General features: G+C 32.5%; 5 protein-coding genes across 6 annotated transcripts; 2 read left to right on the forward strand and 3 right to left on the reverse strand.

Moving 5' to 3' along the window:
- Positions 1-11,255: 11,255 nt before the first annotated feature.
- On the reverse strand, positions 11,256-13,869 carry CXIP2 (CAX-interacting protein 2). The gene is made up of 2 exons (XM_078325055.1): positions 13,429-13,869; positions 11,256-11,917 (listed from the first exon to the last, which is right to left on the reverse strand). The coding sequence occupies exons 1-2, from the start codon at positions 13,822-13,824 to the stop codon at positions 11,420-11,422; spliced, it is 894 nt and encodes a 297-aa protein (XP_078181181.1). The 5' UTR covers positions 13,825-13,869; the 3' UTR covers positions 11,256-11,419.
- A 603-nt stretch (positions 13,870-14,472) lies between these two features.
- On the reverse strand, positions 14,473-19,411 carry LOC144574798 (fructokinase-like 1, chloroplastic). Its single transcript, XM_078324864.1, has 5 exons — positions 19,212-19,411; positions 17,739-18,379; positions 16,904-17,577; positions 15,690-16,152; positions 14,473-14,851 (listed from the first exon to the last, which is right to left on the reverse strand). Exons 1-5 carry the CDS (start codon positions 19,310-19,312, stop codon positions 14,616-14,618), a joined length of 2,115 nt encoding a protein of 704 aa, XP_078180990.1. The 5' UTR covers positions 19,313-19,411; the 3' UTR covers positions 14,473-14,615.
- Positions 19,412-23,387: 3,976 nt separating this feature from the next.
- On the forward strand, positions 23,388-25,413 carry LOC144574909 (metal tolerance protein 1-like). Of its 2 annotated transcripts, none has more exons than XM_078325010.1 (2): positions 23,388-23,524; positions 24,014-25,413. In XM_078325010.1, exon 2 carries the CDS (start codon positions 24,014-24,016, stop codon positions 25,163-25,165), a length of 1,152 nt encoding a protein of 383 aa, XP_078181136.1. In that variant the 5' UTR covers positions 23,388-23,524; the 3' UTR covers positions 25,166-25,413. The 2 variants fall into 2 exon arrangements, with proteins under 2 accessions (XP_078181136.1, XP_078181137.1); XM_078325011.1 differs by having other exon boundaries at positions 23,402-23,524; positions 23,991-25,413.
- Positions 25,414-28,309: 2,896 nt separating this feature from the next.
- Positions 28,310-31,275, forward strand: LOC144575105 (stearoyl-[acyl-carrier-protein] 9-desaturase 1, chloroplastic-like). The gene is made up of 5 exons (XM_078325223.1): positions 28,310-28,377; positions 28,648-28,931; positions 29,345-29,638; positions 30,161-30,442; positions 30,839-31,275. Exons 2-5 carry the CDS (start codon positions 28,650-28,652, stop codon positions 31,136-31,138), a joined length of 1,158 nt encoding a protein of 385 aa, XP_078181349.1. The 5' UTR covers positions 28,310-28,377; positions 28,648-28,649; the 3' UTR covers positions 31,139-31,275.
- A 1,220-nt stretch (positions 31,276-32,495) lies between these two features.
- LOC144575061 (asparagine synthetase [glutamine-hydrolyzing]) lies at positions 32,496-38,871 on the reverse strand. Its single transcript, XM_078325184.1, has 13 exons — positions 38,724-38,871; positions 37,968-38,106; positions 36,653-36,748; positions 36,408-36,549; positions 35,939-36,129; positions 35,169-35,330; positions 35,007-35,087; positions 34,354-34,575; positions 33,717-33,851; positions 33,529-33,609; positions 33,333-33,419; positions 33,126-33,233; positions 32,496-32,998 (listed from the first exon to the last, which is right to left on the reverse strand). The coding sequence occupies exons 1-13, from the start codon at positions 38,801-38,803 to the stop codon at positions 32,747-32,749; spliced, it is 1,776 nt and encodes a 591-aa protein (XP_078181310.1). The 5' UTR covers positions 38,804-38,871; the 3' UTR covers positions 32,496-32,746.
- Between the last annotated feature and the right edge of the window lie 14,198 nt (positions 38,872-53,069).

Raw genomic sequence — 53,069 nt, forward strand, 5'->3', positions numbered from 1 at the left:
ATGGTTTGCCAAACGGGCCCAAGGGGAAACGGTCAATGCTAATTGCCATTGAGAAAATACTATTTAATTATATATTCACCCCGTAACTTAGATTTCTAGGTCCAAAACCGCTATAGCTAGCTATTTAGAACACTGTACAAAACTGATTGTTGATCGAACGGCTACAATCAGCATGGACTGAATTTGATCTGATACCTTACTTGATATCAGTGGAGGTATTCATATCAAATGTTATAAATCTAATTGCAAATGTTTTTCTACTCGTGTGCTAAGGATTGAACAGCTAATTACACTTTGTTCATGATACAATAATGTCATAAGTTTATATAAACTTAATTAATACATACTTTTTTATATGAACTTTGAGAATTAGCTAAAATAGGAAATGCGGTGCCTAACAAGCAAAAGGCTGTTAAAGGAAACCTGGTTTATCATTTATTTTTCTTTTTGGCGAGCACACTATCCCAAAATAGGTGTTAATAAAATCATCAAAACATGATTGAGATTTGAGAATATGGTATCTCCGCGGGAATTTATTATTTATAGAAATTATTATTAAAAATAAATAAAAACAGAAAAAGTACCTTTATTTTTCGATGTAATAGATGAAATTGACATATTTTTTCGGATTCAAAGTGTTTTCTATTTTTTCAGAAATGGTGGCTGAGTTTTTTTAAACATAAAAGATACTGAGATTTTTTAAAACAGAATGAGTGGTTAATTTTTTTTCTGAAATAGAAACAATGTTGAAGTATTTTCTAAAACATAATAAAACACTCTAGATCTGAGAAAAAAAAATGATTCTAAAGATTGGAGCCGGAATATTTTTCGAGCCCATCTATAACATAAATAAATTAGGTTCTCTTTCTGTTTTTATTTATTTTTTAATAATAATTTCTATGAATAAAAATCACTATCTATGCCAAAAGGTGTCAACATTTGCATTTAGGGCTCATTGTACTAGAATTCAAGTTGAATTGGCTTTAAGGAATAAAATATTAGGTAGAACTAGATGCATATCACAGATTCACATGTATAATTTTGGTAGCTAGTTGTTTGTCTCCGGTCTTTTTGGAACTTGAATTGTCACGTCCCGGGCATTTGGAAATTGAGCAGAGTCTCAATGAAAAGTAGTTCGCTTTTATTTGAGGAGATATAGCGGCAAATTTCGTCTGTATTTGAGAAGGGATAGCGGCAAAGAAATGGTAGATTTACAGCTTTGTTAGGTAATTTAGTAATTTCAGTTTTTTTAGGGGGCTGACGGGTAAAAGTTAAATTAGGCTAGAATCTCTCTCTGTTGAAAAATAGAATGTTTGTTGAATATGTAAGTTTGATTATTTAATGAAGTAATGCAACGCCTAAGGCTTCTCTAAAAAAAAAAAAAGAATTGTCACGTCCCTCATAGTGCAACAATTCTACCTTGTTTATTTACTATTTAATGTTAGGCACAGATCTTTTTATGCATTGTTAATAGTATCTATTATTTTTGTCACATCTTAATTTATTTACAATAATTATCTGACATTTTATAGTGGATGATGCTAAAGATATATTCTCAAATCTCATACCTTTAGGTGGCTCTGTTGTCAATTATAACCCGTAAGCATTTCTCTGACTTCACATAATGAACTTGTAACCCACAAGGGGAAATAAGTGATTGCCACTTAGATTATTTCTCAGTGCTGATTGCCACTTAGATTATTGGATTCAAAAGAAATTCATATTCAGAAGGAAATCACCGCACGAGAAACAAACAGTTCATTTCATAATGACGAATGCAAATGCTCAATAACAGCATCCAATTAAACAACAAAAATTATATAAATAAATAAGAACTCTAAGAATCTTATCAGAATAAATGATTTGGGTCAAAATCTTTTAAACCATAAAGTCAGGTAACGTTTGAGACTTACCTGTAATTCAATCATAAAGAATCAACCAATCGATAAACAATATTGAATATCAATATGACAGTCAACAGACTTACGTAATTCAATTTCAATTGTATTGGGCTATGCATACGATGCAACAGTTCAATCAATGCAGTCAATCAAATATTCAAAATGCATAGCGAGTTACAATTTAATTCTTAGTCATGAATCTCAAACGAATCTAATAACCTCGCATTTGATATTGTAGGACAAATGGAGTGACCAGTCATTGCATATTAATTGTTCTTGACAATCCCGTCAAGTCCGCTTCACAATAATCAATACTTATAACATAATAATATTTTCTTAATTATTAATTATAAAATTATTGTTCACAAAATCATTTACATATACTGAGTAATTTATTCATGTGTGACTATTTATTGCAGTGTTGTAAAATGCGGCCGCATGACCTGCATATGCTTATGCGGTGGTTTTTCACATAAAAAATCTCATGCAGTCAAGTTCATACAGTTTTGAATATACGGCCACATATACGGTCCATACGTACTTGAAAAAAGTCTAAAAATTATTTTGCATTGGAGGATATTAGAATCTATAACATTTATAATATGATAAATAACACAAATTGCTAGATTAAACAAGTCTTTAGATATAAATTAATTTTATTTTATTTATATTTTTTTAACAGAACATAGTAAAATTGTATATGTACTTTCGCATATAAATCTGCATATGCGGTATGCAGTGGCCTTCCGCATGCATAAACAAAACTGCATTTTACAACACTGATTCATTGTTACTAATGACATCAATTATCAATGCCACTATTCCTTAATCATCAAATCAAACTTTGTAATTTTAATTGGATTTTCTTTTTCGGAACTCATTCAAATTGTTAACCTTTCTGTCCAAGTCATCAATTTCAATGAAGTTCAAATAAATAAGGTCCGAATCCAGCAGTACAAGTTTAGTTCATTTTCTTTTTACTTTAATTATTTGCAGCCCAGTATAAGCAAACCCAATTCCATTTAATTCTCTTCATAATAAAATTTTCCAGCCTATTTTAAAGATTAATATTCAGTCAGTTTACAAATCAGACCTTCTGACAAGGGAATAAAACTATTTCATGAAAATTTACCAGATTATACCTTTCTTTTCTTGTTCTCCTTACCAGTAGGTCCCTACGACCATTTTTCAGAGTACCAGTACATAGAGGGACATATACCAACTGGTATGAGCAAAATGAAGGGGTATTTAATCTTTCTATATTCTCTACGGTTACACTTCTACTGCTCTAAACAATCAATCTAGCTATTAGTGAGAGCTTTAAGCAAGATTGAAAAAAAAAGGAAAAAGAAAAATTGCCACGTACAACAAGAAAGAAAATAAAATATGTAAAAGTACAAAGTGGACCATACATTAAAATATAACTATACTATTGATAAATTCTCAATTTCAACTTGCCACTTCTTATTTGGCATTATAATTTTCCAATGCTAATTAAGAAAAATCTAAACATTACCATATATTAATCTCATATAAAAGTTTGCCTTTCAAATATTTATTTGTAAATATTTCTAAATTTCCAAATTAACATTATGCACACTTTATTTCAATTATATATTCACAATATTTGATTGTTGTAATTTAAATTTGAACCGTTCATCTGTTTAAAAAATACTATTTACTGAAAAATTTGACATCTCATCCTATTTCATATAGATATGTTGTTTGAATCGGAATGCTGTTTTTGCCCTATTTTGTCCTGAAATCACTATTTTTTTCCAAACCTGTCAAATTCACTTAAAAACACGAGTAATTGAAAACTTATGAAAAAGACTAACTAACTTACTATTTTTGGCCATTTTTTAAGTCAAAACATGACATTTTTTACTATAAAATCGGACCCTATTACTTTTTTTTCACTCCAACTGTATATTGTATTCCTCGTGGAGATGTCATTTGCATCAGAATGTGTTGTTTTTGTTTCGTTATTTTGTCCTAAAATCACTAGTTTTCTCCCAATCTACAACAATAACTCACAAATACAAAAGTAAATCGATTTCTATGATAACACTAATTACCTACTATTTTTGATCATTTTCTGAGTCAAAATATATATAGCCTTTTGAAGATAATTTCACATTCTATCACTTTATATTTGTTGTTAGTTTTTCACTCTTACTTTACACATTTTACATGAGACACTTTTCGCGAGAATAAAAAAGTGACTTTTTATGACAGACTACTTTCATTGTCCTAAAATTGGTTCTAAAGATTGGAACCGGAATATTTTTCGAGCCCATCTATAACATAAATAAATTAGGTCCTCTTTCTGTTTTAATTTATTTTTTAATAATAATTTCTATGAATAAAAAATCACCATCTATGCCAAAAGGTGTCAACATTTGCATTTAGTGCTCAATATACTAGAATTCAAGTTGAATTGGCAAAAATCGCTATCTATGACCAAAGGTGTCAACCTTTGCATTTAGGGCTCATTGTACTAGAATTCAAGTTGAATTGGCAAAAATCGCTATCTATGACCAAAGGTGTCAACCTTTGCATTTAGGGCTCATTGTACTAGAATTCAAGTTGAATTCGCAAAAATCGCTATCTATGACCAAAGGTATCAACCTTTGCATTTAGGGCTCATTGTACTAGAATTCAAGTTGAATTGGCGTTAAGTTGAGTGGAAAAAACGTGCCTCGCGTACCGTGTTCAAATGTGACTGGTCACGTTTTTCACGTTTAACTTTTTTTTGATAATTTAAGTTAGTTTATTCAAGATTCACTATTTGATTAAGACCTAACGATCATAATTACATGTGACTCGCGTGATTACGTGCTGTGACCAAAATGTTAAGGGGTGGTCACGACACACAAATTATCACGGTACACGACACTTGAGTCACAGCACGAAACAATAACACGTGCCATGCCGTTCCGTGACGGAGCCGGCTCCGCAGTGCTATTTTTCCACTCTAGCGTTAAGGAATAAAATATTAGGTAGAACTAAATGCACATATTCACATGTATAATTTTGGTAGCTAGTTGTTTGTCTCCGGTCTTTTTGGAACTCAAATTTAGTTTTAATAGTATTACACTATTAGTTAATATGTGCCATATAAAAAATAGTTTTTTTTTTATCTAATGGTAAATAAACACTTTTTTTAATTCGAAATTCGGATATAACTTTTTTTATAAATATTCGAAAGTTACAAGGACTACATCGGATTTATCATTTATTTTTTTTATTGGCGGGCACACTATTCCAAAATAGGTGTTATTTAATTAAATCAAACAGTATTGAGATTTGAGAATATGGCATCTATGCCAAAAAGTGTCAAACTTTTGCATTTAGGGCTCAATATTGTAATTGAATTCAAGTTGAAGTAAGCATCACGGAATAAAATATTAGGTCACTAGATAAAAATCACACATATGCTTTGAATATGTAATTTAATATTAATTAATACTATGGTCGGCAAAAGATTTCGTAACTCATCACTTGTTGGAGATCCAATTCAAAAAAAAAAAAAAACTCAAAATTAGCTCTTTGGAAACTTGGAATAGGGGTGTCAATGACACCCTTTTATCCATTTATCCGTTTATCCGACCCGTACCGTATTCGATAAGACGGGTATGAATAAGATTATTTTTTCGTAAACTTATCGGGTATGGGTACGGGTAAAGATTTTTTTCCATTTTCAAAACGGGTAAAGGTACAAGTAAAGTCTATTTCGTACCCGTTACCTGATCGGATAATTATATAAAAAAATTATATATATTATATATCTTAATGAGCATTAAATTATTATCCATCTCCAACAGTCCAACTGGCAACTACTCTTGATCTTGAAAAATAAAATTTATTAAATTTTCTAACTTGAACAATTGATCATCTATGTAACTGTGTTAAACATAATTCACCATTAAAGCAATTTAGTAGGAATTTGTGTTTCGATAAAAAAAAAATTAGTTGGAATTAATTTTCATTTTAGTAATGTGATTATATATGTAACAAATAAATGTGTTTTAGTATTTTATTAAATAATTAATAAAAATTATTATTATACAAGTATTAACCGTTATTTACCCGCTACCGTTTCGTTATCTGACAACTACAACGGATAAGGGTAGGGTACGGATAAGACAATTTGTAACGGATAAGGGTAGGGTATGGAAGGATAATTTGTAACAGATACGGGTATGAAAATGCTCTCACTCGATCCTTACCGTACTTGTTGTTGGAATTTGATTTACATTGTCACAAACAAGTTCAAATTTGACTCAGTTCAGCTCGTACTAGTTCGATTTGTATCTCAATGTGTGCGAGAAGAAGATGAAACTTGTTACTATTTTTACGTGGCTATCATGAAGAAATGAAACTTACTTAAGATTGATGTACGACTCATAACACTATATCAGAGAAAATTATTGACATATGACGTGATTTACATCATAAATGAACTGTTAACGAGCTAGCTCATCTCAGCTCGTAATTGACTCGACTAAACTCGTTCCATCATGCCTCCATTTGTTTGTGTGAATACTGATAGAGACACGATGTTATTATTGCATAAGTCTGATACACAAGAATAGAAAAAAGTTACAATTAGTACTTAAAAGTCTCTGTTGCATATCTAGTAATAAATTTTGTCTTGAAATTAATTTTATATTTGAATCCTGTTTCAAATAGTTATTAATTGATTGAATTAATTGAGTTGTTCAGTAGAGTTCGTTCTGTGGCATGCCTCTTGACCTTTTCTTTTCCTATTTTTATTTTACTTGGACTAGAAATTTTAAATCCAACCAGTTAAGCTAATTAATTTAAGTGCATGCTTCTCTTCATTGAACCCTTGTAGACGCTGAGTTATGGACAGATAGATACAAATTAAGTGTGTGTATAAAGAGAGAGAGTTAGGCTACGGTACTTCGCGAAGTAAAACGAGTGTTTCACTTCACATCTATATTTTTAATTTCAAAGATCAAAACGTTGATCCGAAATATTCAAATTGATGTCCATATTAAATTGTACTTGGAGAAAATTTTACATTTTTTAGAAAAATTTTACAATTTTTAGAAAAATTTTACTATTTTTTTGGAATTTTTTAAATCATTGTTTTTCAGACAATTGTCGACCATAAAAAATCAGTGATTTTAAAAAGTTTCAAAAAAATAGTAAAAAAATTCTTAAAAATATAAAACGAGTATTTTACTTCACACTCAGATTTTGCGCTTTTAAAGTTCAAAACGTCGATCCAAACTGTTCAAGTTGATATTCATATTAAATTGTGCTTAGAGACCAAATTTTATGTTTTTTAAATTTGTTACTATTTTTTTAGAATTTTTTAGAATATTTGAAAATCGTTATTTTTTATGGTCCATAATTTTCTGAAAAATGTTTGTTTCGGATCTATGGTGTAACTAATTGGTTTTTCGATTTTCAAAGTCCAAACAGTCGATTCAAACTGTTAGATGTGATCTTTATATTAAAATGTGCTTAAAGACCAAATTTGACATCTTTTACAATTTTTTTTACTATTTATTAAGTTTTAAAATCGCTGATTTTAATAAACACTGAAATTGTTTTAAATCATTGAAAACAATGATTTTAAAAGTGTCTTAATAAATAGTAAAAAAAAAAATTTAAAAAATATAAAATTTAGTCTCCAAAATCTAAAAACATTTTAATAGATTGAATGTTAAACTGTTTGAATCGACTGTTTAGACTTTGAAATATAAAAACCGAAGCGTTTGTTCTACGGCTTAGGAACAAACGTTTTGATGTTAACCACGCAGTATGTATATGTGTGTGTGTGTATAATTTCAAATTTTGAGAGTGATTAAGCCACCTTGAGCTATAACCGGATCTAATACTTCAACTATTCAATTTATATAATAAACGTTACATTCATAATCATAAGTTGAGTAAGTCAAATTGAGTTTAGCTTATCCAATTTATTAAGTATCGAGGTCATTATCCATACAATAATTCGGAATAGAACAAATGCAAAATTGTTCTATCATCAGTTTCAATTTGTTCATACTTAGATACGCCCCCTACGAGCTTCGAAAAGGAATGGAATCTGCTCCTTTTCTTGAGAAAAAGAGGACCCTCCTATTCTCCAATCCGAACCGTTCAAAATTGATCAAACGGCTTCAATTACATCCAATTCATTTTAATAGATTATATTGATATAAAAGAAAAAAGTAATTGAAGCCGTTTGATCGATTTTGAACGGTTCGGATTAGAGAATAGAATAGGAAGGTCCTCCTTTTCTCAAGAAAAGGAGCAGAGTTGCTTCCCTTAGAAAAGGCTAAATAAATTATTTACTTAATTAATTAATTAAAGTTGTATGAAGAGGTAGTTCCACATAAATAACCTTTTTATCTTAAAAGCTACCGGCCGTACAAGTAATTAATTCCTTTAATGTACGAATCAAATGAAAGCAAAAGTGATCATAATTTCCTTTTTTTGCTTTATCGCCTTTTGCAAAAGCAAAGCCAAACAGTATCAACATGTCATCAGATCGAAGAGAACACATGCGAATGCAACACAAAAGCACATCATACAAACATAGTCACAACTCACAATATTCGCGAATTAAATCTGAATAATTCATTTTTTTTTGTGATGTTCAACCGAACTCCGAATTATTCGTTTAATCGAACTTTGACTGAATTAAGCCTGAATAATTCGCTAATTTTACGAATTTTTCCCATAACATTTTTTTTTGTTTTTTATTTTTTGCTATCTTGCAGGATTGAGATCTCTAGTCCAAATAATTCTGAATCATTCCCGAATTATACCCGAATCACGAATTTTTGACATCGTCGAACCGAACCCAAATAATTCATTTGTCACTATGCATACAAAAAGGGTCTGTTGGAATAACTTAAAAGGCAATTTAAAGACTGAATGTATTTTTTTTAATTTTACTTTTGAGAATTTTATAAATTTAGAATGAGTTTTAATATAAATGACATAGTAACTTTGTGAGTTTTTAAAATATAGAAGGATAAATATGATATAATTTTTTTTAAGTGAAAATACATAATTTTGAATTTTTTGAAAAGTATAATTAAAATATTTACTAAGTTGAAAGAGGCTATACATTTCAAAAGAACCATGGAACTGAAAAGCAGACCACAATTATACAATTTTTTTTTTTAAATGACTTCAAACATACAAGAAAAAAAAAAGATGATGTTTTTCTTTGAATCATATGCATGCATATAACACAAATTTTCTGAACTGCTTTTTCTTTGTTTGAAATATTTTATTATCACTCAGAGAAAGGGTTGGACCGTTGAATCACTGACGATGGATTAATTTAGTAATTTTGACAATATTTTTAAATCAAATCATATAATTTTCAAAATAAAAAATTCAATATAATTTGGACAATATTTCAGGCCTTCTAGATTGATTAATAAACTTCATATAATTTGAGCTTCGTCTAATATTCCGTAACAGCCAATAAATATTGATTGTTGTAAAATTTAAGTAGTTAAACGATCAACTTACACCCAATTTCATTATTTTGTTATGTGCATGATATAAATATAATATAATGAGGAGGGATCCAATTACACCCCTTTTTGGTGACACCAAATTACACTCTTTATTTTCAAAATTTTTAAATTCCAAATAATCGATCCAAACCGTTCAACATAATGGATATGTTAAAATGTGCTTGCAGATCAAATTTTACATTTTTTGAATTTTTTTTACTATTTATTAAGTATTTAACAAAATCACAATATTCAGACCGTTGAATTTTTGTACCCGTTTTAATAAATAGTAAAAAAAATTCAGAAAAATGTAAAATTTGATCTGCAAGCACATTTTAACATATCCATCAAGTTGAACGGTTTGGATCGACTGTTTGGACTTTATAAACATAGAGTGTAATTCGATGTTACCAAAAAAGGGTGTAATTGGATCCCTCCTCATAATGTAAATACAGTAGAAATCTAGAATCATATTCATATACCAGATTCTAAAATTAAGAATTATTTAACAATTGTTAAAATTCTCAAAGTAATTTAACAGTAGAAATCATATTAATATTCATATACCATATCTCAATTTCCCAATTCATAGGGACGGAATGGTGGTACTGTTGGATCGTTGGCGCTGGATTAGTTTAGTAATCATGACAATATTTCCAAATCAATAAAATTTTCAAAATAAAAAGGTACAAAAATATTTTAGGTCTTGCATATTGATTGTGATAAACTTCGTACAATTTAAAATTGATGCGATATTCCATGAAAGGCCACTAGATGATTGTTGCAAATTTCTAGTCCTTCCATAACAAATAAACTAGAAGGCCCAATTTAATCATATTTTGTGCGTGACACACACACACAAGTGGGTGCCTATTCAGAATTCACGGGGCAATATTAATTGTTTGCTTTGAGATTCGTACAAATAATATCTGAACCGTCTGGATTTTCCACGGATGAACTCAAAATTTGAGATATCTTAAGTGGGTGTGAATTCATCATGTGTATCTTTCAAAAAGATAATGTATCACATGAATCCTTACTGGGGACTTCAATGAATTCTGATCATAGCAGCACTGGTGTGAATTTCGGTTCGACTGATATATAGCTTGATATTTATTTGTAAATGTATTTATTTATGCATTGAGTTTTGACCTTTGGAATGTAATCTCTATTATTTTGGTTCAACTAAACAAACCAAAATATAGTCCGGTTTTTTTTGGTTTGGTTGTTATTCAATTGACAAGTTTAATTTGGTTGGTTCGGTTAGATTTTTTAAAAACCGAATAAAATTTTGGTTTGACTATTTTAATTTAATTTTAACATTTGGACCCCCCACCCCCCCCCCCCCCCCCCCCCCCCCCCGAACCCGTATCCTCTCAGGTATTGCACAATTATTGCAGAGGATGACTTACTTAACGGTTTGAGATTAAATCTCAACCGGCTTGGGATTCGGGTCACTGTAGGGGGCCCCATTTTTGGGCTTTGAGATTCGTGCCAAGTAAAAAAGTACGGTTCAGATCTAGTAATTGTAAAAGATTCCCTTATCAGGTATTGGAGAGGATATATTTCCCCCCCCCCCCCCCCCCCCCCCCCCCCCCTCTATTTCGACCTTTCTGGCGTCCTTTGTCTGACAAAATTAAACCAGGTTCCAGATATTAAATGGATCTGTTGGGCCTGACACCTATGGGCCTAGTTGCTTTTTAATAGGATCCTGATATTTTATTGCACCGGTTGAGATCTATTGCAATACCTGACCGTGTAGAATTAGATTCAAGTCATCCGTTTCGATCTGACACGAATCTCAGGTTGGACTTGAGAGTATGCCACCTCCTCAGGTACCTGAGAGGATATAAAATCATTACAGAGCATCATCATCAATAGAAGTGTTAGCACAGTGACTTCAATCTGTTCTAAAACAACAAAGATTACACACACCTCTCTCTCCAAAACAAGCACTTAACACATCTTTATATTGAAAAAATTAATAATAAGAAAATCGAGAATTCATTTCTGAAAAAGCGCCTTCAGCTCCCCTTTCTCAGCCAAATCAGATATGATATCACAACCCCCAACCAACTCGCCTCCTGCAAACACTTGCGGAAATGTCGGCCAATTGCTATAACTCTTCAATTTCTCTCTCAATCCGTAATTATGTTCTTCATCCAATACATCTAGCGAGACAAAATCAACACCATGCGATTCCAATATGCTGACAACCTTTTGGGAGAAGCCGCATTGTGGGGCCCGTCTTGATCCCTTGATGAAAGCCACTACTTTGTGCTCTTTAACAAGTCGGTCAATTAGTTCTTCTAATGGGATGGTTAAGCTGACATGGCGGCCTGGGGTTAAACGGATGTCAGGTGGGGCCCCTGTCCAGGTGTAGTTGCCCTGTACATTGCCGGGAGGGGGCTTTCCGGTGGCTGATATGTGCTCTTCAATCCAGGATTTCCATGCTGATTGCAGGACCATACGATCGGGTGTGGCCGTGTCTGCAGGACCTACCTGTGCATTTATTATTTTATTTTAATGTGAAAAAAGTCGTATAGTAGAGGTAAGCTAATATTGATGTAATAATGCATTAGCATTAGGGAAATTTTACAAAAATTGGAGACTTTATCTTGGTACACCAAGCAAAACTCAAAAGTGAATTTTACAAAAAATACCCTTTACTTTTTTTTTTCTTTTTTTCCCTCTTTCCAAAATTTGCCAAAATTTGCCATTTATGGATATTTTTACAACAGCCATATTGCCTTGTACACATTACTTTATATTTTTATCTATAACGGCTATATACCTTGTATCCATTATATATAGATGCAATGCAATGTTGATGAGTATGATGAACTATCAATGAAATATTTCCTCCTCAAATACTATCTCAAATTCTAATATGAACCAGTCTAGTGCAGCAATTAAGAACAAATTATAAATATACGCCTTATAGCACCACCCACTCCCAATTTAGTCCTTGTACAGTCTATATAATGTTTCAGTCTTTATAACTGTTTAATTAAAAAAATAAATCAATTTGTAAGTGACAGTATTGACCAAATTGTTACAAATTGTTACAAATTGAAATGGTAAGGACCAGAATAGGAGCTTGAAACTTGAAGGACTAAAACAATAACTTGAAGGTGCTTTGAAGACCATTGTGGAAGTAATTCTTTGAAATATACGCTAAATTATAAGAATAACATATTATTTTGTTTTTCTTCCCCTGCTCCTAAAAATAATGTTTGTATCTTCATTGGCTTTATTGAGGATACCTGTTTATATAGGACTAATATAAATCAAAAAATGAAGTATAAAGCAGACAAGAATGAAGATAGTCTAAGTGTATACTAGCCAGAACATTAAATATCAGGAGATAAATCTCGGTACATGGTAGGTACTAAATGATCAATAGTAATATAATTTGCTGCCTTAATCGGATATAATCTATTCAACAGAAACGAAATAAAAGGTCAGAGAAATTGACTCGGTTCTTTCGAGAGAAGCTCAAAGGCCGAATTTAGTTATTTTAATTTTTAACTTCAAGGACCCATTTGGCAGAGAATCCTAAAGGAACCTAAGAAAGTTTTAGTTCCTTCTATGGGACCAAAATTTCCATGCAATCTTTTTTCAGTTCCATCTCTGTGATGAAAAATTTCCATGCAATCCATCCATTACCTGTATAATATTTTTTATTTTTTGTAAAGGTTGAAGGTCAACTCATTCAACTATTTAATGTCCACAAAGGATCCCATTCGGGTTTCGAACCTGCAACCTCCCACACACAGTGTTGTCTTTTGCCACTAGACGAAAGGCTGGTTCTATGTATTATTTTACATTATTTCTATAAATACAACTTTGCCCATTTGGTACAACCGAACGCTTGTACCAGTTCATTTCTGGGAAAGTCCAAGGAAACATTTGATGCAAATGAAAATTCTAGAGACCAATTTGAATTTTAGATAATCTTTTTTAAGGATAATACCTGAAATTTACCAGTATAAAATAATAATAATTATCACCTTAACAGAGGAACACAACTCGGATGGGACAGACTTCCTGTGCTTGTCTACACTGGAGGCGATACTACGAGAGATGCCAACAAACTGGAGCTCTCCATTTGCGTCAAAAACACCATAAACCCCAGCTCCTGTCGGAATACTCGCATCCAGATCCTCTGGATCCTTCGCAATAGGTACCGATTCAGATTCTGACAGCTTTCTAATGGAGGCGTGTGCGCGATGTCTATAGGAGCGCTGGGTTTGGGTTTGGGTTTTGGGTCGGGAGAGGAAGAAAGAAGGGAAAGAGAGAGATGTAAAAGAAGTTGAGAAGAGGGTCAAAGAGATGTTGGGTTTTCGAGAGGTGAGAGGTGGGGACATGAATGGGTCGAAGCGGGAGATTTGAGCTGGAGCTGCCATGGCTGTGCTTCCTCTCTCTGTCTCTCTCTGATTGAAATGAGAAGAAGTGATGCCGACGGATAAAAATTATATTTCGGATTGGATTGGGCCATAAATGGATCCAATAGGCTTTATCTGCCCGATTTACTATCCTGGCCTGTTGGGCCTTCAGAAATTTAGTCCCAGTTGACAGTAACTTTACTGAGTTATCAACTTATCATCCTCTCTCTCTCTCTCTCCGGTACCTGATTGCGGTCAGTTTAAGTATCAGCCGGTTAAGAATTTATATAAATTCAATTTCATGTGACTGCTTTGAGATTGGTGTGTAGGCATAACAAACGGTTTGGATGTAAATGTACCTGAGATGATCCGAATTCACAGGTAGAATTATCAGTGCAATATTTATCCGGTTTCCTTGTATCTGAATATACACATTATGGTAAAAGATGAAATGCTAATTTGCGTTGTTTCTCTTTCACAGATCTGAAATGCTGCAAAAGGTTTGTTGACATAAATTACATATTTCCATTAAACATTACTTCTTCTTTTTTAAATTGTATTTTGTAAGTAAAATGTATATTTTAAAGGACAAAATAATGTTAGTTCATGAATCAGAAGAACAATTTGTTTACATCATTTACCAATATTTTAGCAGTTACTTGTTAATTCGTATTCAGAAAATATTTAATCAATTGAAGCAACAATTATCCCCAAAAATTGTTCTACTGAGAATCCTCAACAGTTAAACTTTCACCTGACAAACTACAAACATTTAAAAAAAAAACAAAAAAAAACAAAAAACAAAGATATAATCAACCTACAAGTTCTCCTACTCTATCTCGGTACGATCCCTCTTCGTCATCGGTACCATCATGAGTTGTCACTGCTTGATAGTCCGGGAAGGGCTCGTAGTCATCATAGAAACCAGACTGACCAGTTGTAATTATCTGGAAAGTTTGACCAGAAGAGAGAGCGTACTGAATATTCTCTTCTAAGAAATACGGGTCGGTTGCTACCTCCGGGTCAAATACTATGCTCTTCAACAATGCTGAAATAAATAAATAAATAAATACAAAAAACATTATTAGCAACTTCTTCCTTAATTAGTCCCTCAAATAAATACACTGATAATATTAGCAATTTATTAACATGCCTGGTACCAAACTAACACAGTACCAATATCGAAGTATTGCTAAATTGTTTTATATTTTTATTTTTTATTTTTTTGCATTTCTTGCAAAACTTTGTTTTCCTGCAAATTAGACCCAATATTTCATGGTATTTGCCAGAAGTTGAATAAGAAATCATTTCCAAGAAATATGGGTCGGTTGCCACCTCGGGGTCAAATACTATGCTCTTTACCAATGCTGAAATAAATACACAACATTATTAGCAATTTCTTCCTTAATTAGTCCCTCGAAAAAAGAAAAAAAATTTCAAGTTCTAGTAATTTTGTCAGTGTTTTTTTGTAGAAGCACTCGCAATTAGATTACTTCACAATTACAAGTGCAGCTGACTAATTTTTCCCTGCGAATTAGACCTAATATTATTTCATGATATTTGCCAGAAATTGAATAAGAAATTCAACTTGGCATAATCTACTAAATACATATATTGTACCAATGAGAAATGATGAAACTTGTAGTATGTTTGATCGTTCAAAGAGTTTAACAACCCTTTCATGCATTATCAATTAATACTCAAATGCACCAAATTTGGCCAGTAGAAATTATTTTTTTATTTACAATATTATAAACTTGATTTGACAAATATTGCCAAAATTGTCAAATAATTCTATTCTCGAGGAATTTCATCTCATATAATGGGTGCTATTTGCAGAATATAAAGAGAGAGAAAAGAACCAATAAAGATATATTTATATATACCTGCAACAAGAGCATCGCCAGATGCTGACATGTCACAACTAGACGGTTCAATCTGTAAATCCTCAGAACCTCTAAAAAACTTATCATGCTCCTTTGTATAATAACTCACTCCCGATGCACCATTGGTTACGAAAAGCACCGCCAAGTCATCGTGCCATAACTCCTTCACCTCTTCTCTACTCCTATGCACATATTTCACAGCTCCTTCATTTTCTGCCACATTTTGTTCGATCCCACGTAAAAAGTCGAGTTCGTGCACTGTCAATTCAATAAAATCGGCAACAGCGAATGATTCCTTGAGAAATGATCTTGCTTCCTCAGAAGAGTGCCAGAATGGCATCGGCAAGTTTACGTCGAAGAAAATAAGGCCACCTTGTGATTTTATAATGCTAATCACCTCCATTAGTGCTGATTTAGATTTTGGGTCTAGTAAGGCGGATGAACTGAAGTATAGCAATTTTGCCTGTGCCATTGAAGAATAGAGAATAGTTTAATTTGATAATTGGTGAAAGAGTGAGGCTATGGTACTATGCATAGCACACGTTGGTTGATACAATGAATCAATATTTTTGTTTTCAAATTTCAAGTAATCAGATCTGGAATCAATATTTTTGTTTTAATCAGATCATTTGAATGTAGTGATTTTCTACCTATAAAAAAAATAGTAAAAAATTTCTAAAAAATATAAAATTTAGTCTTCAAGTACATTTTCATATGAAGATCATGTTGAAAGGTTCCCATCGACTACTTGGAGCTTTGAAAAAGTAGACATTGATCCATAGTGCGGACCAATCCACGCTATGCATAGTACCATATAGCCTCACTCATTATTTTATGTAAAGAATTGTAGGACTTTGTGCAACCAATAAAATTCATTTCCTTCATGGTTATATGTGAAAAAAGTTAAATAGTTATACAACGGGGTGTTAAGAAGCTGGCACTACCAAATAAAACTAACATTTACTCTTTCCTCTTCTGGTTTCTTTTCTTTTTATTCTGGTAAAATTAAAACCAGGAACACTCTAAAGTACCAGTTGGGTTTTTACCAGATCTATCATGGTAGATAACCTTGTAAAAATGAAAATTAGGTCAAAATCTAAACATCTAAATGAACAGTGAAAAGCTAACAAAATATAGAAAATCTGGTTTGTACAAGCTTTATACTAGTAAACACACAAGCTGCAAAAAAATTAGATTAAATTAAATTATGTCACCTCTTTTACAACATCCAAGTCAATATCAGAGTTCGAGAAACTATCCTCTGCAGCGGGCCGCGCACACTTAGCTTTCAAAGAGTTACGAACCGCAGTAAGCTTCATATGGGAAACAGCCGTAGAAGTCGAATCATCCATCTTCACGCACCCTATCTCAACACGATTTTTTTTTAACTCATTCAATAACGCCATGCCTTGTTTATCAAGACCCAATTTCCCCATGAACCCAACCCGACCGCCGAGACGTGCCAGAGCAATCGCTACCGAGGAGGCATCACTACCCGGTGCCCTAAAGAATGTATCGGGCAACCAATACAACCACGGCATATTTTGATGCATTTCCCGGTCAAATACTCTATAAGCCGGTTTTGCGTATGGTATGAAAGAGGCTTTTGCGGGCCCGAAGCAAATCACGAGCGGATACCACGAGATGTCAGAAAGGAAATATGGGTCGTCTTCTGGCCTCATCACCGTCTCTTGTACAGTGTTTTTTTCAAAATTGGTCAAGCTTTCTTTCTCTTGTTCGTCTTCACGGGTTAGGGTTTCATACCTCGTCAGGTCAGGCTTTTTTGTAGCCTTTTTCTTGTAGCCTCTTTTGGGCCGGGGGTTCTTCTCTTCATTTTTGCTGTCATCTTCAACTTGTGAAATTGATGCGACAGGTTCTATCTCAGGATCTGAAAGAACCATGTGGGGAAGACTGGTAAATTTATTTAACAAATGAATACCGGACCTTGCAAAATCAAAATATTACATATATAGCCTTGCAAAATGAGAAATATCTCGCGTCACAAGAGTATGATAGAAAATTGTCCTTTTCTTGGTAGTACATACATACCTAGGTTACGCATATATAAATTCTCATTCTGAAGTTCTTCAGTGGGGCCAGCTAGTTCAATAGTTTTCTCCACTTGATCCACAGTTAATTCAGGGGTAGCATTGATCGGAATAATTTCTTCTTCGGTTTTCTTTTTTCTACCGCGCCGGGTCGGTTTTTTCTCTACTTGATCCACAGTTAATTCAGTGGTCTCTTCGACCGGAGTAATTTCTTCTTCGGTTTCTTTTGAAGACTTTTTTCTACCACGCCTGGTCGGTTTTTTCTCCACTTGATCCACAGTTAATTCAGGGGTAATTTTGACCGGAATAATTTCTTCGTCAGTTTTTTCTGAAGAATTTTTTCTACCGCGCCGGGTCGGTTTTATCTCCACTTGATCCACGGTTAATTCAGTGGTACCTTCAACCGGAATAATTTTTTCTTCGGTTTCTTTTGAAGACTTTTTTTTTCTACCACGCCTGGTCGGTTTTTTATTTTCTTCTGAACTAATGTTGATATTTACTCCATCACTAATATCATCTGGTTCGATCTTTGTGGCATTCTTCTTGGATGCGGATACAATCCAACGGTTGTGATTTAACCACGTCTTTTCGTAGAAAAGCAATTTAGGTCTTGAAACTTCTGACCCAAAATTTAATCTCATCCTGTACAGATTATTTTTTAATTACAGTAATTTATTAATTATACATATATATTCAAACAACCAAATACAAAGGTCACTGAACAAGCTGGTATGGTACCTAAATGGGGCCAAATGTGTGATTAAGCTTAAACAAACCCTAAATCATAATCATAAAACAATTCCCAAAAAGCAAGGTCAAAGGACACACAAAAACCGAGATAAAACACTATCTCGATGGTTCTGGAGTCTGGATCTCTGAGGTAACTCAAATTTGGAGTTTGGATCTGGACAGCCCAATAAGAATCCAGCCTATCTGACCTGAGGTGGAATGCACGGGGTCTCTTTAATGTCCGTGCCAAAGCAGATCGGACGGTCCGATAGAAACTCAAATTTTGAGTTTCTGGGTACCAATTATGTACAAAGACCTGATTAATATGGTATTGCAATACATATGACAATAAAAAAAATCCGAAGTAAAGACTTCTGTTGACCAAGGTAACAAGTATTCAGTGGGAAATTAGTAAAATTAACAGGACTAAAACTAAATCAACCTTACTTACAAGGGGCATGAAAAAGGCAAGAAGCCCATTGCATTGCTGAAAAGGCAATTTATTTGTACAATTATCGAATAATGTCATGTTCTTCAACTTTCTGATTTGAAGAAGTTTTGAAATATCAGAAATTGCAGCAAATCAGTACTAGAGTACTTCTGAAAACATCAGTATGACACCAATGTACAAAATTAATCTACAGACCAATTGTTCAAATTAAACCGTATACCAGAGCAATGCATGAGAAGAGAAAATCAAAATCAAGTTGTAATTTCAGAGAATGAGGAGGATAGGATAGGATACCTGAGAAAAGGCAGAGACCAGATGGAGGAAGCGTACGCCATGTTTCGCAACAGTAATTTGGGTGGACACGAACTGAGGCCTTGGAAATGGATTGTAGCCATGGTAGGTTAGTAATCAATGGAGGTCATTTGATTTGTATTTCAGAGCGAGAACTGTGAGAGAAGTAGAGAGAGGGAAGCAAACGATGATAATACCTTCGGATATTTAAATTACAGTATGAACCCTTAGGGTTTTCGATTGATTGTAGCGGCTAATTAGAAGATAAGGGGTATAGTAGTCAAAGCGTACTAAACCCTTGCACTAGTAGTACTATTCAGCTACCTTCACACTCGCTACTCACCTCTCTAGTCACGAATTCATATTTGTGTTTAGATCCGCACCGAATTTGTACGAATATTGGCTGTGACGTGTTCGTAACTTGTTCATTAAAAATTTATTAACAATTTGTTTATTAATAATTTGATCGTTAATTTAATGTACAAAATCAATATTTTTGTATGATTCATAATCTTCTGGAAAACAATAATTTTGTAATTACGTAAAAGAAAGTAAAAAAAATAAAATAAAAAGATATAAAATTTGGTCTTCAAGTACATTTTAATATAAAAATAATGTTAATCGGTTCAGATCGATTGTTTGTACTTTAAACGAAGATAAAAATGTTGAAAACAATTGAAAGACAGTCACAAACTCATAAGATAAACCCTACTCATAATAAATAAAAAAAAGGACATTAGTGTATTACTGTACTGTTTAGATATTTGAATCCTATTCGTATTAAATAAAAAAGGTACTATTGTACTGTTTAAAACGGAGGAGAAATTGTTGAAAATAAAACTACGGGTACACACTCCGGGTGCGACTAACATTACCAGAATGAATCTTACAAATAAAGCCTTCATTCATTTCTTCTCACTTTTGCTCTCGACCAAATAAACCCACATGACCGTTGCTTTCATTTCCTTATTTAGTTAAGTCTGTCAACAGCTCTAGAGCCTTGTAATCAATGTTTACTTTGTAATTTTCTCTTGTAAGGATATGAGACAATAAGAAAAGGTTTTACCTAGGGTATTGCTCTCGGGTAGGGGCAGGGCGGGCCGGGCATACTCGGGCACGGACACGGGTAGAGGTCGGGCACGGGTATCTCGGGCCGGGCATCCCGAGTTTTTTTTTCAAAAACCGTGCCCTGCCCGTTGTACTCTCGAGGGACAGGGCGGTCCGGTCCGGTTTTTTTTTCTGTTTTTTGAAAATTTTGAATTTCAAAATAGAGTGGGTCGGGTAGGGTACCCGGGTAGGGATAGGTCGGGTATACGGGTACGGGCACAACGGGCATGGGTATAAGTCGGTTCGGGTATGGTCGGGTTTTTGCCCAAAAAACAGTGACTGGCCCGTTTTTTACCCGTACCCGTTTACCCGACCTATACTCGGGCTCGGGCACGGGTACCCCGGACATAGGGTACGGGCGGGCAGGGCACGGGCTGCCCTATGCGGGTATAATCAATCCACTAGTTTTACCCAAGTCAAACACTATTTTGAACAGGTACAAACCAGTGTTTTAATATTCGGTTCTTATTCGGTATTTGGAAAGTCACCGAATACCGCATATACAGTATGCGGCTGAATATTCAGATTTTTATTCAGATTTATATATTCGGATTTTCAAATGAAAAATCATAAGCATTAACTCTAATAAACATAGATAAACATTACAAATAAACATAAAATAAAACATAACACAAGTTAGAACAAGTTAACAACCCACAGTACAAATTACAAAACTACAAATAAACATAAATAAAACATAAGTTCAAACTTAAATAAATAAAATTATAACTTATTCGGTTCTTATTCGGTTCTTATTCAGATTCTTATTCTCTATTCGGAAATATTCGGTTCATATTCGAAAATATTCGGTTCTTATTCGGATTTTTATTCTCTATTCAGAAATATTTGGCTGAACAGATAATATGCGGAAAAATATATTCGGCTGAATATTGAACCGAATACTCATTTCCTATTCAGTTTCTAACCGTATACGAATATTCGGCCGAATAGACCGAATATTAAAATACTGGTACAAACCTCAAACCTGCATGATGCAAAAGAAGCAATTTTATTTGAGTATAACTAGAGTATTCTTAAGTTTAGGGACCGATCTACATTCATCTGTACGAGTACGCCACTCTATGATTTTAAAATTTTAGTCATGTATATTGAAATTTAATTGAATTTTATTTTTTTTAGAACTTTTTATATAGCCTAGTTGTAGTCTAATGGTTAAATCTTACTTTTTGGTTGTGGTGAGCTTGAATTTAATTCTCACCAACAACATATTGTTCGTTTTAATTTTAGCACCCCTATCATGAATTTCTAGTTTCGCCTTTACTTAAGTTTATTTATCACTTCTTTTGTGAATTGAACTTTAAAACCTATCGGATTGACTTCAGATATGAATTCGAACTGTTGAAATCCAACTAGCTTACGAGTGATGTATCTATATATGAAAAAATAAATTTTAGAATTAGTTTGTATAGTAAAATGGTTAACAAAAAAAATTAAAATGAATACATTAAATTAACTTATAAACTTTCTAATTTTGATCCCTTGACTTTATACTAAACTACTTAAATTTTTTTTTCTTTTTTTGAATGTATAAATAGATAAATTTTAACAATTAAAATTCATCATTTTAAAACCAATTCAATAAATTTTAAAATTGAATTAAAACAAAAAAATTGATGAACTTAATAACACCCTATACTATTTTATTTCGCAACAATTTTATTTTTGCTCTGGATGGCACGATTCATTGCGTTCAGGTCAAATCAATACAGTAATACGGTGCGATGGCATGATTCATTCCGTCTATCTTCGTCTGTACTCTGTACTCTGTACTGCTGTACGCTATTTTTCATTTCGGCCCCCTATTTTTGGAAAAATGTCGCGTCTGACAGTTATGTTTCTTAAGCATTCATTATTGTTAGAATTGATGTTATCACTTTTTTTCCTTAATACTTTGAATAAAGAGGAGGGCTCAAATGCCTCTATTTTTTTGTGCTTTCATTATGCTTTTATTTTTTAAAACTTTAATAACTCAAAATTTAAAACTTAAAAGTAAAAATAAAACCGTTAGATATGATCTATGTTATTTTTTCTATGTGTTTATTAAAAAATATTACATTTTAATTTTTTTTTATGTGAATCAATAAATTCAAAAATCAACGTCTAGAAATCATCTACATTAGTGTGTTTTTTACAAGCTCTTGTTGACAATCAAAATAAAATTGAAATGTCATAATTTTGTACTCATGCATAGATAAAATGATGTAGACCATATCTAACGGTTTTATTTTGACTTTTAAGTTTTAAATTTTGAATTATTCAAATTTTAAAAAATGGAGGCATTTGAAATAAAAAGTCAATGTATATGTCAAGAGATATAGCATACTACCACATTGCACGGTTGACGGCTTGACGCTATATATAATCACAGAAAATTTGACAGAGCGTTGCAAGCAAATGGAGGTCTCCATTTTAAAATAGAGCAAAACAAATATTTCAACTATTAAATATAACTAAATGATTAATTAAATTTTAAATTTTCAGAATTAATCAATATGAAGAGAAATAAGAAAACAATTTAATGAAAAAAGAAGCGATTTAAGTGTTTTGATGAATAAAAACAGACAATTAAATTGTTTTAATAGACATATCAACAATTCTTTCCTTTTAAAATCCCTGTGCTAATCTTAGTATCCCTTAATTTAAAAACAAATAATTTTACACTTTTAGGGAATATTTTTTTAGCTACCCAAAAAAAAAATGAAAATAAGGCGAGACATCCCCCTGGTACAACATATCTTCTTAATTTTGGATCCAAAAGGAAAGCAAATAAATAAATAAGAACATCTGTTGAGCTCTAAAAATAAATTAAATCTAAAATCATAAGAAAATCAACCAATCAGAGCGCGGGGAGTTAAAAAAAAAATAAGGCGGTGCCTATATATCCGAATTAAAATAAACCTAAAATAACTTAAATTTTGAGTTTAGATTCGGACCGTTTGATCTGGTTAGCACCAATATTAAAGGGATACTGTTCATACCACTTCGGATCGGACGGTCAAGAGATAAACTCAAAATTTGAGTTACTACGGAGGATCTAGTCTTTATTTATTATTTTCTAATTCCTATTTTCCTCAAAAATACATTTCGTATTATTTTCAAGTCGCAGCCCCTCCGATTTCGATTATATAAGGAGAAAAAGGCACTGGATCGTAAAGCCTAGACCGGATCGTAGAGATTCATTTTCTCAGGTATTTTAAAATTCGATTCTCTTCATCTCCTCTTTCATTTCTGTAGCCTCCATCCCAGCTAGGGTTTGAATGCGATTCTCGTAAAAATTGTGAATGGCGATTTGTGGATTGAATTTCGTGTTTTCTTGTTTGATTTTGGGGATTTGACAGGGTTTTGTCTGATTTGATGTGTACAATTCAGTTTTTATAATTATCTAGATTTCCCCTTTAATTATCTAGGTTTTGTCCGAGAGCCTCAATTTTGCCCCAATTCATTCCTAGAAGCTGAGTTTGTAATTGATAATTTTTTCAGGTGTATGAACTTTCTTGCTTCACAATTTTTAGTTGTCTGTAATAGTTTTCTGGTTGAATTTTTATTTCTCTGAAATTAGATAAAGACAAATTCAAGGCTATCATATTTCCATGATGTACTTCATTATTTAATGCATTGATCAAAACCATCAAATAAATGTTGACTTAATTTTAGTGAATTTGTTATTTACTCTGCAGATGGAAAGACAAAGTTCAGAGCGATCTCATACCATCGACATCACTGGCAATGTATGCGGAGACATCTGCACGACACCTGAAAACCCCAAAATATGTGCCGGTGCGGCATGCGACCTCTCTAATTCCACAACGGCCTCTAGGGAAAGAGACACCTCTATGAGAAAACTAGCAATCGCAATAACACTCTGCGTAATTTTTATGATTGTTGAGGTGTTTGGTGGAATTAAGGCAAACAGTCTGGCTATTATGACAGATGCGGCCCACCTATTCACTGATGTGGGGGCCTTCGCTATCTCTCTGTTCTCTCTCTGGGCGTCTGGATGGGAGGCGACACCACGTCAGTCATACGGTTTTTACCGAATAGAAATTCTTGGTGCAATGGTTTCTATTCAAATTATATGGCTTTTAACTGGCATTTTAGTTTGGGAAGCGGTGCAAAGGCTTATTTACGAAGGGGGAGAGGTGAAAGGTTCGCTTATGTTTGCTGTTGCCGCTTTTGGTTTGGTGGTTAATATTGTCATGGCCTTTTTATTAGGTCATGATCACAGTCACGGGCACGGGCACGGGCATGATCACGACCACGACCACGACCACGACCACGACCACGACCATGATCATGATGGCATTACGGTTACGACACATCATCATGGTCATAACCATTCAGAGAAGGATGAGGGCGAACCATTGCTTAAAAAAACAAATGAGAAAAAGAAAAGAAATATAAATGTGCATAGTGCGTATCTACACGTGCTAGGCGATTCGGTACAAAGTGTGGGTGTCATGATAGGTGGGGCCGTAATTTGGTACAAACCCGAGTGGAAAATTGTCGATCTTGTTTGTACGCTGATTTTCTCTGTAATTGTGCTAGCTACCACAATTAAAATGATACAGGATATTTTGGAGGTGTTAATGGAAAGCACGCCAAGAGAAATAGATGCGACGAAGCTTGAAGAGGGTTTGTGCCAATTGGAAGGTGTAGTTACGGTGCATGAGTTGCATATATGGGCTATTACGATTGGTAAGGTGTTGCTTGCATGTCATGTTACGATTACGCAAGATGCAAATGCCGATGTGGTGCTTGATAGGGTGATCGGGTACATTAAACGGGAGTTCAATATCAGCCATGTCACGATTCAGATAGAGAGACAGTAGGTGCTTTATATAATTGTTTTCAAATGAGTTTTGTCGGGGTTTTTAGTTTTTGTATATTTTAAGGGTTCATGTTTTTTAAAGATGCTTTAAACAGATGTATGTTACAGTGCTGTTACAGCGGTGGACCTTTTTTTTGTTTTTTACCTCTTCATTTTTAACCCTTAAACTATGAGTTATTCTATAATTATGGAATATGTTGTTATTTCTGTCATGGATTGTTATTCTGCAAGATAGTGTTATTTCTGTCCTGCATAGTTGTGCTAAAATTTAGTATATATATTTTTATTTTATGATTTAGTATATTTATTGATTCCTATAAATTCATAGTTTATGCTAAATTTACACCTTTAGAATGAAAATGATGAAAGACATTGGAAAAGAGGAAATATGCATTTATATAAATATAGTACGTAACTACGTATATATACTTAGAATTCAAGTGCTGGTATTCTGAGAGCTATTGGAAGTATATATCCAAGCCCAAATCTTTGTTTTTTTAATTCTATGATTGTGGAATATGATACTTGTTATTTCTCTCGTGCATTATTACCCGATTTTTTTATTTATATCCAAAAATTAAATTAAATTTAAAAAACTAACCGAACCGCCTGTCAAATTTTAAATCTACCCAAACCGGTTAACCGTTAACCGGACCAAATTTCCGGTTAACGGTTAACCGGACCCAAACCATGGGTCCGGTTAACGGTTAAGCGGATTCGTTGGTTCGCTGAACCGTTAACCGAACCCAATTTTTTTTTTTTTTTACTTTTTTTTAAAACAGAAAATTTTTAATTTTTTTTTTTCTATTGAAAATATACATGAAAATTCGTATTTAGATTTATCAAATTTACACCAAAAATTTTTGTAAATCAAATATGAAATTTAAAATTATAGAAAAATACACATACACATACACATACACATACACATATACATATACATAAATAATATACGGTTACCAATTTTTTTTTTTTTTTTTTACTTTTTTTTAAAACAGAAAATTTTAAATTTTTTTATTTTTCTATTGAAAATATACATGAAAATTCATATTTAGATTTATCAAATTTACACCAAAATTTTTTGTAAATCAAATATGAAATTTAAAATTATAGAAAAATACACATACACATACACATACACATATACATATACATAAATAATATACGATTACCAATTTTTTTTTTTTTTTTACTTTTTTTTAAAACAGAAAATTTTAAAATTTTTTTTCTATTGAAAATATACATGAAAATTCGTATTTAGATTTATTAAAATTTTCTCTTTTAAATTTTTTTTTAAAAAAAGTAAAAAAAAAAAAAAAATTGGTAACCGTATATTATTTATGTATATGTATATGTATATGTGTATGTGTATGTGTATTTTTCTATAATTTTAAATTTCATATTTGATTTACAAAAATTTTTGGTGTAAATTTGATAAATCTAAATACGAATTTTCATGTATATTTTCAATAGAAAAAAAAAAAAATTTAAAATTTTTTGTTTTAAAAAAAAGTAAAAAAAAAAAAAAATTGGTAACCGTATATTATTTATGTATATGTATATGTATATGTGTATGTGTATGTGTATGTGTATGTGTATGTGTATGTGTATGTGTATTTTTCTATAATTTTAAATTTCATATTTGATTTACAAAAAATTTTGGTGTAAATTTGATAAATCTAAATACGAATTTTCATGTATATTTTCAATAGAAAAAAAAAATTAAAAATTTTCTGTTTTAAAAAAAAGTAAAAAAAGTGAAAAAAAAAAAAAAAAAAAAATTGGGTTCGGTTAACGGTTCAGCGAACCAACGAATCCGGTTAACGGTTAACCGAACCATTTCAAAGGGTCCGGTTAACCGTTAACCGGAAATTTGGTCCGGTTAACGGTTAACCGGTTTGGGTAGATTTAAAATTTGGCAGCCGGTTCGGTTAGTTTTTGAAATTTAATTTAATTTTTGGATATAAATAAAAAAATCGGCATTATTACTCTACAAGATTTTAGAAGTTGCCTTGTGAATTTTGTGAAGAGAAATGCATAATTCATGCTAAATTTTTAATATATATTTAATGATTTAATATATTTGTTGATTCCTATAAATTCATAGTTTATGCTAAATTTACGTCTTGGGAATGAAAAAGGTGAAAGATATTAGAAAAGATGCGTATATATAAATATAGAATTCTAACTCTTAGAGCTATTGTCAGTATATTTCTAAACCTAAAATCAAATTGATGTAACTGGAGACTGATACAGAGAACTAGAGCTATGGGTGTCAATGTTCCCTGTTATTCGTTTATCCAATTTGTATCGTATTTAATAAGACCAATACAGCAAAGATACAAATACAGATAAATGTTGTTTTTGGTTAACTTATCGAGTACGGATAAAAATACATATAAAACTATTTTGTATTTGTTGTCACTATACAGTATTATTAAAAATAAAATTATATACATACATATATATATTTATATGGACATAATATATGATGTAGTTTTATTCATGGATATATGTTAAATTTATTTGGACATTCTATTTATTAGACTGAACTCAACAAATATCATATTTTGATTCACATTCAATTCAACAGTACATGTTTCTTTTCAACAATGTATTATCATATGAGTATGTGTATTTAATGGTACTTTTTATCTGAAATGTACCGTATTCAATAAGATGGATATGGATAATTTTTTTTTCATTAGCTTATTGAGTTACGGGTAAGGGCAAATTCTTGTTGGTTAACTGTTGAAAATAAGACTAGGTACGACTAACATAGCCAGAGTGAATCTTACAAATAAAGCCTTCATTCATTTCTTCCATCCGATCCGACTTCACAGCTGTTTACACCCCTAACCGGAGCAATTTAAACCAAACAAATGAAAAGATCCAGTTATATTCTCACCTAATTTGGGCCCATGTTTTATTTTGGGCTTCATTAATTTTATTTCAGGTACTAAGTTTTGAAAACCCAATTCTGTGGTTTATAACAGTGGGTGCTGTGGTTTGCGAAGGTGGTTTTGATTTCTCATTCCTGTGGGTTATGACTTTTCCATTTATTATTTCTCTGCGATCTCAGACCAGGTGTCTTTTGCCTCAACCGTACCAGTAACCCTCTTATATAGCAATCAAGCAATCTCTCTCACAAGCACTCTCTCTTTTCTGTGTTAATTACCTCGGTGCCATCTCTTTCCTTTCCAAGAATCCCAGGTTCTTTTCATCTCTTCCTCTAATTTATTAACACCTTTGTTTATTACCCATTTATTTGCTTATTTGTATTTATATTTTATTATACAATGTACCTATATGTGAACCTCTCTCTTAGCGTATACTGTTATCGAAATCTCTGTTTATTATATATATATATATATTTGTTTTTTTATTATTGTCCTTATTTTATTATACAATGTACCTATATGTGAACCTCCCTCTTAGTGCATGTACACTGTCACTTTAGTAACAGTTTCAAATGTTTACCAGCTATGCAAGCTTGCAACGCCTTCATCAGCCGCCATGTGGCAAATCCAATGGTCAGGATTACTCCCCAGAAGAGACAATTGCATGTGGCAGCAGTGCTCGCGGGGCCGCAAGTTCGTCGAAATGTGACACATTCGCTTCCACCGGAGAAGGCGGAGGTGTTCAAATCACTGGAGGGATGGGCTAAAGAATCACTGCTTCCTCTTTTGAAACCAGTCGACGACTGCTGGCAACCAACTGATTTCCTGCCCGATTCAAGCAAATCAACCGATGAATTCGAGGAGGAGGTAATGTATCATCACTAAATATCCATACAATCTATATTGTCCCACAGCTTGATTTGATGAATCTATTTTTTTAATTTACTAGGTCTCGGTGATTTGAATTTTTACCGGGACATTAATACATGTTCACACCAATGGAGAGGATTTCAATAATTAAATTGTTTCAAATAAAATAAAATGACTCCGTAATTACAGATCTTCCTCTAATTTTATAGATTGTTTTTGGAAAAGATATTATTTGATAAATAAAAGATATTAATGCATGTTCACACCAATGCATGAGAACTCATGATTAAAATTGTTTCTAAAAAAAAAAAATGACTCTGTAATTACAAGTCCTCTAATTATATAGATTATTTTTAGAAAAATACTATTTGATAAAAATTTTGTTTATGGTATATTAATGCAATTTTCAGGTACGAGCATTGCGAGAAAGGACTGCCGGATTGTCAGATGAGTACTTTGTGGTGCTCGTAGGTGACATGATAACTGAGGAGGCACTGCCGACGTATCAAACCATGATTAACACACTTGATGGGGTTAGGGATGAGACCGGGGCCAGCTCGAGCCCGTGGGCCGTGTGGACCCGGACTTGGACCGCTGAAGAAAACCGGCACGGGGACTTGCTCGGGAAATACCTGTACCTATCGGGTCGGGTTGACATGCGCATGGTAGAAAAGACAGTTCAGTATCTTATTGGATCCGGAATGGTCAGTACAGAATTAGTAGTGTACATATATTAGCAGTAGAGATGGGCAACCTTTCTTTACAAATTAAAGAGAAGTCCATATTTTACAATCTTAAAGTCTAAACAGTTGATTTGAACCATTCAACATAATCTCCATATCAAAATGTGCTTGCAAAATAAATTATACATTTTTTTGGAAATTATTTACTAGTTTTCAATGTTTTTCAGAAAGTACAGAACCATACAAAAATATTATTTTGTGCCTAAAAAAAAAGTAAAAAGTTTCTAAGAAAATGTAAAATTTGATCTCCAAGCATATTATAATATGGAGATCATTCTCAACAGTTTAGATCGTCTATTTAGACTTTAAAATCGCAAAATTTAGACACAAATTAAAACAAAGATGTTAATTTGCACAATAGCCCATCTCTTGGTAGTATATTACTGATATTAATTGTTATTAATTCTTGAGTTAATGTATTTGCAAGTTCAATATTAATTTCATTTATTGTTAATAATTAACAATTCTTATTTTTCTAACCAGGATCCTGGTACTGAGAACAACCCGTATCTGGGTTTCGTGTACACATCGTTTCAGGAGCGTGCTACTGCAGTTTCTCATGGCAACACTGCCAGGCTGGCAGTTGAAGCCGGGGACCTAATTCTCGCTCAAGCTTGTGGTAAGATTGCCGCAGATGAGAAGCGACATGAGCGTGCCTATGCGGCTATCATAGAACAACTCTTGTACCTCGATACCGACTCTGCCATGCTTGCCATTGGTGACATGATGCGCAAGAAGATCACCATGCCCGCCCATCTGATGCAGGTACCAACCATTTCTAAATATTTTTATTAAATCAAATATCACTTAATACGACAGGTGCATTTGTCTCTTATGTATTAAACATTTAAACTAAAAGGTAAGAATTTTTTTTTTAATTGTCACATAATAATGTTAATAGCATCGACTAAGATGTAATTAAGAATAACATTGTCACTTAAGATCAATTGATTTTATACCTATTTTAAAAAATAGGGAAAAATTGTAAAAATGTCGAATTTGATGTACAAGTACATTTTCATATGGAGATCATGTTATTAAATAGTACATATCCACTCTTTGAATTTTGAAAACGGTGATATTAATTGGTCCATAGTACGAATAAATCCGCGCTTTGCATAGTACCATAGCCTCACTCATTGTTTATTTTTATAATAATAGGATGGAAAGGACCCAAAGCTGTTCGAGCACTACTCGTCGGTGGCGCAACGGCTTGGCATTTACACCGTGAAAGACTATGCAGATATTGTGGAACATTTGGTGAAATTATGGAGGTTGGAATACTTGCAAGACGGGCTGAGCGGCGAGGGAAGGCGGGCCCGGGATTACGTCTGCGGGCTTCCTGAGAGGATGAGAAGGATGCAAGAGAAGTTCGAAGATCGGGCGAGGAAGACCGGAGCTTCAGACGGGCCGAATGCTGTCCGGTTCAGTTGGGTTTTTGGGCGGGAAATTAAGGTGTAGGTTTTAGTGATTGGTTTATCTTTACTTAATTACTTAATTAAACAACTGGACAATAATTAACTTTTGTGGAGTTGAGGTTGTTGAGCACTTGAGCTGAACAAATTAATTAAAAGAAAAAGGTTACTTTTATAATTTTATTGTCTTGGTTCAGTTGGTTGCGACAACGCTGTTCATTGAAACCAGAATGGACAGTGCTACTCGTGAGGATTTTTAAAGATTTTTTATTTATTTTTGCTGCGGGTCTTGCTGCTGACGTGGCAAAGGGTCATAGGAAAAAGTAAATTTTTAAATTTTTTTTTTGAAAAATAATATAGATATTTAGAAGTGAAACTGGCTCGGATACGGAGCGGATAGTGTAAAACCATATCTTTATTCCGTTTATATTTTTCGGATATTGATAGTCTTTGAAGGATATTTATTAAAAATTATATAAATATTATTATAAAAATATTAAAATTTATAATATTTATTTAATTATAATAGTAAATAAGTTAAACTTTTCAAAAAATATATTAACTATATGGTACATATATATACTATTTGAATACGGATAATTAAAACTTAAACCATATCCGTTCATATTTAATTTTTCGGAGACTGAATTAGATATTATCTGCTCTGTTTTCACTCCTATAAGATATTTCATAGAAATAGAAGTAAAATAAAAGAAATAGGTTGAGACATAATTTTATAATTTTATAATTTTATAATTAAGTATATAAAAACTTCTTTTTAAAGTTTTTTTAGTCAGAAAATTAAGTGTCCTATATTTTTTAACAAGTCAAGTGTCATTTCTGATTCTATGTGACTTGGTCACTAAAATTTTCATCTTAATTATTGGTTGAAAAAAAATATATGATCAAAGTTGGCTGTCATCTCTTTTATTCTGATTATTGGGTTTTTTAACTGGGGATCAGAGAATTATTAACCATAATTCAAGTTGATAAAAGATATTTGAACTTCTTGAATATTAATATTATATTGAAGCAAAAGTTCTTCAAACTCTTTGGAAAAAGTCTTGTTTAAAGTTGGATATAAACCGTCTGATCTCTATCAAAATTCGCATGAACATTTTAGATTTACGGAACATTTTAAATTATTTGTGCGAATCTCAATGCAGATTTGACGATGGATAAATATTGCCCAAAGCTCTTTGGATGAAACTCAATTAATATCTTTATTTATATATCATTAAACACATAATACCATATAAATTAAGTATTCCCGAAAGAACCACACATTTATATATCTTTGTAAATCATCTTAGAATCTTAGAAAAATTGCCTTAATTAACCATGAACTCTTGAAATAGAAGCACGACTGCATGATGCATGGATATATTATGCAAATACATAAATCAAGAGATAGCAAAACATCTAAAAGAAAATGTTTATTAGTACCATACAACCATAACTTAATTATTACATCTGAACAATATAACATAACATCATGTTCTTGTAACATGCAAATATGTAGAAATAACACTAGAGAAAAGAAACCCCAGCAAATCACTGATATAACAGCAACTACAAACTATAGCCTTATGCTTAATTTATTCAAGAAATTAACAATTTAAATACTGCATGCATTATTAATTGAGAGAAGCAATTAGCTCTTAATGGTAACACTAGGAGTTGCCACTTCTATAATTCTTTGTTTCTTGCTAGTGGCAGCACCATTGCCAGTTGATATCGAGGCTGGGATCTTCTGTGGCTGTGGGTCGTATGCTGATTCGTGAACTCCCAGTGCCGCTCTGCCTGACGGGTCGAGGTTGCCAGACCACTGCGCATCCCATTCTATGGCCTTTGCTGTGCTGCATGCTATGCTGGGTCCGCCAGGTACCGTCAACCTTGCCGAGTTCTATAACATCAAACATAAAAATAATTTTGATGAAATGAAATTTAATTTCCTCTATAACTTTTCTCTTATTGCAAACACAATGGAAATAACATAGCTTTTGGAGAGAAAATAAATTCTGAAAAATTACCTGAGGGAAGAACCTCTCAAAAATCATTCTATAATAATAGGCCTCTTTGGTTGTAGGTGTGTTATGTGGGTATATTTTCTTTGCATTTAGCATCATCCTATCAGTTACCTGCATATATAAATACCTAATTATTGATTCATTCAATTTAAAGGGGAAATGTAATTATTGTTTAACGGTAAAAAGAAAAGAAAAGGTTAGTTTACTGACATGGGCTTCAGCATGGGCCTTGAGCCCATCAATCCAACTGTAACCAACTCCATCACTAAACTGTTCCTTTTGTCTGTACAAAATATGCTAAAAGTTGCAAAGAAAAAAAGAAGGGGAAAAAATTTCAACTTAATTCTGGGTTGATAAGTTAATTTATTCAATGTTAAAAAGACAAAAAAAAAAAAAAACGAGGAACCTTTGGAAGGTAGGGATTTTCTTCATCATCAAAAGCCTTTCTCAGAACCCATTTCTCGATCCTTCCGAGATCACGTTGGATCTGTTATATTCAACAAGTCACAGATAATTATTTTCACAATTTGTGCAAATAGAATAGAAATTGTGGGACCAAATTAAAAAAAAATTAGGTACTAATTTACTAATTACCATCTTTGACTCAGGATCAATACTCATTGCTACATCGATGAATTCTTTGTCTAGAAATGGTACACGTGCCTCGAGACCCCATGCTGACGTGGCCTTGTTAGCTCTTAGACAGTCATACTGATGCAATGCCTTTATCTGTACATAATAAAAATAAAATAATAAAAATATTAAAAATGTGGTTACTCGTATCAGTATTTCACTATTCAGTAGTGGATATGTATATATTTTTTCTAATTAATTGAAGAAGTCCAGGAGTCCAACATGCCACAAGTATATTTTGACAAGCATGATTTTTAAGGGGAAATTTCATATATACCCTCAAAAACCTCGAATTACGTATTTCCCCTTCCAAAAGTGATAAGATCATATTTACCCTTTTAAATTTAAAAAAATCACAAATCTACGTAATTTTATTGACTATTATATTAAAACTCATTTTAAATTTATAAAGTATCTATTTTATTCTTTATTAAAAAGTAAAAAAATATGTAACATATTAGTCTTTTAATTTAGAAAATACCTTTGCACCCTATTGCATCTAGTCAGAAAAAAAAAAACAAATTGCAATTTTGATTTGCAAATTGTAATGCAAATGAAAATATGAAGTCAAAACTTAAAAAAAAAAAAAAAATCGAACCTTGTGGCAAGTCTCACGGTGAAACTCGTCCTTGTTAGGTGCCTTGTGAAAGTACAAGTACCCTCCAAAAATCTCATCTGAACCTTCACCAGAAATTACCATTTTAACCCCCAGTGCCTTTATTTTTCTTGACATGAGAAACATAGGGGTGCTTGCTCGAATGGTTGTTACATCGTATGTTTCGGTGTGGTATATAACATCTTCTATTGCATCTATTCCATCCTAGTATTATAGTTAAAAAAGAAAAACAATTGAACTTACCAAAAGCATATTCTATTATCTTTTTTCTTATTAAATTTACACAAAAGAAAAATGGAAAATAGTGTAATATTAGAGTACATACTGGTCAAACTTAGTACCAGTATGTGGCAAGTACAAAAGGAAACCAGTTAATTTGTTACATATTACTGATTATTTTTTGTGTTTTGCTTTTTGAGACTGAATTTGTAAATGATTGAAAATTAGATGTGATTCCTGCTGGCCAATATTTGTACTGTATTCCTAGACATGAATTCTCATCCCCTGAGATATCTCAAACTTTGAGTTGATCTGTCAAATATCCGGACCGTTCAAATCCTTCCTACACGAATCTCAAAGCACAATAACTCAGAAGATATGGACTCCACCTGGTACAAACTATATTTATCTGGTACCTGAACAGTGAAGTGGAATTCATGGTGCACTGTTCCTAGGTAATCAGCCACCTCCTTTCCTGCTTTCAAATCAGGGGAGCCCTACAAAATAAAAAACATTCAAATACCAGTAATAGCATCATTTATGCCAAAATAAAAAAAATCAGGGGGCTAGGTGCAAACCTCCAATCCAACACAAAAGGAATGTAATTGGGCGCCCCATTGTTTTGCAGCTTTGGTTTCTGCCAAGTGGCGAATTGTCACGGCTGCAACCAATGACGAATCGAGACCGCCGGATAAGAGCACGCCAAATGGCACATCAGTCATTAGCCTCTTAATCACAGCCTTCAAAAAATAAAGAGAATATATAACTAATTACTGAATTCATATCTTAAAACCGCATGTCTAGCGCAGATGATGGTGAGTTTCGTCTCTCTACAAAGAGTCTAAGTTATAATTTCCATAAAGGACATCTCATGATCTAAAAAAAAAATGATGAATGATGATGAGTTTAGCTTTTTTGCGAAGAGATATAGGTTCAATTTTTATAAAAGAGATCTTAAAAAAAATAGATGTCGAGATTATAATAATTAAGCTCTTATTATTAATTTATGTCTCTATCTTTATTTTCTTTTTTCTTACATTTGCATTTTGAAATACTTTCGATTGTACTACCTTTTTGGAATTTTCTTTTTCCTTTTCTTTATTATGTGTACATATTAAAAATAAAAGAAGGAACAATTTTTACCAAAATGAATGAAATTTGAGGGCGTGACCCTCACCTTTTCTCTCTATAAAAAAACTCTTGTTTAAAAAGAAAATAAGAATCTAGATTAATTTGTATTTAGTTCCCTTTGCATGCATAGAAGCTATTTTTTTCTCAACTTTTTGTGTAATTTCTTGAAACCTAATGAATTTTGAAATGTAAGTTAAAGAGTTTTTTTTTTGGTTACCTTCTCAAAAGCTTTTCTAAGGGTGAAAGGGTCATAGGGAATAGATGGGATGGACTCGGTGTACCATGCTGGATTGTACCATCTCTTTAAAGAACCTTCTTTGCTGGAAAAGAGATGTCCAGGTGGAAATATCTCAAAATGCTCACAGTCATCATTTATTCCCTTCATTTCTGATGATATCCAGATAGAGCCTACAATAATAAAAAAATTAAGAAGCAAAATTAATCTTTTGTTCATAGTTTATTAATATGTCACACTCTAAAATATATCTTGCTAGGTATTATTTTTTTTATTAAATTCAGGTCCGCTCTAGTATGTTTTTTTTTTTTTTTTCTGCTTCAGACGGTAACCCAATTTTACATGCTTTTATTTAAAATTGTAAATGGTAAAAATCTTATATAAGTAAAATAAATGAAAATGTAAAAACCAGAGCACTTGGGTCTGTTACAAAAAGGTTTTGGCAAATTACCATCAAGCCCCCAACCAATATAAAGGGGTGTAACACCAATTGCATCCCTAGCAGCAATAAAACTATGATCCCTTGTATCCAGCAAAACAAATGAAAAAATGCCATCTAACATGTCAACAAATCCTTCACCATGCTCCTCATACTAAGAAAAATAAAAGTTGTTAATTCAAGTTCATTCTTATATATACAATATAGCATGGTATAAATAGATCATCAGATCAAAATACATTGATTTTATTTCTTACCAAATGAGCAATGACTTCACAGTCGCTACCGGTACGGAACTTGTGATTAGGTAGCTTTTTTCTCAGTTCTTCATGGTTGTATATCTCTCCATTTACCTGTAATAAATTTATAATATTGTTTATTTTTTTAATTTCAACGTATCTATGCCTAAAAGGTATAATGCATATACATATAGGAGGTAAAATTACTCAATTTAATTTGATATATCCGATTTTGTTTAGTGGATTTATGTGACCAAAAAATTGATAGTGGGTAAAATGAAGTACTCTCCTATAGTCAGAAAATAAAATATGATGGGATATTTTTTTAAGAATAGAACATAATACTATAATTTTTTTAAATATAAACATATTTTTATAATTTTTTGAAAAATATTATGACAACAAAGACATATTAAATTTTTTTTTAATAGTATAGAGTATAGACAACTACCTCTTCTTTGTCACATGTGGCCTTTTACTTACACACAAACACTACATTTTTTCAGTAAAATTAAAATAAGGGTCAAGAATATAGTAGGCATATGGCATTATTGGTGAATACAAATTATTGAACAATCCCAAGCATGTTCCATATGCATGGTTTGTGCCTCTTTGTATTATTGAACCAATGTTCCCTTTAAAGGACTAGTCAATAAAGTTTGCACTAAATAATTATAATCATATTGACTAGTATTTTTAGCACCAACCGCATGGTTTACTATTTATTCTCCTTCAGAGATTCCTAGCACAATTAGTATATTTGAATCTACATAATTATTGGAAATAATGCTCCAACACATTCGACCAAACCATAAAATTAAGTAAATGCTTCCTTGTGGGAGGTATATGTTCCTAATTCAGGTAAAAATTTCTGATGAATATTTAAGATGGATGGCTGGGTCTCATCTTTATTTAATAAAAAAAAAAATTAAATGTCATATTTTGAAATTGATGCAAGGAACCTAACCATAGTTACATTAAAGCCAAAGTGCCCTTTATCATAATTTTAAACTGGGTGATAAAGATCAATCTACCAAACCTCATTAAAATTTCTTGTGAGTATTCAAAATTGACGAGCTTGATTCCATCTTTTAAATTACAAAAAAAAAATGAACCTAACCAATGAATTAAGTTTTAATTGCCATTTTTAATTGATCAGAACAATAAAGTTGTTTACATTTTCTAGGTCATGACAGGAGTATGTACATTTTATCTCATAAAAAGACATCAGTTATGTACATGACTAACCCAAAAATAATAAAAAAATATTGAATAAAAAAAGCATTTTATGAGAGAGGAGAGGGTAAATTATGAAACAAAAATAAACTTGTACCGTGACAATGATAGATTTGTCTTCATTATAAAGAGGTTGATCTCCTGAGGCAGGATCAATGATAGCAAGTCTTTGGTGTGACAAGAAATTATCCCCAAATTGACACAACCCACTCCAGTCAGGTCCCCTGTGCTTCAACCTATATGTCCATATATATTTGCAATTAAACCCCTTAAATTTTACATAATTAATTAATTAAATAATAAGCTCCTTCAGGAAAACATATATATTTCAAGATCAACAAAATCATCATTTACTTGGGGCGGATTGAAACAAAGCCCAGGAATGACTAAGCCATCCCATAAATACAAATTAGTAATTTTATGGTTTATACTTTATAATTTTTAAAAATGTTTACATAGTTGAGCCCCTCACAATGTATTAAATATGCAGTTGTAGCATAGTGATTAGAGCTCTATTTTGTAACCATAAAAACTTAAGTTTGAATTTAAGTTGCCACATATTATATTTTATATTTCAGTCCCCCATTCTACTTAATTGTGAATAGAAAAACTTAAGTTTTATACATTTTGCATTTACTGCTAGCTTGTAATAGTGAATGTAATAATCAACATTAATTAGTTTCTTGAGCTCAAAAAATATAAGATGTTGCATATTTAATTTTCTCTGGCATTATAATATTGAATGTAGCATGCATCTAGGCATTTGTTGTTAATGAGGTAAGAAATGAAAGATGAACATCAAACAGGGAAACATTAAAAATAAATTGACGCCAAAAAAAAAAAAAAAGTTTACCTGCGAGAGAGCTCGAGAACTCGGAACCGCTTCGCCTGAGAACCGTCGGCACAACCCAACACCGCAAGAATGCCGCACATAATTAATTATTCTAATTTATCCACAGAACTGAAATGAGAGAAGCAAAAGAGAGACTGAGAGAGAGAGAGAGAGAGAGAGGAGAGGAGATGTTTTCTTGGTAGCTCTTTGTTCTGTGGTTGCTCTCTATTTATAGGGGAGCCAGCTAGACCCGTTAACATAATGGATACGGACCCGTTTACATATTGATCCGCATATCAATACTATATGGTTGAGAATATTCGCATTTTTCATAATGGCATGCTTAGTTTATGTTTTAGATATTAATTTTCACTTCTTTAACCACCTTGGTACCATTTTTCTTGGTACCCAGTACTTTTTTTCATTAACATTTTAAAAATATGAATTTTAAATTTATGACATCTAATCATGAAATTTCGAAATATAGCAAAACCATTGGTTTTATGCTGAGGAGAAACCATATCAAGAACAACGTTTCAATTTTCATCTCTAAAGCAAACATTATTTAGAAAAATTGAAAAAAGTACCTGTACTTGGAATAAAACTAAAAAGTTGTCAATCACAAAGTTTTAACTTAGCACAAAAAATTTCGTTGCTAACTTGTTATCGTCTGTGGCTTAGCCAGGATTTTCATCATAGGTAGGCAAAATAAATTATTATTATATTAATTATTATTATTTTATTTTATTTAAATTATTAAATTATAAAATATTATTAAATAATTTTCATTGAAAGCGGAATCGATAATTAACCATGAATTAAAATCGAGAAAATCGGTAGAAATACACCGAATTAGATTGAAAACTCGATTTTTTTAAAAGTTTTCTTTGAAGCATTAGTTCACAAGACTCTTATATTAAAATTCAGCTCATTTGGAATAGTTAAACATAATAAAAATAATTTAATGCATTACATTAAATTTCAGTATATTACTTTATAAAACATTTTAGTCTATTCCTTTCGCAAAAAAATAACAAATTTATTGTAGTCCCACTATCATACCATTCTTATTAACCTTCTTCTTGTCGGAATATTTCAAAATAGATAGATGAAAGACTACCAAAATTATAATGACTCGGCCAATTTCACTAATCGAGAGCTTTGACTCAATGAGGAATAGACAAAACTCAAATTCAAACCAACTATATCGTTGACAACTTCTTTTTTTAAAATGCTGCGGATTAAAAAAAAATCGGCGCTTGGTACAATATTGTCTTTGGAAGTAGTTTAATTTATTATCCTTTGCATTTGCTTATATTATTTGCGTATATAATATAAAGAAATTAAAGCAACAAATGAGGCATCTCTATCAAGCAGCGTCGTGTCATGGCATCTCTGAGTCAATGAAAAAGACCCTTTATATTATTGATGTTAATCGTCTTATATCCTCTCCAATACTTCCCAGCTGGAGACCTCCTGAAAATCATAATTAAAGGTTCCAATTAATTTTTTGAATTATTTGTTGTCTATCGATCCTGGATTTTAAAAGAATATATAATATTAGCGGTACGTTCAATTTTAAAATGTTTGAATGCATATTAATTCAGTGCGTGCATTAATGTACTATGAACACACTAATGTTAGCATTATATCTTGTTTATCTCTTGATCACAGCAATATTATTAATTCAATTAATGTTCATATGCTTCAACAATCTAGAATTGGATTGACACGACATGATGCGATATATATATATATATGGACCATATATCGGATTTTAGATCAGAGACGAACAATATATAATAAGCAGGACATCTCCGTTATGTCTGAACTGGAGAGGGAGTGTCAGTTGATGGGATCAGTATACATAGTTCCTTGTCATTTAGAGAGAGAGATCAAAGAGAAAGAAACCTCTTATACTAAATTACTATAACATATGTAGGTAATAAATATATTTCTTCAAGGTTTTGTCTTCATATGTAGGTAATAATATAGTAGGTCTAGATTCAACAGCCTATAACATATCTATTAACATTGCATATATAATTAATTAATTAGTTCTAATCAGGATTTGGACTAACTAAACATGCATTTGAAATTATAATTAGAGATCTGCATTGGGTTTTAGACAAAAGTTATCGATTGACCCTTCAGTTTGTGAAACACTAATTAAAAACATTTTTTTCTTTTGAAAAGAGAAACTAATTAAATGGAATTAACATGGAGCAAGATTATGTATGGAATATTCACAACCAAAATGAATATTCAAATATATGATTTTTGGTGAATTTCACAAGTTTTGGCTAAGTGCTTTTTTTTTAGTGGTAAAGTTGTACTGTCTCCGAACATCAGTCTTAAATAGGAAACAAATTGAATATTTGAAAAAAAAAAAAAAGCTTATCTCCCTACATTTAGCTTAAAATAATTGAATGATTATGCACAAATCTTTATTTCAAAAATATTTCCATTTTTTTCCGAACAAAAACCTATTATTTGCTATATATCTTGTTTTATTTTATTTGGCCTAAGTTGGCGAAATCTAGTCGAAAATTAATTGTCTAGTATCTGAGGTTTTTTAGATTTCTTACACGATTATTTTTACCACTCTCGCTTAATTACAAAACTTATAATTAAAATGAGGAGGGTTAAAATGCACCCTCTCTTTTGTGCTCCTAACGTGCACCCTCCCCTCATATCTTTATTTTCAAAGTTCAAATGGTCTACTCGAACCTTCCAACACATTCTTCATATTAAAAATGTGCCTGGAGACCAAATTTTACATTTTTTGAAATTTTTTTACTATTTTTTCAGAATTTTTGAAAATCATCACTGTGATGAATTTTTTATTATTGTTTGGTTTAATAAAAAATTCTGAAAAAATAGTAAAAAATTTCCAAAAAATGTAAAATTTGGTTTCCAAACACATTTTAATATGTAGAACACGTTGGTAGGTTCAAATTAACTATTTGACCTTTAAAAATGAAGATACGAGGAAAGGATGCACGTTAGGAGCACAAAAAGGAGGGTGCATTTTAACCCTCAATGAAAATATATGTTATCTTCGTTTAAGTACAATCTTGATTAATTGCTATATCAACTTCTATTATATTTTTTAATTACAACCGTGCTAAATTTTTACTGAGTTCGACCTTTCAGATGCATGTAGCTAGCTAGGGATATTGTCCTTCCATGATTGCTAGCTATGAGATAATTAATTATGTCATCATGTTGAATTTTATGAATGTCTCATATGCAGTATCCATTAGAATATACTTTCTTCGATTATTGAGAAGATAATTAACCAAAGTCTTTTTAAAAAAAAAAGCTTGATAGTGACTATATTAACGAACGGTCAAGAACCTTCTTAGTAGTTTATATTATATATACATAGTTCCCTATGCTGCAAATTATCTCAATTAGCTAAGTGATCCATTATTTCACCTAATATCTTCTCAATAATTGAAGAAAGGGTTCAAATGGCTCTATTTTTTGTACCTCCATCATGTCTTCATTTTTAAGAACTTTAGTAACTCAAAATTTAAAGCTTTAAAGTTAAAAATAAAACTATTAGATATGATCTACATCATTTTATCTATGCACGTGCAAAAAATTATGACATTTCAACTCTGTTTTAGTTGTCATCAAGAGCTTGAATATACTAATGTGAATAATTTTTAGACATTAATTTTTCAAATGATTGATTTACATAAAAACAAAATCGAAATGTGATTTTTTTTTATGAGCACACAGAGAAAATAACATAGATCACATCTAACGGTTTTATTTTGACATTTATGATTTTAATTTTAATTTATTAATGTTTTTAAAAATGAAGGCATGGTGGAAACAAAAATGGAGGCATTTGAACCCTCCTCACAATTAAACACACACACACACACATATGAGGAGGGATCCAATACCTCATTTTTTTCATACCTCATATTTTATATCTTTGTTTTTAAAGTCCAAACTGTTGATCCGAACTGCTCAATATGATATTTATACTAAAATTTGCATGGAGATGAAATTTTATAATTTTTGAAACTTTTTTTTACTATTTTTTAAGATATGTACAAAATCACTGTTTTTGGACCGTTAAAAAAACAGTGATTTTCTGCCCATCTTATAAAATAGTAAAAGTTTCCAAAAATTATAAAATTTCATCCCCAACCATATTTTAGTATGGATATCATGTTGAACGGTTCGGATCGATAATTTATACTTTGAAAATGAAGATATAAAATATGAGCTATGATGAGGTATGAAAGGCATGAGACATTGGAACCTTCCTCTCTCTTAGGCTACTATACTTCCATAAGAATATGAGAGCATATGCTTATAAGTCATTTTTGCGTTTTTAATGTCCAAATGGTTGATCTGAAGCGCTCAACATGTTCTCCATATTAATATGTGTTTGGAGACCAAATTTTATATTTTTTTTATTTTTTTACTATTTTTCAGAAATTTTTCAAAATAGGGTTTTTCATATATATATTTTTTTAATATTTTTTATGACTGTTTCGAAAAATTCTAAAAAAATAGTAAAAAATTCCAAAAAATTATAAAATTCGGTCTCCAAGTACATTCTAGTATGGATGTTGAGTGCTTCAGATCGATCATTTGGACATTAAAAACACAAAAATGACTTGTAAGCATATGCCCTCATATGCTTATGGAAGTAGAGTAGCCAACTGTTAGACCAAAAAGGTATAGTACAAAGTTTCAGTACAATAAGATATACCTTTTATCCCTAAATACACTTTCGGTTCAGATTGCAAGTATACAATCCTATCGCGTAGTATATTATCGGGTATCGATCCACAGAGAGTATGGTTAAAAACTAGGTTTTGTACTTTGTCAATTAATTTCAGAAAAAGTAAATAAAGTAAAGTACAATAAAGTAAATGGGGGGGGGGGGGTTTGTTCTAATTAATCCTAAGTTTGGGTTCAATACCCGAAAGAGAGGAGTTTCAAAATAATTAATGTAAATAAAGGAAAGAAAGATTGGTTTGCTTTCAAGTAAAGGAGATCTAGGGGTATTCGGTTTACAATCCCTTGCTAATTCTATCTATTCGGTATTTGTTCAAATTAATGTATGATTTGATGAGGTTTCTAACCTAAAGTGTTAAAAAGGGTCACGGTCGTGAATTAATAACGTGCCTGGATAATTTCGGACTTCACCCTAGTTATCTAGACCCATTGAGCTCTTGTTAGCCTATATTGACTAATTATTGACACAAGTATTTTGGTAGGTTGGGTTAATGTTCCTCGAATTTTAGGTGCTGTCACTATCCTAAAGGGATATTTAACAATCACATTTACACAAAATACATATCAATACTTAATCAATCTAGGTGTCCTAAGTAGGGGTTTGACTTCACGGTCGTTCTTCACAAAACCCTAACCCTTAATTTCTATAGTTCCGATTATGGATATCAAAGTACGGTCGCTTCTAACCCAAAACCTAAGATATTTGTGTTCATAATTTAGTACTCTCCTCTCATCCTAACTTCTTTGGATCATTTACATAACAAAGTGATTCCAAAGCGGGACTACTTCGATTTCAAGTACTAAACTATGTAATCAACACAAATGATAAATCATAGAAATTAACAATCAAATTCCATAAAACAATCATAATAAAAACAAATAATCGAATAAAATAAAATTAAATAAGTTCATGCATTAACCTAAACTTCTAGAGAAAGATCTACTCCCTCATAAAGAGATCCATTACAAAAATATATGTATCATTTGTTATCTTCGTTTAATTACAAAACTTATAATGAAAATATATGTTATCTTCGTTTAAGTACAATCTTGATTAATTGCTATATCAACTTCTATTATATTTTTTACGACCGTGCTAAATTTTTACTGATGAGGTCGACCTTTCAGATGCATGTAGGGTCCTATGAGATAATTAATTATGTCATAATGTTGAATTTTATGAATGTCTCATATGCAGTATCCATTAGAATATAATTTCTTCGATTATTGATAAGATAATTAACCAAAGTCTTTTTTTTTTTAAAAGCTTGATAGTGACTATATTAACGAACGGTCAAGAACCTTCTTAGTAGTTTATATTATATATAGTTCCCTATGCTGCAAATTATCTCAATTAGCTAAGTGATCCATTATTTCACCTAATATCTTCTCAATAATTGAAGAAAGAAAGGGTTCAAATGGCTCTATTTTTTGTGCCTCCATCGTGTCTTCATTTTTAAGAACTTTAGTAACTCAAAATTTAAAGCTTTAAAGTTAAAAATAAAATCTTTAGATACGATCTACATCATTTTACCTATGCACGTGTAAGAAATTATGATATTTCAACTTTGTTTTGATTGTCATCAAGAGCTTGGAAAAACATACTAATGTAAATAATTTTTAGACGTTGATTTTTCAAATGATTGATTTACATAAAAACAAAATCGAAATGTTATTTTTTTATGAGCACATAGAGAAAATAACATAGATCACATCTAACGGTTTTATTTTGACATTTATAATTTTAATTTTAATTTATTAACGTTTTTAAAAATGAAGGCATGGTGGAAACAAAAATGGAGGCATTTGAACCCTCCTCACAATTAAACACACACACACACACATATGAGGAGGGATCCAATACCTCATTTTTTTCATACCTCATATTTTATATCTTCGTTTTTAAAGTCCAAAATGTCGATCCGAACCGTTCAACATGATATCCATACTAAAATATGGTTGGGGATGAAATTTTATAATTTTTGGAACTTTTTTTTACTATTTTTTAAGATATGTACAAAATCTTTGGACCGTTAAAAAAACAGTGATTTTCTGCCCATCTTATAAAGTAGTAAAAGTTTCCAAAAATTATAAAATTTCATCCCCAACCATATTTTAGTATGGATATCATGTTGAACGGTTCGGATTGACAATTTATACTTTGAAAATGAAGATATAAAATATGAGCTATGATGAGGTATGAAAGGCATGAGACATTGGAACCCTGCTCTCTCTTTGGCTACTCTACTTCTATAAGCATATGAGAGCATATGCTTATAAGTCATTTTTGCGTTTTTAATGTCCAAATGGTTGATCTGAGTGCTCAACATGTTCGCCATATTAATATGTGTTTGGAGACCAAATTTTACATTCTTTTTTTATTTTTTTTTACTATTTTTCAGAAAATTTTCAAAATAGGGTTTTTCATATTTTTTTTAAATTTTTATTATGACTGTTTCGAAATTTTTTAAAAAGATAGTAAAAAATTCCAAAAAATTATAAAATTCGGTCTCCAATTACATTCTAGTATGGATGTTGAGTGCTTCAGATCGATCATTTGGACATTAAAAACGCAAAAATGACTTGTAAGCATACGCCCTCATATGCTTATGGAAGTAGAGTAGCCAACCTCTTAAAATAGTCATAAAAAATATTAAAAATTCTGAAAAAATAGTAAGTTTTTTTCCAAAAATATATAACTTGGTCTCCAAACACATTATAGTATGGAAAACGTGTTGAGTGTTTCAGATCAACCATTTAAACATTAAAAATGTAAAAATGACTTATAAGTATATGCCCTCATATGCTTATGGAAGTGGAGTAACCAACCGCGCTCTATATATATATATATAGAGAGAGAGAGAGAGAGACAGACAGAGAGAGGCTAATAAACAATTGATTATTTCTAGCCTCCCGTGCAACCAAGTCGTTTTCTGATTTTTAAAGTCCAAATGATCGATCCAAACCGTTAGATGTGATCTACATATTAAAATGTGCTAGGAGACCAAATTTCACATTTTTTGGAATTTTTTTACTATTTATTAAGGCACTTTGAAAATCACTGATCCAACGGTGACTTAACCAAACAGTAAAATTAGAAGCTACCGTTGGATCAACGATTTTCAAAGTGGCTTAATAAATAGTAAATAAATTCCAAAAAATATAAAATTTGGTCTCCTAGCACATTTTAATATGGAGATCACATCTAACTGTTTGGATCGATCATTTGAACTTTAAAAATCGGAAAACGACTTAGTTGCACGGGAAGCTAGGAACAATCGATTGTTTATTAGCCCCTCTCTCTCTCTATATATATATGAATATGTGGAACCTTATTATAATTAAATCAAATTTAATAACAATTTCTAACCATAAGTCTTTTGTTTTAGTTGAGAAATTTTTTGCTTGCTCTCTCTCTCTCTTTCTAGATCTGTATGTTTTTTTTTTTTTTTTTGAAAGCTTCACAGCTGCTGTCAATGAAGATCTGTATGTATTTTATTTATTAGATAGCCTTAGAAACGACTTCTCATTTTATACATTCTTTCTTTCACCACACGCATATTTGCTAGAACCGTCACTGGAAGTAAGAAAAATTATCAGTGACAGTTTTGGTTTAAGAAATCGTTACTGATAAGTTCACATTATTTATAAATTTGTCATTATTTATTATCACTGACGGTTCTTGTACTATAGTGGCTTTCAAAAACACAAATATTATCAAATATTGAAGCAACATCATAGACGTGATTACTATATATATTATCAAATATTGAAGCAACATCATAGACGTGATTATTATATTTATTTATATATACGTGGCTTATACATGTACACACTAGTATCAGACTTTTTTTTAAAGTTAATGACTTTAAATACCTACTAACAATTTTATTGATAAAAAATATATTTATAATAGATCAAATTAATGACCGTAATTTCTAAATTGAGTCTTTTATTTTCATAAAATTCTTTGAATTAATATAATACTCTAATCCTCTCGTAATAACTCTAATACCTTAATCATCATCTCGCTCCATGACCGGATCCGCTTCTTCGATCACCGTCGCACTCCGACGACAACCGGATCTACTCACCGTCGCGCTCCAATTGAGATATTGATCACCCTAGTACTTTAATCACTATCTCGCTCTACGATTAGATCCACTAAACCCTAAACCCTAAACACTAATATCAGACTTACATGAGCAAGGTTCAATTTCTGTATATTGTATGAAGAAACATTGCTAAAACCGTCCAAATACATCAAAAACTCCAAAAGAGAAAAAATGACGTCTAAGTTCATTGAACCATGAACCAAAGATAGAATTCTTGGTTTGTTAAATAACACATGCATGTACAGAAGCACAACATATATACATACATATGTCTAGGTTCAATGAACTAAATGTTGATGATGAGGTGGTGCATATTGCTATAAATGGATCTGGTTTCAGAGTTCGAATCAGGGAAGGTATCTGATCCTGTCAGGTTAGATCCGAACACGAACTTTATAGTGAGTCTCTGATATTTTAAATAGCTAGGTTAAAAACAATTTGACCCGTTTTTTTTATTTAACCCGATGACTCGAGTATTTCAGACATGAACAGAGCTATATTCAAATAATGGAGATCAATTAACAAATTTATACTTATACATAATTTATAATGTAGTTTTTAAAATGTTATGAATACTGTAAATTTGATTATCATTAATAGCATGTAAAATTTATATAATTGACTTTACTGACATTTAATTTCTATAGTTTAAAAGTCTGACTTCATCTTCGTATCAGAAAATATTCTCTCACTTGTTTCATGCCTTGGAAAATAAGAAGTTGCGCTAACAAATTGAGAAAATTGAGTGGGTCACAATTTTTTCTTACAAATAAACAAATAAATTATGGTGCAACAGACTTTCATACATAGCACATGATTGGAAAAATAAAGAGAAATAGAAACGCTTTTTTTTTTTTGTTAATTGTTTCCTATAAAATGTGAAAGAAACAAATGAATGTTGTATTTTATACGTTCAATTGTGCAATAGAGTATACTGTATACAGTGGACTAATATCAATTATTAAAATTTTAAATTTTGGTGTTCTTTATGGGCCAGTAGTTGGTTCAATTAGAGCTCAAAGACAAAGTTGTATGATGTTCAAATTCAATTGTGGGCCCATCTTTACGGATGGGAAATTGGGAATACCAAATTAATCCCAAAGGCCGGGAAATTAGAAAAATTGACCATTTTTTTACAAGTAATTCTAAAAAGAGTGGGGTTCAAATTAGCGGTGAAAACGGATTGGATACGAAGGAGATAGTGATAAAATTATATTTATATTTATTTTTATTTTTTAAATATTGAAAATTGAGAGTGTTATTCGATGTCACAAAAAAGGTGTAATTGGATCTCTCTCTCTATATGGAGGTTGGCTACTCTACTTACATAAGCATATGAGGGTATATGTTTATAAGTCATTTTTTCGTTTTCAAAATCCAAAAAGTCAATCTGAACCGTTAGATGTGATCTCTATATTGAAATGTGCTTGGAGACCAAATTTTACATTTTTATGATTTTTTTTACTATTTATTAAGTCACTTTGAAAATCGTTGATCCAATGGTTGCTTAACAAAACAGTGAAATCAGAAGCCATCGTTGGATCAGCGATTTTCAAAGTGGCTTAATAAATAGTAAAAAAATTCAGAAAAATATAAAATTTGGTCTCCAAGTACATTTCAATATAGAGATCACATCTAACAGTTCAAATCGAATTTTTGGATTTTGAAAACGAAAAAATGGCTTACAAGCATATACCCTCATATGCTTACGGAAGTAGAGTGTAGCCAACACACACACACACACACACACACACATTTCGGAAACTATATCAGTATTCATATCCACATGTATATTTGGAAATCAAAGATCCATATCTATTTTTTTGAATATGGATCAAATATTATCCATTCTATTAGAAAAATGAACGAAAATGATCAAAGGAAAATAAAAAAAGAGTGAGTGAGAGAATCTTTGCTTTTTTTGTGTAATGGAGACAAAAATAGTTAGGAGTTGAACTAACCTATATTTTAGAATTTAAAGGTTTGTAAACAAAGGTTTAAATACTTGCTTGTAGCACTTTAAAAAATTATAAACATAGCTTTAAAAGTTGAACATGGACACTAAATAGGACGCTGGAATGAAGTAGGAGGAATTTTATAAAACAAGTCACCCAAGTTCTCCAAAAATTACTTGATTGCAAGGCCGAATTATTCTTTTGCTTAAGAACATGTCCAATTTAAATTATATTTTCTAAAAAAATTAAAAATATTACATAAATCGGCATTTAAGAAAATCAGAATTAAAAATATTTATTATTATTATTTTTATGATGATTTATAGCATTTTATTACATAGAAAAAAAAATTTACTTGTAAGGACCCAGATATATATAGCTCCTAATTAAATTAAAGAATACGATCCATCTGCCGAAATTCTTATTAATATCCAAAATAATATATTAATTTCAAAAACTATCCACAGTTCGGTCGGTTTCGAAAACTGATCAAACCGGTGGTATTTTCACCGGCTTTGACTGACCTTTCCGACAACAAAACAACTGATTTGTTAACCATTTAACCGGTGAAAAAATAACCGGTTACAACAAATTTGATTGACTCACATTATTGATATCTGAAATCAAATTTTTATATATAAATTATTTTATTTTATGGTTATTTTTCACTGAAGACACTAAAAGTTTAATCGCCGATAACTATAAATTAATTTTTATTACAAAGAAGTCCAATTAGAATATTTTACTTTATTTTGTAGTTATTTTTCACCAAAGACTCTTTCTTTGATCTGTTAAATAAAAGTGCATTCATAACTTCAACAAAAGATAAAGGCAAAAAAAAAAAAACGAATCAGACAGATCTGAGCAGGTATCAGACTGATTTGAGTCCAATGCCCATCAAACACTTAAAATCACTAAATAAAAGACTATAAATATATATTAACAACTATTATATTATAACTAGTATTAACTGTTGTGTTTTATATTCTCCTTAAAATCATAAGATTAATTGTAATTCTTAACATTGTTATGATGGTGATATTTCTCCGTAAGGTTTGACATTGTAGCTGAGATGGAGAAGAGCGAAGATTGGACTCTCGTCCAGAGACGGCGGAGCTTCCCCAAGAACTGGAGCACACCTACCGAAACCCTCCCCACCCTAGCCAAAATCTACTCTCCCTACACCTCCTCCTCCTCCTACTCTCAGATGACTACCAAGAACCACCCTAAACCCAACCCAGTCACTCCGCCCAGAAAAACCACCGCTACCAACATCGCTCCGATCATCACACCTCGGTCAGCTAACCCTGATTACTACACCTCCCCCCATAGCCCTACTACCTTGAGGTTCCCACCATCCACTGCATTCCCTGAGTGGCGCGGCCGATGTTTTAGATGCTGCAAGAAAGGTCACATCTCAGCTATGTGTCGTAACCCCGTCAAATGCGGTCGCTGCTGGGAAGATGGTCACCAAGGGACAAAGTGTCCGAAGCTCGGCCCTGCTAGAGGAGAAATCCGACACCCCAACATAAAAAACACCATGGTTATGCGCCCCACTTTGAATGAGCCTACCTTGGATGATCTCCTTACTGGCCCCTATCCTTCTTCTCCACCAGTCATGCCGGCTAGCAGGCCTGAGCTAACCTACTGTTTCATAGACAGAGATGTTGAATATGAAGCAGAGGCTGCAAAGCTTGACAGAGGGGTTATCATGTGTACAGGCTCCATGATTCTCACCGTAGATGACATAGCCAAGTTCGCTGCAAGACCTAACCTTGTCTCCTCACATGAGATATCTGTTGCAAACCTTGGCAATCACAACTATCTCCTTCTGCTACCCAATGGGCTATCACCGGACACCTTCATCAAGGCCACCCCTCTCCCCCAGTGGAACCTTGGGTTCTCCTTCCAACCATGGAGTCCATACTTTGCTACCACCCCCATTAATCCCTCATACAAAGTGCTATTGGAGCTGCATGGGTTCCCTATTGATACATGGAAAGAGAAAGAGGTGGTGAGAGCCGTGAGCTCATTCGGTTTATTCCTAGGCTCAGTTGATCGGAAAAACCCTACTGATTTTTCCCGTTGGATAGTCGCCATAGCCACCGACAGCTTAGATAGGATCCCTCGCAACATTGCTGTCGTAGTCGGTGGGTTTAAGCATAGAGTGGCAGTAAGACCATTAAAAGTCATTTGCGGACCAATCTATAGGGAAGATCTCATGCCGCGCAAGCCTACGGTGTACTCGAAGCCCGAGCTGCCTCCTTCAAGCCCTGCCATGGCGGTTCCGGTTAATGCAAATGCTAATGAGGCGGAAGAAGTACGCATACAGAGGAAGGTGATTCTCCAACTTTGTCAAGGCAGAGATATTGGATCTCTACCAGAGGACATTAGAACATATGTTCAAGGCATCCAGGATGCCATTGGCGCCGGCGAGGGTCCTTTGGTTGCACCACCTCCTTCACAGGAAGGTCCCACAGAGAATCCCAACCCAGAGGAGAGGCAACTCATTATCCTGCAGCGAACTCCGGAGGGTGTGGCGGGTCAGAGGACTACTCCAAACACCCCCATCACACCAACACATAACCCCTTGTGCCACAGGATATCCAAAGAAATGGACAATTACCTGGATGTCGACAGTCTCTGCAACTGTCGCCCGAGGCAGAGATTCCTGAGCCGAACCTTCCACTACAGTCTCGTTCAGTGCCCCACAATCAACATGGGGATCACCGTGGTTCGAATAGAGCACGTGAAGACAAAGGAAAAGCAAAGGTGGATCAACAAGCTGGTATGCTATGTGGAGGCTATGATGATGACACGTGGTCTCCCCTGGGAAACTCAACACTACAACAATTCAGGAAATCAGTGCGCCAAAGAAGGAAGAAAAGGGCCAAGCCCAGTCAAGGCCTTGGTGATGGGCCATCAAAAACAAATGAGGTATTGGCTTCGGCCCAAGGGGATCTAGCTCCTGATGGGCTCATTGAGGTTATGGTGGCTTATGATCATTCTCTTAATTTGGCAAAAGGCTTTGGGCTCCCGATTGGAGATATCTTAAACTCAATTTCCGAAGATAATCTAGACCGAGCCATTATATGCTCCCAAGTCCCCGAAACCCAAGCCGACCTGACGGGCTCGGACAGAATACGGATGGACTTCGACTCGGACTCGGACTCGGATGATGAGCTGTCCGACACAGCTTAATTGTTGTGTGCTACGGGTGTGTTTGATCGTTGCTAATTAGTTTTTTTAATGCAGATCAAAAAATTGAAGGTGCTGTCTTGGAATACAAGAGGTCTGGGAAATCTAGACAAGTGCGACGTGGTTTGTAACACAATTAGAAGCTCGCGATGCGACATCTGTTGCTTACAAGAGACTAAGTGGGGGGTGCTTGACAGGGAGCATGTCATGAGGACACTGCCAACCTTTTTTGATAAAGAATGCGCGATATTAGATGCCTTGGGGTCTTCGGGCGGATGTCTAATAGCTTGGAAGAAATGCTATACTCCTATCAACTGTTGGACTTCGAG

This window comes from Carex rostrata, chromosome 23 (genome assembly GCF_964058835.1).
Source record: "Carex rostrata chromosome 23, lpCarRost1.2, whole genome shotgun sequence".
Lineage (NCBI taxonomy): Eukaryota > Viridiplantae > Streptophyta > Magnoliopsida > Poales > Cyperaceae > Carex > Carex rostrata.

Bases quoted from the DNA above. Each gene is read 5' to 3' on its own strand.
- CXIP2 (XM_078325055.1), bottom strand. From the start codon at position 13,824: ATGGCAGCTCCAGCTCAAATCTCCCGCTTCGACCCATTCATGTCCCCA. The intron at 11,918-13,428 runs GTGATAATTATT...ATAAATGCACAG, and splicing joins AGTTGTGTTCCTCTGTTAAG to GTAGGTCCTGCAGACACGGC.
- LOC144574798 (XM_078324864.1), bottom strand. From the start codon at position 19,312: ATGGCTACAATCCATTTCCAAGGCCTCAGTTCGTGTCCACCCAAATTA. The intron at 18,380-19,211 runs GTATCCTATCCT...TAATCTGTACAG, and splicing joins TGGTCTCTGCCTTTTCTCAG to GATGAGATTAAATTTTGGGT. The intron at 16,153-16,903 runs GTGACATAATTT...TCAATGGCACAG, and splicing joins ACTTGGATGTTGTAAAAGAG to GCAAAATTGCTATACTTCAG.
- LOC144574909 (XM_078325010.1), top strand. From the start codon at position 24,014: ATGGAAAGACAAAGTTCAGAGCGATCTCATACCATCGACATCACTGGC.
- LOC144575105 (XM_078325223.1), top strand. From the start codon at position 28,650: ATGCAAGCTTGCAACGCCTTCATCAGCCGCCATGTGGCAAATCCAATG. The intron at 28,932-29,344 runs GTAATGTATCAT...TGCAATTTTCAG, and splicing joins CCGATGAATTCGAGGAGGAG to GTACGAGCATTGCGAGAAAG. The intron at 30,443-30,838 runs GTACCAACCATT...TTATAATAATAG, and splicing joins TGCCCGCCCATCTGATGCAG to GATGGAAAGGACCCAAAGCT.
- LOC144575061 (XM_078325184.1), bottom strand. From the start codon at position 38,803: ATGTGCGGCATTCTTGCGGTGTTGGGTTGTGCCGACGGTTCTCAGGCG. The intron at 36,749-37,967 runs GTACAAGTTTAT...AATTTATTACAG, and splicing joins ACAAATCTATCATTGTCACG to GTAAATGGAGAGATATACAA. The intron at 36,130-36,407 runs GTAATTTGCCAA...TTATTATTGTAG, and splicing joins TATTGGTTGGGGGCTTGATG to GCTCTATCTGGATATCATCA.